The 72,089-nt window shown below is 38.6% G+C and overlaps 1 protein-coding gene and 1 long non-coding RNA gene across 2 annotated transcripts; both read left to right on the top strand.

The window, feature by feature from the left end:
* Positions 1–2,287: 2,287 nt before the first annotated feature.
* On the top strand, positions 2,288–30,313 carry LOC125611871 (maestro heat-like repeat family member 5). Its single transcript, XM_048787564.1, has 15 exons — positions 2,288–2,474; positions 4,601–4,705; positions 6,205–6,302; positions 6,875–7,024; positions 7,919–8,073; positions 8,326–9,402; positions 10,137–10,274; positions 10,476–10,593; positions 11,002–11,142; positions 11,462–11,635; positions 22,807–22,965; positions 23,222–23,344; positions 24,168–24,273; positions 25,920–25,985; positions 30,090–30,313. Exons 6-15 carry the CDS (start codon positions 9,230–9,232, stop codon positions 30,311–30,313), a joined length of 1,422 nt encoding a protein of 473 aa, XP_048643521.1. The 5' UTR covers positions 2,288–2,474; positions 4,601–4,705; positions 6,205–6,302; positions 6,875–7,024; positions 7,919–8,073; positions 8,326–9,229.
* A 1,376-nt stretch (positions 30,314–31,689) lies between these two features.
* On the top strand, positions 31,690–47,754 carry LOC125611868. The gene is made up of 3 exons (XR_007342104.1): positions 31,690–31,700; positions 34,023–34,028; positions 47,606–47,754. It is a non-coding gene; the product is annotated as an uncharacterized LOC125611868 (long non-coding RNA).
* Positions 47,755–72,089: the final 24,335 nt, after the last annotated feature.

Consider the following 72,089-nt stretch of genomic DNA (forward strand, 5'->3'; position numbering starts at 1 on the left):
ATGCTTGCTGTCTATGTTTCACTTTCCACTTCCTGATCCTCTTTACCTTATCATTTCTTCCCTTTTCCTCTTCCAGTTACCTCTTCTTCTGGTATCTCTTGATTCCTTCTCCTGCCTGACCCTGTTTCTACCATCTCTCTCTGTATTATTACATCTTTTCTCCTTCAGCTGTTATTCCTGACATTCAGTGGTTGCATCTTTGCTTCATCCTGGATCTTAGGAATTTCAAGCCTCTCTTAGAACCAGAAAACACAGTAGAGGTGCTTCAAACATGCTTCAAGAGTGTGCTCTCCCTGCCATCCTCCAGCATCATACGGAAAGAAGCATCTAGTCCCAAGGAGGGCCAGGCCAATGTGGTAATTAACTTTTTGTTGGTTGTTCTTTCTTTTTTATTTTCAAAAGGGTGAGAGTATAGACTTTGGCATTTTATGAAAAATCTGCCTTTAATAAAACAAAATTACTGAAAACAAGACCTCTTATGAAGAAGAGATTAGAGGTTAGGCAGTCTGAACTCTACCCATGAGATTTACTTCCTATTTTGGGGCACTCATTACTCACCTTTTATTAAAAGGCCCAAAGGTGAATACTTGCTTGGTTCTTTCCTTTATAACTGTCATATGATCGAAACCAGGCTGGATGGTTCACATATGATTTACTAAAAACCCTTAGATAAATAAGTTCCTGGGAATCTCAGTAATAAGAGATCTGAGTTCATTTCCTATAGGGCTTTTGAGGAAGGAAAGGGCTCAGTATTTAAATTTGCATTTTTGTTCCACTCCTAGGAACTCTATTGTATTCTTTGATTATTCTTTCATCTTGACTGGCTATTCTTATTTTATTGATGCCATGGTCTCTTGAATTTTGGAATGATAGTAAGAATGTGTTTTTTTTTTTTTCAGTGCTAAGAATGGAAACGAGGGCTTCACACATGCTAGGCAAGCACTCTCCTACAAAGCTACATGCCTAGTCAATTTTTTTTTTTTTTGGTACCAGGGATTGAACCTAGGGGCACCTTACCACTGAGCCACATTTCAACCCTTTATAATATTTTATTTAGGGCTAGGGTCTTGCTGAGTTGCCTAGGGCCTTGCCATTGCTGAGGCAGGCTTTGAACTCAAAATCCACCTGCCTCAGCTCCTGAGCCACTGGTATTACAGGCGTGCATCACTGCACCCGACTGATGAGAATTTTTTTCAAAATAAAGTTTTCCTGAATTATAGTGGTTTCCTTTAGGATCAGTTGGTCTGTTTGTTTATGTTAGCCTTTTTTTTTAAACTCTCTCTGCCTCTCTCCTATATGTCCCCCGAGACCAAATCCCATGAGTTCTTACTTGTTTTTTTTTCAAGGAAGAGAATATCTGGAGTATATATTTAGATAACTTCTAAAATTAAATAGTACATGAGAGTTAACATTAATGAGCCTTTAGACATCTGAAAATAATATCCTTTTCTCATGTTTATTTTGGCAGGGTATAAAGATTCTGGTTTGTAAATTATTTTAGATAGAAATAATTTACCTTCATTTTTTGAATTAATGTTTTAATTGTATAAATTTACGAGTCTTCTCATCAAATGTTCAAGGATCCTTCTTAGTTCATATTTCCTTTAGATCTCAAGGAATAACTGGTATATATGAGATGTGCCATGGACTTCCCCAAGTGATGTTCCCATAAGGCTTTCCTCATGTACTTCTGGTTAGGGTGGGGAGGGCATTTTGACTAGGCTTACCTGCTCAAGACTGACTAGGAATCCCAGATGCCCAGTAGGAATGGCTTTAATCTGGAGGTAGATTTCTTTTCAATACTTCATTACACAGAGAGCTGCCTTTCCTTCTCATTTCCCCTCTTGGAGGTATACAACTATCTTGTAAGAAGCCTTTGGAGGTTGATAACCTACTTTCTTCACAAATTTTGGCTTAGAAGCAGAATTAGTATTTCTGGTCAGAGCCACTTAGTTCACTGCAGAGCAAGAAGGAGTAATCCACTGTCCCAGTTTTTGTGAATCAGTTACCCTGCAGACGGGTAGTCTGGCTCTCTTTCCCCTGGAGCCAGCTGGCCTCCTGGACCCTGAGAATGAGGTAGCACCCCCTGCCAGCAGAGGCCCAGAAGGAGCTTAGCATGGAGAACAGGGAATGGAGGAATTCCAGGGTAGGCTGTGATATCAGAGAACTTCCAGCCCACCGGGAGTAACTGCATACCAGGCTGATGTGTGCTCTTGTGAATATGACAAAGGAATTATCCAAGTTGCAGGAAGTGGCACTTGGAAATGTGGGTAAACTTGTGTGGCAGAACTGAGCAATAAAGCTTCCTGAGGAAAAAGAGTGTCAACTGGAAGTTAGAGGAGCTGATAGCTCAGCAATGCTCTGAGTCCCTCTTCCCTCCTCAGGAACTATTCAGGGAGACCTTGCAATCTCTTCGAAGAGTAATGGAAGCACTCGTCACTGAGAAGGCCACTCAGATCCACATCTGCTTGCAGGTCAGTGGGAAGGAACCCTTGAATGTTGATGTATTTGTTCCTAGGGGTACCTTATAATGTACCTTAACTGTCTGGCTTCAAAGGGCTAAAAACTCCAAATCAAGGTGCTGGCAAGGTTGGCTTCTACTGGAGGTGCCAATAAAGAATCTGTTTCATGTCTCTCTCCTGGCTTCTGTGTTTCCTGGCAATCCTAGGTATCCCTTGATTTTGAACACATATCTTTCTAATCTCTGCCTCTAACCTTCATTCGCAGAGCAGGTTCTCTCTCTCTCTCTCTCTCTCTCTCTCTCTCTCTCTCTCTGTGTGTTGTGTGTGTGTGTGTGTGTGTGTGTGTGTTTGTGTATGTACGCTTGTGCATGTATGTTCTTTTAATAAGGACAGCAATCACTTCAACTTGATCACATTTGCAAATACCCTACGACCAGATAAAGGTCACAGTCTGAGGTCTAGGTGGATATGAATTTTGTCAAGCCATTTGAGTTGGGAACAGAATGGCCGGGGGTGGGGGCAGTATAAGAGGTAGAACCAAGGAGGAAGGTTGGGTGTAGAGTGTTGAGGGAAGGCAGGGATCAGGGCTAGGGTCCAAATGATGTTAGTCTGCCCTGTGGAGGAGAAGCTTCCTTCCTCCCTTTTACCCACTACCAGAACCATCTTCTCTACCAGCTGCTCTCTGCTCCTTCATATAAAGGTTAGAAGTACGGGGCTCTGGCTTTCATATATTGCAGTTCCAGATTCTGGTCCTGTTGTTAGATATGTGGCCTTGGAGAGTTATTTGTCTTGACCTCTGTTTTCTCTGAGATGAAAACTATACAAGTCATTTTGGTAACCAAGTGAGACCATGTTTTGGCTCAAAGGAATGAAGTGCGAGTTCAAGTAATTTATCTATTTTTGAATTTGATTGTTTGTCTTTTTTATTGATATGACTTACTTGATGTTAATATCAATGTGATACTTTGGCCTTCTTTTGAATATTCTATTCCCCATTCTCCTATGAAGCTTAGGTTCTTTTTGTTGTCAGAATATAGAAACTAAGGGGTATTGTCATAATATTTTGTTAAAAGTTTGAGGTAATTATTTCTCTGTGTTTATAGTGTCAAATTGACAGAATTTTGATTTATTTGTTTTAAACTTCAGGGTTTCTTTATTATATAATTGAAGATTTTGATTATGTAAAGATTTATATAATAAATTATGTAAATTAAAGATTTATATAATTAAAAGATTTCACGACTTTCAAATGAAGATTTATTTGGAATAGTCTTCTCTGGGCTGACTTCCCTTGGCCCAGGTCTCCTCCACCCCAATCTGTTCCCCTTGTTTGTAGTGAGGGGCATGGGAATGGGGTTTCTGAGATTTATGACTAGTAGTGGTCCTTCTAGAAGTTCTTTCTGGTTGGATTTTTAAGAGGGCCACTGCAGGGGGGATTCCTTCTAGTTTAAATTAGTGCTGTCTGGGTGTGGAAAGATGCCATTGTGATTGAAGAGAGTGACTTGTTTGCTGTTGGGCTCCATAATATGGCTGCCCTCTGAAGGCTTTTTTTTCCAATTTGGTTTTAAGTTGTTTGTGCTGTTTTAAGCAGTCTTATGCACTTCAAATTTTGTCTGTCTTTACAACAGTTTTTAAGTGGGTGAGCTTAAGAGAATATCTACTCTCCTGCCCTGTCTTTTTCTCTTTATTGCCCCTCTTCCCTTATCCACAGGACAGGGTTAGGGCACCCTGAGTTCTGTTTCCTATTCTGGTAACCTATCTTGCAGTCTTTCCAGGTCTCAGTCTATGAAGTATCAAGTCTTAGAGCATTTATTTTGTCACCCAGTTCTCAATTTTGCTTTTAGTTGCTGCCTCCTTTCTGTGTTTTGAGGAGATTTGGAGTTGCTACCTACCTCACTTCTGCCATCTTCCTGAATCTACAGTGGGGAGATTTCCAGCATCTAGATTGGGAAAATATTGGGGGCTGAGAAAATGAAGGTCTCTGTTGCCAGACTCACATATAGGTCTGCTTCTGGAAAAGAAGTCTGGCTCTCAGAAGTATGGCTGTGATACTTTGTGGAAACCAGACCCCAAGTTGCCTTTCTGGGTTCTGGAATGTAGCTAATCAGACCTCTCCTTCCATTCTTTTCTCCCTGTAGGTACTAAACACGTGGCTTAACTCCCTGAAGGACAGTGAACGGGAACGGGCCATGTGGTGTGCTGCCCGTATTCTTGGCTTCACTGCGAAAATGAATAACTTTGAAGTGAGTGGGTACCTGCCCTGGAGCCTGGGCTGTGGTGCTTCCTCTGATCACCCCTATGCTAAATTTCATCGTAGCATCTGGCCTCAGTCACCAGCCTTACCTCCTGTCTCCTGACTCCTTATTGTACTTTCTGTAGAGCACCGTCTTGTTTTCTCCTTTCTCCCTGTTTCCTTTCCTCACCAGCATCTGTTGTTTTTTCTTCCTCCACCAATTCATTTCCATTCTACCCGGTTCACTCTGCATCTTTCAACAAGCAATCACTGAATGCTTACCTGGATGTCAGGCACCATGCCTAGGTGTTCCAGTGGATGTCTAGGGCAGTTCTCTGTCCTCTTGAATATTACAGTCCACTGAAAGAGAGAGGTGTGCATAGAACAGACTGAAATAGAAGGTGATGATGGGTACATAAATCAAATGTGGTGGGGGAAAAAAATACCAAAACACAAATGATTGAGAGGAATTAGGGTAGGTTTTATAGAAGAGGAAGCATTTGAGCCAGGCATGAAAAATGAGTGGGATGTCAAGAGGCAAACAATAGGGAAGAATCTAACATTATTCCAAAACTGTGACCTTGTATAGCGTTATAGCCCCAATTCACCTGTCAATTTCATTTATGTCATATGTATGTGTGTGTTCATAATCCAATCACACATATATGTATGTGAATATGTATGTGTGTATATATATATGTGTATACATATATACACACATATATGTGTGTCTCATATTTTTCATATATATGCTGGAAATGGAACCCAGGACCTTGTCATGCTAAACAAACACTCTACCACTGAGTTATACCTTCAATTCATGTCCATTTCACCTAGTCTCTGGCATATGGATCTTTTCCTCCTAGTCATTTTCCTGGGATAACCCAGACTAAAGGAATGGCTGGGTTAACTGTGACTTTCAACTCTCCTACCTAGGTAGAAATTCAGTTTACCTGGCTGGGGTGCCTGGTAAGGCTGCTGGCCATACGTTGTCAGGACCCAGTGGACAACATCTGCTTCTTGTCTGCCCAGGCTGTCTACAACCTCTACTGTATCCTCCAGCAGCAAAAGCGTATGGGGAGCCTTCTCTCCCCACTCCTGCTCCAGCCTCCCACTTAGGCCTAGCCATCCCCACATGCTGTGTTCCTGAAGAGAGAAAGCCAAGAATTCACCTGAGTTCCTAACTGAAAAACCTGCTCCAATATTTGCAGATATTTTGCCCCTCTTTGGATAAAGTAACTGCTTGGGAAACAGTTCTTTTCCACCAGTTTCTACCCAATTCTGTGTCTGTCTGACACAGGCAAAGTGGGGATTTCTTTGACCTTAGTTCTTAGCATTCCTTGTTTTAATGTCCATTCCTCTTTCCCAGCCCCATGGGACATGCATCTCTCAAAGATGGCTGTTTAATTCAGTGTTTGGGGTTAGACTGGGATCCCTGAAAGGTGGGAAAGGGGAGCTTAAGAAAACTTCTTGGTATCTGAGAGGTGGAATTGGGTTTCTTTGTTTCAGAGGTGACAAGGAAAAAACAAGGCTTATGGGAAGAAGAGGACAAAAATGAGGTCTATAGTGCCAATGTATTCTATAACAACACCTATAGAATTGCCAAGGTAAGCAGGGGAGCAGAGACAAATCAGAAGAGCTGTGGCTCTCACTTACATTGTACTACAAACCCCTTGGGTAGGACTCTCATCCCACTTACCTTCTTTCTCAATTACTGGATGTAAATGTTTTATTTGGGGGAAATTGCCCATGCAGTGTAAGGCACACTTCTGGGAGCAACAACATGCTTTCCTTGGAGCATCATGGATACTAATTCTTCTTGATTGCTCATATCCCAGAAACATTTATTTTGATACTTTGTGAACAATGTGTAGGCCCAGTGCAAACATGGAACAGATGTCACTAATGATGTGACCTCCAGCCTCTCTCTGCCACTGCTGAGACTCTGCAGCCTCTACCTCTGAGTCCCACATTGCCTGGAGTTCACTGTTTTCTCCTTCAGATCCCCAAAGACTCTGTTTCCAGTTTAAGTGTCCTCTAGGAGCTGGGCAAGTAAGACAGGCCAAGGATAAAAGTGCATCTTGCTCCCAAGCAGGGTTCTTCCTTGTTCCATGACCAGGAAGGACATCCCAAAACCTAACAGGCAGGAGGCCTGCCCAGACTGATGTCCTTGTTTCAGGCATTTGCAGAGTACTTCACCCAGATCCAGCTCACCAACCTTGTGCTGACAGCCGTGAATGACCTAACTGACAGCGAGTCCAAGGTGTCTCTGGCTGCAGCCCAGCTAATGAGTGCAGTTATGAAAGAACGGGGAAGAGACATGCTAAAGGTAGTGTGGAGCTGTGGCAGGCTCCTGAAAACAGGAACCCTGGCTTCTTTCCTGACTCTGTTATTAACTAGCTAAAGGGCCTCACGCAAGTCCTCCCTCCCCCCCCCCCTTTTTTTTTTGGCTTAGTTCACTCACCTACAACTTGTATCCTTGGACTGGATTTTCCCTCTGGTTCCTGTGAGCTCTGCTTCCTCTCTTGGACAGGTGGCTTCTGGCTCCACAGTTAACAACAGAGATGTATACAGGTGTAGGCATATGGAGGACTCAACAGTAGAAAGAAACACTGTTGGGAGCATTTACCTTGGTTCCCTGTAGTAATAGACTGCAAAATAGCAAGTTTGTGGAATGATTCTGACATTTGAATTATTTTTTTAGGCTATCATGTACAAATGGGAAGGTTTTGCATATAAATCTGTTTCCTTCTTTATTGAAAAGGACTTTAAAATGAGGTCACCTGGGTCACTGTTCCTTTTATATAAACTTTATAGGGATGCATGGACTATACTAAAAGGGTTTTCCAGAGGCCATGTATTAGGGACCTGAGGAACAGGGTAGAGCCTGTGGTCCTACTGCTGCCGATGCCAACCATTGCTGCAATTTTGGGGGTCAAAACCCGGATAGGAACACTGAAGTGTCCCTAGGGCTTTTGCCTTTCCCCTAGAGGATCTGGTCCCTCCTGAGTAACCAAGGAACCTCCTCTGTAGGCTTTGGGGTTGTGGGCAGGCATCTGGATTGGTACTTCTGAACTTCATTCTGTGGCGCCTGCTGGTATGGCCCCTGGCAGGGCACTGGCAAGATTACAACAAAGGACCCCTTGAATTTGGGGAAACTTAAATTGGTAGGGGACAAAAGCTGAAAGGAAGGAGTTAGGGAGACTTTTGGTTCTCCCTGCAGATCCAGGAGATTGTGGAGTGCATTCTTGAACGGCTCAACTCTCAGCTGGAGCCCAGCACAAAGGAAGAAACCCTACAGGCCATGAGCTCACTAGCAGGCAGCAACACCCACACCGTGGTGCCCATGCTGCTCAACAAACCCCTGCCTTGGGATAGGTACCTCTTCATCGTCTTCTGCTCAGTAGATCTTCTCCCCATCCACCTCAAATACAACAAAAATCACCCCTCTAGGGTGCTTTCTGTCTCCCTCCTTTCTGTTTTGTCCCAGTCATGTTCTTTGGCCTGTCTACTTGGGTCTCACTCCCTCCAGCCCCTGAGAACTGGTGGTTTTTCATGGGCCTGATAATAAACTAGTCCTAGGAGCATGATCACCAGGGCCTGTGACATAGCTTTCCCTGGGTCCTACAGAACCCAACTGGCCCTGTGGAAGGCATTTGGCACCCAGCGAGAAACGACAATAAATGTTCTGCAGCTGCTTATGGGCATCTTGGAGAAGACCTACACCAGAGAAGAACGGAAGGAGATGTCCTTCCAGCCTGTGGCGGTCAGTACAAAGGAAGGGAGGGGGTCCTGGACTTAGTGTTCTAGGAACCTGTGGGCAGAGCTGAAGACCCAAGGGCTTGGCCTGAGTGGCCAAGCAGGCTTTGGGGAAGAGCAAAGAGAAGAGTGTTAACATTGGAATCATTGATGCACTTCGGCCTCCTTTTTGTATATTTATACCAAGGACTGCAGAAAGGCAGGACAAGGAAATTGACATGCAAGGTTAAACAGCTTTTTTTGTACCCTGATTCTATGCTGGGATCATTTTGATGAAGGCCTAATGTGGGCACGGGGGAATGGAAGATAGTCATTTGGTCATAAATTGGGGTAGACAGAGTTTGCCCTAATTTATCTTCTGCTGAATGGATTACCTCTCATTTTCCCTTACTGTGTTTCTTCTTCCCTGTCTCCCTCCCTCTTTTCCTCTTTTATGAAGATATGGGGTCTTGCTATGTTGCCGTGTCTTACCCTAAAATCCTGGGCTCAAGCAATATTCCTGCCTCAGCTTCCCAGTTAGCTGGGACTATAGGTGTACCTTATTACCTTTCATTTTCTAGTGTCAGATGAACAGAAAAGAAAGTAGATTGCATATGTATTGTCCCCTCATTTCTCTAGGGAGGAGTATTGGTTTCCAGACTGAATCAGAGTGCAGTATGGCTGTGGGGTAGGGCAGGGTTGCAGCCTGGGCTTTCCAAGTGAAGAGTCTGAGTGGTTGTGGCCCAGGCTTGGCCATTTGCCTTCCCCTTCCCAGGTAGCATGTGCCTTGTGTGAGATGCTCTCAGAGACCATATGCCAGGAGGCTGTTCAGGAGCTATACCCACGACTATTGCTGTCTGTGCTGTGCCACCTCTACTGGGTGATTGAGCAACGTTCTCCACAGAAGATGGTGGTTTACACCAAGGAGGGGTCCCCAGGTGGCAAGAGCAAGCCTTTTGACCCCACTGGGTAAGCCCAATCTCCAAGTGATGGAGCACTGAAACTAACCAGTTTCTGAGAGCCCTGCTAATCCCTTTGAGAGGACGAGAGCAGTAGAGGGGGGAGATAGACCATGGGTGTGGGTGCTGGAGCATGCACTCTTGTACTGACTCACACAACAGTTCATGCCCATGAACCAGTCACTGCACATGAAAAGATTCAGTTTAGATGGCAAGTGATGGGATAAGACTGTCATTTTCTTCAGGTGAGTTGGGCCATTTCAATCAGTCTTGGCTTTGTGCACCAGCTGTGTCATCTTGTACAAGTCATCACTAAAACTCAGTTTACTCATCTGTGAAATGGGGTTTGGATACCCAAATATATTATTTTATCACATGGAAGTGAAAACAAATTACTGCCAATAAAGCAGAGACATTCTGAATAGGTGGATGTGGAGGTAAAGAGAGATCCTAACCCTGCTTCTGTTTCTTAAGAGAACAGAACTTGAGAACTCTCTGTACTATCTATTATAGTCTCTTTCACAAAACTCTGTGGAGGATCACACTTGGAGGGGAGAGTGGATGAGCAATTGGAGTTGGGTTCCGTGGAGCTGTGAATTTTGTTGGCAGGAAAGCCAAACATAGCAACCAGAGCCAAGAACTATAACCTAGCTTGCCAACAGAGGGTTTGCAAACCAGGACACAACACCTTATATATCCCTCTGGTCCCTTCTTTTTCATAAACTCAATTGCGGTGGCCTTCAGTTGTGCCTTGGAGGTAGTCAAATTGGTGTTCAAGGCGGCTGCGTATGATGAAGTGGTAGTCTATGCCAGTGAACATCAATGCTGGGAACTCCTGTCCAGCCCCAAATCTTACTACATAGGTATCATGGACTTGACAAGGTGGGACCATTTCCCCAGCACCCCTGAAAACTCCAGACTCTGACTCCAGTCTCCCAGATCCCTTTGACTCTACCTTCCCCGTCTCCAAGCCCTCTGGTCTTCTGATCTCACAACCCTCATATCTTCCCTGTCCTGTGCATTCTGGTCCTGGTTACTCCTCTCCACTTCCAGCAACTTCTGGTTTCATATGTTCCTTCCCAGTGGCATCGTGAAGAATTGTGAACCCTTTATCCTGCACCGAATTGTGAGCCATGTCAGGAACCTACTCTATAGCTCGGATGATCATCAGAAGGTCATGGCCAGGACCTTCTATGTGCAGGTGAGGGGAGAGGTCACCAACTCCAGCCATTAATTTGCTGCAGTTGAGGATTATGTAACAGAGTGTTAAGTAATTTGCCCCAGAAAGGACAAAAGAATAGAATCAAGCCATTAAAAATGGGTTCCCTTCCCTGCTACTTCAGTGGCCTGGTTAAAAGAGGCATGAAAAACTGGAGAGGAGGTTATCAGATCTAGAATAATCATGAATCTGAGCATCAGATTAAAAATTCCAGCCTCATCTCTATCATGAGGCTAAATTCTCACCCTTAATCTCTTCACCCCTATGTACAAATCTGTACTGCTCTCAACTGGACATACTCCTGACATGAGCATGGCACCTGAGGATGCACTAGATGAGTTCTGAGTACTCATAAACTTTTTTCCATCCATAATTTCCTTGTCCCCACAGCTCCTCTGGCACTCGTCAGTAGCAAAGATAATAGGGCAAGACTTTGTGGGTGATCTAATCAGATGGATCAAGGAGCCCAACCTCATCATGAAGGAAATTGGTCTTCGAGGAATCAGTAACCTGGCACTACACCCAGGAAATGTGAGCCAGTAGGACCCAAAGGATCCAATGCTAGTCCTTGAGCCTTTGATTCACCTTCCGTGGGTCTCTCAGCAGTACAGGAATTTATGAATTTCTCACTCCCTCACCCCAGGGCATCACAACATTTAGTTTTTAGACCTCCATCCATTTGTCCTAAAATCGCTCCAATACCATCAAGCCTTCCCTTTCCATTCCTTGAAAATCACCTTTGATTTCCCAGGTGGTTTGCCTTATGCACCATCTGCTTTCTCAAAACCTGGTTCCCAGAATGTTGTTTAATCCCCAGAGTGATGAGTGATCTCTGCCTTATTCCAAATAGTCAGAGATACTTCAGAGCCTGGTTCCACTTTTGCGAGACTTACTGAATAACGAGGTGCGAGTAGCAGTGCAAGCAGTGAAGACCCTGCGGAATATCATCTACCACGGGCAAGGGGAGGACACCAAGGTGGTCTTTTGTAACATCTCCAGGCAACTGCGTCCGCTCATCAATGATGTATGGGGTCTAAGTTCCTGGATTAGTTGGGAACAGTGTGGGCTGGGACTGAATATGAACCTCAGAAGCTGAACTAGGGATATTGAGTTGGAGTTTAGGGATGATGGTGGAACACTGAGCTAACTGAGGGGCAGAGAAAAGGAGATTTGGCAGGATATACCCCAAATATATCCCTACCACACACAACTGTCCATTTACTCTCACCATATGTTCCCCAAAGGAGCCGCTGATCCAACAATACAAATGTAGCATAATGATACGTTGGTTCTGAGTCCCAGTGTCTCCTGCAGATTCCATTCATGACATGAAGGGTGGAGAGAAGATAATGACCCTACTCTCCTCCCAAATAATACAAGGTCCTTAGAATGCTTGGGTTCTTGTGGCAAAAGAAATTTGAGACTCATAAATGATTTTATAATTATAATGCTTTCAGTTTTCATATGACAATGTCTTCAATTTGCCTAGTTTTCTTCAGGATTCAGTGGGTTATAATACGTCTAGGCATACATTTGATTCTTTTTAGCCTGTTTAGGGTTCACCAATCTATATCTTCCACTAAACTTGGAAAATTTTTAGTTTTTTTTGGTGTTTGTATTGCATTTAAATTACATGCAATATATTTATTTTCACATATTAATTCAAGCACATCACATAATTTGGTCCATTTCATTCCCCAATACTACTTCCCCAATACTACTACTTTCTCTTCCCTTCTTCCCTATTCCTCGTCCCCTTCCTCTGCTCTACTGGTTATCCTATTTTCATGTGATTTTTTTCCTCCTTTTTCTTTTTTTCTATCTATATTCCACATATGAGAGGAAACATATGACCCTTAACTTTCTGAGGCTGACTTATTTTGCTTATCATTATGTTCTCAAGTTGTATCCATTTTCTTGCAAATGACATATATTCATTCTTTTTGTGGCAAAACAATACTCCATTATGTATTTACACCACATTTTCTTTATCCATTAATTTGTTTATGGATACCTAAGGTTGGTTCCTTATATAACTTGGCTATTTTGAATCATGCTATAAATATGGATATGACAGATAATATAGAGTGGTATAACTGGATCATCTGGTGGTTGCATTCCGATCCTTTGAGGAAACTCTGTACTGATCCCCATAGTGGTTATAGTATTGCTATTTGTATTTACGATACCAGCAACAGGGTATAAGTTTTCCTTTTCCCCCACATTTTTACCAACATTTATTATTATTTGTAATTTTGATATTGCCATTGAAGTAGAGTGTGATGAAATCTCAGTTTAGTATTGTTTTGCATTTCCCTGATTGTTAAGATGTTGAACATTTCCCCTATATTTGTTAGTGAATTTGTTTTTCTTTTGAGAGATGTTTGGTTGATTTTCCTGTTTATTGATTGGGTTATTATTTTTTTTTTGGTGGTAAGTTTTTTGAGTTCTTTATTCTGGATATTAATCCTCTGTCAGAAGAGTAGCTGGCAAAGATTTCCTCCCACTCTGTAGACTCTATTCACACTCTTAATTATTTTGTTTGCTGCGCAGAAGCTTTTAATTTGGGACCATCCCATATATTAATTCTTGACATTGTTCCCTGAGTGTTAGGAGTTCTACTGATAAAGTCATTGGTTCTGCCTTTATGTTAGAATGTTGATCCTATATTTTTGTTTTTCAGCAGTTGCAGGGTCTTTGATCCATTTCAAGATGACTTTCAAGCAGGGTGTCAGATGGAGAATTAGTTTCATTCTTCTATATATAGATGCCCAATTTTCCCAAAACATTTGTTAAAAAGTCTGTCTTTTCTCTAACATAGGTTCCTGGCATCTTTGACAAGGATCAGATGACTCTATCTGGGTGTGTTTGTTTTCTGTATCTTCTAGTCTATTCCATTGGTCTATGTGTCTGTTTTCATGTAAGTTCCATGCTGTTTTTATCACTATAATTCTGTATGCTTTGAAATAGAATATTTCAAATAGAATACCTCCAGTATTGCTATTTGTATTCAGTATTGTTTTGGTCTTGAGCGTCTTTTATTCCTCCATATGAATTTTTTGGGTTTTTCTTTTTCTATGAAGAATGTAATTAGTATCTTGATGGGGATTTCATTGAATTTGTAGACTGCTTTTGATAATATGGCCATTTTTTATGCAGAAATACAAATATTATTTATTTCTCTTTGATAACCCAGTAAAACTTTTAAAATTTATTTATTCTAATTTGTTATATATGACAGCAGAATGCATTGCAATTCAAAGTACACATATAGAACACAATTTTTCATGTCTTTGGTTGTACACGAAGTAGAGTTACATGATTTGTGACTTCATACATGTATTAGGGTAATGATGTCCATCTCATTCCACCATCTTTCCTACCCCCCTGCCCTCACCCTTCCCCTCCCTCCCCTTTGCCCTATCTAAAGTTTCTCCATTCCTCACATGCTCCCCCTGCCATCCCCATTATGGATCAATATCCTCATATCAGAGAATACATTCAGGATTTCATTTTAGGGATTGGCTTACTTCACTTAACATAATAGTCTCCAACTCCATTCATTACCTACAAATGCCATCATTTTATTCTCTTTTAATGCTGAGTTATATTCCATTGTGTATGTATACCACAGTTTCTTTATCCATTTATCTGCTACTTCAGTGGCCTGGTTAAAAGCGGTTGGTTCCTCTATCTTAGCTACTGTGAATTGTGCTGCTATAAACATTGATGTGGCTGTGTCATTATAGTATGCTGTTTTTAAGTCCTTTGGGTATAAACCAAGGAGTGGGATAGCTAGACCCAAATGGTGGTTCCATTCCCAGTTTTCCAAGGAATCTCCATACTGCTTTTTATATTGGTTGCACCAATTTGCAGTCCCACCAGCAATGTATGAGTGTGCCTTTCTCCCACACCGGCATTTGTTGTTGTTGTATTCTTAATAGCTGCCATTCTGACTGAAGTGAGATGAAATCTTACAGTACTTTTGATTTGCATTTCTTTAATTGCTAGAGATGTTGAACATTTTTTTCATATATTTGTTGATTGACTATATATCCTCTTAGAAGGGTCTGTTCAGTTCCTTGGCCCATTTATTGATTGGGTTTTTTTTTTGGTGTTAAGATTTTATTTTTATTATTTATAAGTGACAGTGGAATGCATTACAATTCTTATTACACATATAGAGCACAATTTTCATATCTCTGGTTGTATACACAGTATATTCATTCCAATTCATGTCTTCATTCCTGTACTTTGGATAATAATGATCATCACATTCCACATCATTAATACCCAGGCCCCCCTCCCTTCCCCTCCAACCCCTCTGCCTTATCTTGAATTTGTCTGTTCCTTCCCTGCTCTTGCTCCCTATCCCACTATGAATCAGCCTCCTTATATCAAAGAAAACATTCGGCATTTGGTTTTTTGGGATTGGCTAACTTAGCATTATCTTCTCCAACTCCATTCATTTAACTGCAAATACCACGATTTAATTCTCTTTTATTGGTGAGAAATATTCCATTGTGTATATATGCCATATTTTTAAATCCATTCATCTATTAAAGGGCATCTAGGTTGTTTCCACAGTTTAGCTATTGTGAATTGTGCTGCTATAAACATTAATGTGGCTGTGTCTCTGTAGTATGCTGTTTTTAGGTCCTTTGTGTATAGACTGAGGAGAGGGATAGGTGGGTCAAATGGTGGTACCATTTCCAATTTTCCAAGAAATCTCCATAATGTTTTCCATATTGGATGCATCAATTTGCCTTCGCACCAGCAGTATATGAGTGAATCTTTCTCCCCCATCCTTGCTACAATTATTGTTGTTTTTATGCATAATAGCATGTTAACGATGTTAAGACACGTTCCTGTTATCCCTAGTTTTTTTAGTGTTTTGAACATAAAGGGGGTGCTGTATTTTGTCAAATTCTTTTTCTGCATCTATCAAGATGATCATATGATTTTATCTTTAAGTATATTGATGTGATATATTACATTTATTGATTTCCATATGTTGAAACAACCTTACATCCCCCGGATGAATCCCACTCGATCATGGTGCACAATCTTTTTGATATGTTTTTGTATTCAATTTGCCAGAATTTTATTGAGAATTTTTGCATCTATGTTTATTAGAGATATTGGTCTGAAGTTTTCTTTTTTTGATGTGTCTTTGCCTGGTTTTGGAATCAGAGTGACATTGACCTCATAGAATGAGTTTGGAAGTGCTGCCTCTTTTTCTATTTCCTGAAATAAATTGGAGAGTATCGGTATTAGTTCTTCTTTAAAGGTCTTGTAGAACTCGGCTCTGTATCTTTCCAGTCCTGGGCTTTTCTTGGTTAGAAGACTTTTGATATGGTGTCTGCTATTTCATCACTTGAAATTGATCTGTTTAAATTGTGTATATCATCCTGATTCAATTTGGGAAAATTATATGACTCTAAAAATTTGTCAATGCCTTTGATATTTTCTATTTTATTGGAGTACAAGTTTTCAAAATAATTTCTGATTATCCTCTGTATTTCTATAGTGTCTGTTGTGATATTTTCTTTTTCATCATGTATTTTAGTGATTTGAGTTTTCTCTCTCCTTAATCAGCATGGCTAAGGGTCTGTCGATTTTACTTATTTTTTCAAAAAACTAACTTTTTATTCGTCAATTTTTAAAAATTGTTTCTTTTATTTCAATTTCATTGATTTCAGCTCTGATTTTAATTATTTCCTGTCTTCTGCTGCTTTTGGTGTTGATTTGTTCTTTTTCTAGGGCTTTGAGATGTAGTGTAAAGTCATTTATTTGTTGACTTTTTATTCTTTTAAGGAATGAACTCCAATGCAATGAACTTTCCTCTTAAAACTGCTTTCATAGTGTCCCAGAGATTTTGATATGTTGTATCTGTGTTCTCATTCACCTCTAAAAAGTTTTTAATCTCCTCCTTGATGTCTTCTCTAACCCATTGTTCATTCAGTAGCATATTATGTAGTCTCCAGGTGTTGGAGTGGATTTTATTTCTTATTTTATCATTGATTTCTAATTTAATTCCATTATGATCTGATAGAATACAGAGTGGTGTCTCTGTTTTTTATATTTGCTAAGAGTTGCTTTGTGGCATAGTATATGGTCTATTTTAGAGAAGGATCCATGTGCTGCTGAGAAGAAAGTATGTTCTCTCATTGAAGGATGAAATATTCTATATATATCAGTTAAGTCTAAGTTATTGATTGTATTATTGAATTCTATAGTTTCTTTGTTTAGCTTTTGTTTGGAAGATCTATCTAGTGATGAAAGAGGTGTGTTAAAGTCACCCAAAATTATTGTGTTGTGGTCTATTTGACTCTCGAACTTGAGAAGAGTTTGTTTGATGAAGATAACTGCTCCATTGTTTGGGGCATATATATTTATAATTGTTAAGTCTTGTTGGTATATGGTTCCCTTGAGTATGTAGTGTCCTTCTTTATTCTTTTTGATTGACTTTAGTTTGAAGTCTACTTCATTTGATATGATGATGAAAACCCCTGCTTTCTTCCGTAGTCCATGTGAGTGATATGATTTTTCCCAACCCTTCACCTTCAGTCTATGAATGTTTTTTTCTATGAGATTAGTCTCTTGTAGGCAGCATATTGTTGAGTCTTTTTTTTTTTTTTTGATCCAATCTGCTAGTCTATGTCTTTAGATTGGTGAGTTTATGCCATTATCATTCAGGGTTATTATTGAGACATGATTTATATTCCTAGCCACTTTTGTTTATTTTTGGTATTTATCGTGACATGGTTTCCTTTAGTGTAATCCCTCCCTCTGCTGATTTCCATTTCCTCTTCTTGGAATATTTTGTTGAGGATGTTCTTTAGTGCAGGCTTTATAGTTGTAAATTCTTTTAACTTCTGTTTATCTAAATCTTAGTTTTGCTGGATATAAAATTCTTGGTTGGCATCCATTTTCTTTCAGAGCTTGGTATATGTTGTTCCACAATCTCCTGGGTTTGAGAGTCTGGGTTGAAAAATATGCTGAGATACAAATTGGTCTCCCCTTATATGTGATCTTATTCCTCTCTCCTGCGGCTTTTAAGATTCTATCCTTATTCTGTATGCTAGGCATTTTCATTATAATGTGCCTTGGTGTAGATCTGTTGTAATTTTGTACATTTGGTGTCCTGTGAGCCTCTTGTATTTCCAATTCGCTCTTTATGCTTGGGAAATTTTCTGATATTATCTCATTGAAGAGATTGTGCATTCCTTTTGTTTGAAACTCTGTGTCTTCCTCCATCCCAATAACTCTTAGATTTGGTCTTTCGATGCTGTCCCTTCATTCTTAGATGTTCTGTTCATGGTTTCTAACTTTCTTCACTGTGTGATCAACTTTATTTTCCAGATTGTATACTTTGTTTTCATTATCTGACGTTCTTTCTTCCAAGTGATCTAGTTTGTTGGTTTCTATTGAGTTTTTTTATTTGATTTATTGTATCCTTTATTTCAAGTATTTCTGACTATTTTTTTTTCAGAGTCTCTCTCTCTCTCGAAGTAATCTTTTGCTGCCTGTATTTGCTCTCTTATCTCATTGTTGGAGTGATCAGTTTTTGCTTGTATTTGCTCATTTAGGTCATTCTTTAATTCACAGATCATTTTAATTATGAACCTTCTGAACTCCTTTTCAGACATTTCATCAACTTTGCTGTTCATGGGTTCTATTACTATAGTATCCTGGTTTGTTTGAGGCACTTTCCTCCCTTATTTTTTCATGTTGTCTCTAGGAGTGATCTGTATTGAGGCCCCTCACAAATGTGGTGTTTACATTTTTTGTGTTTCCTTCTCTTTGCTCTTGCTATATAAGTGGGACCTGAAACCCTCACTAGTCATTTCTACTTGAGGTCTGGTTGTTGGTTTGGGGTTTTTCTCTCTCCATTCTTTCTGTTAAAGTATTATAGAAATTTGAAGTGGATTAAATTGTGTGTGGAGCAAGGTTTGTTATTTCTTAGCTGAATTGGGGGTGTAGCTCAGCAGTGTAGTGTCTACCCAGTGACCTTGGAACTTCACACTGGATTTCCAGCACCTCACAGAAATGAGGGAAATAAATAACAAAAGCAGCCTATAATAAGCAGCATTAACATAAATACTAAGTGCTTACTATGATATTTACAACACTAATAATCACAAAAGCAGTAATGGTGGTGTAAGAAATTAACAACAGCAACAATAACAAACATCTATGAATGAGATATAGCATTAAAGAAAACACCAGGTGTCAACTGTGACATCTACCACACTCATAACTGCAACAACATTAATGAATGTTGGGGGCAAAAATTATATAAACTAAATAGTTTTAAAAGATGGTGAATCACAGTTCATTAAAATAAAATGGGTTAGGAATACAAAAGAGAGTTTAGAATATTCAAAAGGTAAAAAGAGAGATATTACAAATGAAGGCCAAAGAGAAGGAGGCTTGGCAAGCAACACAAAATGGCTCTCAGCTTTCCTGTTCATCAGGTACAATGGAAAAGGAGGTACAATGGAAAAGGAGGTACTTTCACTTGGAGTTTTGTCTACACAGACTAAATCAGTGCACATTCACAGGGCAGGCCTGATATGAGTTCTAAAACAGAAGGTCCTATGCTTAGGGTCTAGCTATGATAATAAAAATTTGGTACTTTGTTGGGTATATCTAGTCTGGGGAGATTAGATCAACACACTTCTATGGCTGGAAAGAGGCCAATTCCTACTGGGTGTTTGGATCTTGGAGGCCTCCTCAGAATTCTAATAGAGTAGAGCAGCCAACTATGTTGGGTAGAAGTGGTGTAGCCAGTCTCGTACACTGCACCATCCACAAATATGGCCTTCAAACGCTCAGTCCCTGAATCCAATCATGCTTAACAGTTTTCTGATCCTCTTCAACTGGTCACATGAGTCACCAGACTCACAGGGTCAGCAAGTTGTACTCCCAGTCATATCTCTGGCCGGAATCTTCTTGGATCCAATCTTTTCTGTGCCTGTTTCAATCGTGTTCTGCCAGGGGTACTGTAGGCCACACAATAGGTGCCAGTTGGGACAGGGAGGCAGTGTTTGCTATGACTTCCTAGGTTCCTATGCAGCAATCTCAAGCATGATTGCCACGTGATGGCTCCCTGCCTCAGGTCTCCACTCGTAAGTTGAGAAACATGACTACTTTTAAAACACCACCTTCCTTTGGAACCTCTGAGCTTAGTTAAGTTCCGATTGCCTTGCTATTCTACATGTGTTCCTGTGCCAACTTGTCCACCATGGTTCTCATTCTTTTCCTCTGTGGAACCTTTTTCCTCTGTAGCACTATTGCTGCCATAGTTGCGCTCTAGTATACTCTTCTTGTCTTCTATTCTAAACACCGGAATTTATGGGTCTCTCTGAGTCTGTAACTGTCCATTATTGAATTTCAGTAAATTCCCTGCTAAGAAGCAGTATCACCATCTTTCAGTTTTGAACTACAGAGCAACTGGAAGTTGCAGCATTTGTCTCCTATGACATCTTTGTCCCTTTAGTATTTATTTATTTATTTATTTTCTTTCTTTCTTTGTATTGGGGATTGAACCCAAAGGTATTTAAACAGTGAGTCACAACCCCAGGTCTTTATATGTTTTATTTTGAGATAGAGTCTTGCTAAGTTGCTGAGGCTAGCTGCAAACTTGCAATCCTCCTGCCTCAGTCTCCTGAGCCACTGGGATTACAGGCATGTGCCACCATGTCTGGCTTAATTATTATTTCTAAAAAAAAAATTCAGCTCCAAAGTGTTTATCCTGTTCTTCTAAGGCTCTGTTGACACAATTGTGAGACCTTTTGTTACTGTCTTTTGTATAGTCACAACATTCTTTTTACTTTGAAAATTTTTTCTCAGTTCAGAGCGTATGATTTTTGTTGATCTGAACTTAAAGAAGTTTACTGATTCTTGCTTTCAAAAATTTTTATCAGATAATTCCAACCCCTGTTTCCTCTTGACTTGGCATATACATTGGCTCTTTACATGTGAATTGAGATTTTCCTGGGGTTTTCTCTTCCCCCTGGGGACACAGTTCCTCCCAGTGGAAAATAAATGTCTCTCCTTCAGAGTTTTGGCTCCTACAGGCTCTCATTGGGAGCCTACTGCAAGGGGGCCAGGAAAGAAAAGAAATCCAGGATTTCTCCACTTTCTTTGAGAATATTTTGTTCCCTTGTTGTCTCCTTTGGCATTCACTGTAGGGATTCTTGTGGAGCTCTATCTGTGGCCCATTGTCACTGGCTGCATTTCCTAGGTCCCAGAGTTATTGAGACCAGTAATGCTCTCCTTCTTCAGGAACAACTGCTTCCATTTTGGCCCCTGAGGATTTCTGCCTTTTTCACATCTCATCTACCCATTTTAAAATACTTTTCGTATATATTATCTAGTACTTAAAGGTACTTATAACAGGAACGTTGTTATGTTTTATATTGAATTTATAGCCTAGCCAAGAAGCAGTAAGTGGCCATTTGCACAGGGGCAGCCTGGCAGTATGGAAAGATCAGGGTGCCGGACCCTTAAGATGTAAGTGGCCGACTTTGTGTTAAGCCATTTGAACTGAGGTGAATTACTAAGGCAAAGCTTTCTAGTTTTATCATCCATAAAATTTTCTTCTTTTGTTTAGCATGTGTGCCTTTCTCTTCTTTCTAATTCTTTGAAATCTCCTTGTTTCTTAATTCTTTTTCTTTGTATTTTCCATCTCTCTTTTTTTCCTTTGGAAGAATTCCTGAGCTGACTCTTTTCTTCTTACAAATTAACCGTTTTAGCTGTGGTTTTTCTGCTATTCAATCCATCAACTGAATTAATTATTATTATTTTTTAATGAGATAGGTGATCTCTTCTAGTTGATGAGCTATATTATATCAACAGCTATTATATTACTTTTGGGAATATTGCCTTTATCTTATAAGGATACTGCCTTTCCTTTTTCAGTATTAATTGTAATGTCAAAACTTGTATTTCTAAGCACTATAAAAATGAACTCTTTTTTAGAAAACCTTTCTGAAGATTCAATTATACTCCTAATTTTTGTTCAGTTATATTATTAACTGTGTCCTTAAATGCTAGATTCTTCTGTTGTTTATAAAATGTGATTCCTTTGTTTTGTAGCATTAGTTTTCCTAGATGTGTGCTGAATCTTAATAGTGAGTTCTGGCATTTTCATATGAGAGATTTTGTTGAAAGCGGTACCTATTAATCTATCATTATTATGGCTATTGCTGGGGGAACATCCAGTGGTACATGGATAGTTGGACAGGCAATCAGTAGCAGTCTTCCTGATCTTCCTGGATGTTATTGGATAGCTGGGAACTGTTCAATCTCTCTATTGGTTTCCTAGAGTTTCCTGAAATTCTTATATTCACAGCACCCCAGCTCAGAGTATTTCCAGACCTACTGCCTCCTTCTGTAGCAGCTCTGACCTATGATGTCTACTTGAATTCTAGTTCTTTCAGCTGCTTGTCTTTCCAAGAAATCATGCATCCTCCTGGGGAGGGATCCTGTTTAGTAGTCCACATCCATTATAAACTTAAAAATAGATATGTACTATTTCTTGTAGGGATTTGGTGTAGGAAGAGATGACTTCACTCATCTTGAGCTACTCTACATGTGACGTTTTTTCTGTTTTATTTATTTATTTTTTGCCATTATGCTAAAATGTATACATTCAACTGTTGCAATGTTTCTTTTGTTTTGTTTTGTTGGTTCAGGTACTGTCTTGTCTTATTTCACTATGTCTCTATTATTTGACATTGGGCCTAGTTCATGATAGGTACTCAGTAAAGATTTGTTCAATTAATATAATCCTGAAAATGTACAAAACTCAGATTCTTGTGGTCATTGTAAATGGACACAAGCTAATGTATGTTTGAGCACTTTTATTTATAGTGTAAGTAGGATAACTCTATGTTTAAAAATTTGGCCTTCTTGAGTTATACCCTTAGAAGGGGACAAAGTTAGAAGCTGTAGATTTATAGTCCATGGCAGAACTGAGAGGAAGACCTAGCTTCCCTGATTTACTAGCTGTAGGGATCTAAAGAAAATTATTCAAACACTCAACTCATGTTACCTTGACATAATGTAACACAAGGCAGTGGGTGTGCTGTGGACATGGACAGTGAGATATGGGAGGAACGAAGCCAGGCCAGACAGGGCCAGGAAACTACTGCCATCTCTTCTCTATTTTGTGCATCATGGCAGGAGAGGGACCAAGTGAGGATCTCAGCCATCTCTGCCCTAAGTTACATGTTACGCCGAATTTTCAAATTGAAGCCTGGGTCCTTTGTTCGCAAAGAGGTCTTCACTTTTCTAGTCCCATTGCTGCTCAGCATTCAGGACAACAATATTGAGGTGGTTAAGGTACCAGTCACCTCTGTTCTGCCAACCCCAAGCCTGACTCATTCCCCTTTTCTGCTATAGCATACCACCTTTGCTCTTCCCTTTGTCTCCTTTGTCATGAGTCCAACTTTGGCTGTCCAGTCCATCCCCGCCTCTTGGACCTCACCCTCTGGGCTGGATCTGGGCACTTGGATCTGCTCCAGTCTTCCACTCAGCCCTTGGACCTGGGGAATCATTGTAGTGGGGTTTTGGGGATTCCCTTCTCTCTATCACATAGGCCTGTGGCGGGACCCTGACTGAGTGGACTCACGTGCTTGGCTGGTCATCACTCACAGAGACGTTCCGGCATACCACACTCAGTGATCACATCCAGGTAGTAGGAGAAACTTGCAAATTCCTGGTAAGTGAGAGTCCTTGAGAAAGCTCAGTTAAAATGTTCGTACTGGGGGATGGGGTTGTAGCTCAGTGGTAGAGCACTTGCTGGCATGTGTGAGGCACTGGGTTCGATTCGCAGCACTGCAAATAAATAAAGGCTTATCAACAACTAAACAAATTTTTAAGAAAATGTTCATATTGGCCATGTGTTAGGAGGACAAAACAGGGAAGGCTGACAGAAGGCAGCTTTCTTCTGTTCCTTAGCCCTGTTCTTTTTCACCAATCAATTCTGAGAATCCACATTTAGGATGATAATGTCCTGGTGTCTGTAATTGATCTTCCCAGAATCACAATCTTTTCCTTAGAGGCTGAAAGATCCTGCCAGATTACTGGATTGTGATAGGATAGAGATATTCTGGTTAAAGTGGGTGAAAGAGATGTGGGCAGGATTTTAGGTTGGTAGTCATCATGTTTAGGGTCTGTGGCTCTTAAGAAATCAAGGACAAGCCAGAGATTAGGAATCAGAGTCTACGCAGATTTTGCAGAATTTTGATGTTTATTGCTAAAATGCTCTCTGAAAATAAATAATTAAGGGCTTAGCAATTTGGGTAGTAATGAACAACTGTGTCTTTAGCTCCACATTAGTTCTTTGTCCTTATTCTCTTCTCTTTCATGGAGCAGGTTTCTCTTTATGAACTTTCCGTTGAGTCTGCTGGGGTGGGAGGGGTTGGGATGATGGAGTCTGCAGGTTCCGTGGACAAGGGTGAGCTGGTGCTGCTATGAAGAGATCTGCAGTAATCCCAGACCTGCCCTCTCCTGCTCAGTACCACCCATCTGTGGCTCCACAGGTGGGCCAGCACAAATATCATCAACTTGGGGACTTACTATTCCAGAGCTTTGGCTTCCTGAAGCGACCACAGCCCTTCCTAAGGGCAGCTGCAGTCAATTTCATAGGTAAGGCAGTGGCACCTGGCAACTCCTCTCTCCCCTCTTTGGCAGGGGAGCATCTTCTGCCAAAGGGCTAGGTCAGAACCATGGTGTGACAGAGCAGATGACCTCCTTTCCTAGTCTTGACCTGATTGGATAGGTTGACATGTGATCCAGCCCCAAATTCTGCTTTAGAAAGGTCCAGAGGAAGAAGAGGAGACTATGCTCCTGTACCCCAGCTCTGTGTGGGTTCCACTACACCATCTGGAGTCAGCCTTGTGGACAAGAGAAGTGTCATTTGAAAGAGGAGAAAAACAATTGCTTCCATTAAGACCCCATGGATTTTCCAAAATATTTTTGCTTCAAACTACAATTAGCTGCATGTGTTTAAGTAAAAAAACGTATGCAATTTATATTGGCAAAAAGATTGATGTAAATAATGCCAAAAATTTCACCATTTGGATTTAGTCACTACTGATTCTAGAGACTATTCCCTAAGAATGTGCTACATATCCATATCCCTTCCCACAACAAATACTTTTAAAAGACAGTTTGTTATATTGTTTTTTCCCTTGCTATATCACAAATGCATAGTATTTATATAGCTTCAACAGTATTTTTATAGTTGTATAATATTAATTCTGTTTCATGGATTTATGGAAAAATTTAATCAGTCCATACTTTTGAATATTGAGACTGTATATTTAAAAATATTTTTAAGCAGGTATGCAGTGGCAAAATCTCTGCAAGCCATCATGGATTTAAAGTACAAAATTTAAAGTACAAATACTAGGCCAAAGAGTTTGCAGAATTTTGATGTTTATTGCTAAAATGCTCTCTGAAAAGCTCAAGTAATTTTCAGCAGTAGTATACGTGAGTATTCATTTCTACAGACATTTGCCAACCCTGAGTATTATTTTTTAAATCATTAATTTAATAAGTGAAAAAATATTTTAGTGTTATTTATATTTAGAAGAAATACATATATATATGTTCTCTTTGCAGAGAAATGGGAGCATTATCAATAAGGGTAAAGTTCCATGTACTCTCTGTTCAGTCTAGTGTTCTTCTCTACTCCTGTGTGTTGTGTTGTTTTTGATTAATTATGTCTTTATCGGCATCCAAGTTAAATTTTTTTCTATGTTGATTGGCAATGCATATTTCATCTTGGCAAATTTGTTGCCTTGTGCCCCTTGTGCATCTTTCTGTTGGTGTAGGAATCCCATAAAGTTCAACACCTTCATCTAATGCTCTGCTTGTCACCTATGGATGATAACTTTTGGGTCACAGTCCCTCCTGTAACCTAGAATTTTTCTTTTACTAAGACATATCCAGGATGCAAATCTTCTCTTAGAAATATTCTTTACTAAAGATGGTGGAATGAGATGGACATGATTATCCTAGGTACATGAATGACTTCACATATAGTGTGACGCCACATCGTGTACAACTAGAGAAATGAAAAAATGTGCCTCATTTGTGTACAATGAATCAAAATGCATTCTGCTGTCATGTATAACTAATTAGAACAAATAATAAAAAACGAAATATTCTTTGCTACCACTGGTTGTAAATATCCTTTTTTTTTTTTTTCCCACCACTGATCCTGGGGAAAAAGTCAGCCCAAAGGCCCAGGAATTATAGAAAGATTTTTCTATCTGTTCTGCCTTTAGGATTAACAACCAAGAGCATAAACATGAATTGCATACATGATGATGATGTACAGCTGATACGACATGGTGAGTCTGGACCTTGTACCTGGGTTCTGAGTTCCACTAGGGGTGGGGTAAGATCCAGTGCAGGATGGAGGACATGTCTTAAGGACATGTGTCATTCTTTTGAAATCTATCTTTATCATCTAAGTGTAATATAAAATAGTACAGAATGGAGAAAATGGAAGAGAGAAACAAATTATTTGCTGTTTTCCTAGTAAGATAGAAACAATGCTCATATTTTGGTGATATATCCTTGCAGTCATTGAACATTATGTGGTGTAGGTGCTTTCACTGCAGTAGTGTTGAAGACAAGATTGTCCCTGCCCTTAAAGAACTTGCAGTGTTTTTTCTTTTATATGGCATTAAAATATTTTAGTGTTATTTATATTTAGAAGAAACACATGAATATATTCTCTTTGCAGAGAAATGGAAGCATTATCAATAAGGGTAAAGTTCCATGTACTCTGTGTCCAATCTAGTCTTCTCTCTTCCTGTGTGCTGTGTTGTCTTGTATTATTTTTCTGTGTAATAGATACACACGTGTGTGTGTGTGTGTGTGTATTCATACATCATATATATACATATACATGGATTATTGTATATATATACACACACACACATATATATATATACATACAACTTGTATACATATGTATATATACAGTATATATAACATATATTGTGTTAGTCAGCTTTATGTAACTATAATAAATATGTGACAAAAATCAAGTTAATAAGGGGGAAAGTTTATTTGGCTCATGGTTTTGAAGTTTTGAGTTCATGACTGATTATCTCCATTGCTTTAGACCTATGGCCTTAGATCTATGGCCAGATAGCAGATCAAGGTGGGGAGCACATACTAGAGAAACTATTCACTTCATGGTCACCAGGAATCAAAGAGAGAGAAAGAGGAAGAGGCTGTGGTTATACAACCCCCTTGGAGGGCACATTCAATGTCCTAAGACTAGTCCCCTCTTTCCTCCTATAGGTTGCACCTCCTCCCAATAGTTCTATGTTAGGGAAGCAAAGAGAGCTAGAAAAGGGTTGGGGTCCCAATACCCACTTCTAAGGTACACCTTCCTTCTACTGGGTCCACTTCCTAAAAGGTTCCACCACTTCCCAATAGCTCTGCAGGTGGAAGGCCCACCCTCCAATACATGGGCCTTTTGGGGACATTTAATACCCAAATTATAGAATCTAATTTCTATGCTTTAGTTAGCAAATATTTTTGTTCTATTTTTAACCCAGAATTTAGATACTATGATTGTTATTATTATTTTGCACGAACTGTTTTAGGTATTCTTCACCATTCCTTTTTGTTTCTCTGACCATCTTTTAGGGAACATTTTTATTTATCCTGGAGTAGATCTTGTAGAAATTCCTTTTTTTAAAAAAAATTTTAGTTGTAGATGGACCTTTATTTTATTTATTTATTTTTATATGGTGCTGAAGATTGAACTCAGTGCCTCACACATGCTAGACAAGTACTCTACCACTGAGCTACAGCCCCAGCCCCAAGAAATTTCTGGGATGCTAATATTTAATATTCAGACTCTTGGTAGATGTTTTTTTTAATGTAAGGATTCTCAAAGGAATAAGACAATTTGACACAATTCTAGATCAACAATTACTTTCTCTCAACACTTTGGAGATATTATACTAGTGTTTTCTGGCTTGCTTTGTTATGTTTGAGAAGCCTGAGGCCATTCTAATTTTTGTTCTTTGTAGCTTATCTTTACATTGACAGAAATACAGAGAATATTATCATCAACTCCCTGTACCTGTACCCCAGATACAGCAGGTATCAACTCGTGGTCAACCTTGTTTTTTTTTTTTATTTTTTTCCCACCTATACCCTGTCCCTGGCAGGGTTATTTTGAATTAAATCCAAGACTTCATATTATCCCATCTATAAATAGTACATGTTTCTAAATGATTCTTTTAAAAAACAAAACATGAAAAAAAGTATAATGGAGTAGAATACAAACTATCCAAGAATTGGGAACTGGTTTGAGGCATTTCATCCAAACCTCTGAGGCTACCAGTTTATTTTCTAATGTCTCTATAGTTAGAAACACTTCAGAGAAGCATTTACTAGCCTTAATTTACAACTCTCCTAAATGCAGATCTGAATCATTTCTCCCAGGGCACAGAAGTTAATTACTGAAAAAACCAGTATGAGTTTTGAGGAACTGGCTTATTTTTGGGGATTAACTTAGCATAACAGTCTCTAGTTCCATCCATTTACTGGCAAATGCCATAATACATTCTTCTTTATGGCTGAGTAATATTCCATTGTGTTTATATATTACATTTTCTTTATCCATTAATCTATTGAAGGGCACCTAGGTTGGTTTGATAGCTTGGCTATTGTGAATTGACCCCATGAACATTTATGTGGCTGTGTCACTATAGTATGCTGATTTTAAGTCCTTTGGGTATATGCTGAGGAGTGGGAAAACTGGATAAAATTGTGGTTCCATTCCAAGTTTTCTGAGGAAACTCTATATTGCGTTCCAGAGTGATTGCACCAATTTGCATCCCACCAGCAATGTATGAATGTGCCTTTTCTCCTAAATCCTTGCCAACATTTAATGTTACTTGGATTTTTTATAATTGCCATTTTGACTGGAGTGAGATGGAATCATGGTGTGCATAGTTCTAATTTGCTTTTCTCTAATTGTGTGAAGTTGAACATTTTTAAATATATTTATTGACTATTCATATTTCTTCTTCTGTGAAGTATCTGTTCGGTTCCTTTGCCTATTTATTCATTGGGTTATTTGTTTTTTTGGTATTATTATTTTTTTTTGAGTTTTTTTATATATATCCTGGAGATTAAAGCTCTACCTGAGGTGCAGGTGGCAAAGATTTGTCCCATTCTCTCTTCATGTTATTGATTGTTTTATTTGTTGTGAAGAAGCTTTTTAGTTTGATTCCATGTCATTTATTGATTATTTATTTTACTTCTTGTGCTTTAGGAGTCTTGTTGAGGAATTCAGTTCCTAAGCTGACATGATGGAGACTTGAGCCTACTTTTCCTTCTAGTAGGTGTAGAGTCTCTGGTCTAATGCACAGGTCCTTGTGCAAGGGTGACAGGGGACTAATTGGATTTTGTTACATATGGGTTTCCAGTTTTCCCAGCACTACTTGTTGAAGAGACTATCTTTTCTCCGATGTATGTTTATGGCACCTTTGTTTATTATGAGGTAACTGTATTTATGTGGGTTTGTCTTCTATTCTATTGGTCTTCATGTTTGTTTTGGTGTCAGAACCATGCTATTTTTTATTACTATAGCTCTGTAGTATTAATTTAAGGTCTGGTATTGTAATGCTTCCTATTTCACTTTTCTTGCTAAAGATTTCTTTGGCTATTCTGGGCTTCTTATTTTTCCATATGAATTTCATAACTTTTTAATGTCATCAGAACCTTGAATAGGAGTTGAATTAAATCTGTAGAGAGATTTTGGCCAGGGTGGGAAATCTATCTTTCTTGTTTACTACTGTATGCACCGCACCTAGCAGTGCCTGGTGATAGGAAGAACTCAATAATAGTTGACAAATGAATTAATGATTCTTATGTATAGCAGTGAAAAATTAGAGACAGTTTAATTATCCAGTAATGAGGGTTCATAAAAATGACAATCCTGTGATTTGATCTTATACTGTAAACAGGTAAATCTTATGGGAAGAAAAAATGTTATTTTTTGTAAAGTTCTATCTTTAATATAAAAAAAGCCCTGCAAGGATAGGTACCAAAATATTAGCAGTATTTTTTCACAGGGTTCTTGATTCCTCTTCCTTCTCCCCACATTTTTTTTAAATGGGGTCTTGTTATGTTGCCCAGGCTGACCAGGAACTCCTGGGCTTAAGCAATCCTTCTGCCTCAATCTGATAAATAGCTGAGGCAACAGGAACTCAGTATTCTATCCAGCTATCCTTTCCATTTTTAAAAAACATTCTTTAATATGTTTTCTATAATGAAACCAGCATTACTTTTTTACAATCCAAGAATGATTCTAAGTGGAGTTGCACGATAATGGCCTATCATTTGGGTAGGCCCTGAGTGGGGCTAGGTAGACAATCTTCAGGGATCCAGAGTCTGAGTTGACCTCCTTCTGGTTTCAGCTCTTGAATGTGTGAAGAATGATCCCAGAGATGCTATCAAGGTGATAGCCAATGCTATCCTGAAAAAAATAGATGAAGATGTGAAGATCCAGGGTTCCTATGCTTCCAGGCTGAGCCAAATCAGCAGTAACTTCCTCAGAGGTTTTGGCATCAAAACCAGAAAGAGAAAGAAGCACCTGTTTAGGACTGTCAAACGGGAAATAGATATTGATGAGAATCATTAAAACAAAATCTCAAGTTGGTTCCAAGTTTCTGAATTCCTTCTCAAACAGCAATTCAGATGGAAGGTCAGCAGAGATTTTAGTACCAATGTCTAAACATCCAATTAAACAAGTTGAGCCTATCTAAAATGCAGCTGCATAGGAATCACTGAGAATATTTAAAGCTGGGAACCAATACTTTTTCCATTTGTTTGTGGACATATCAGTGCTTTTGTCCAATGGGTTGTGCCATTTTGACCATGGAAGATACATTATGCTTCTTGTCCTTTATCTTCCTAGGGAATTGTTGGTTATGGGCAGATACATTTGTCAGGCAAACATTTTCTCACCCCAAGGCTAGCTGGCTTTCTTCCAAATTCCTGGGATCCAAAGGCAAGCATGAGTGACTAGAACAACTTTGGAAAGTATGTCCTTCACCATTTGGGAAATGTTACCCATGAAAAAAGACACAGGGTAGCAAACATCATGAAACTTAGTTTTCAATTTTTTCCTGTACATCCACATACTAGATGTAAATCCCATGTTAGCTTTTTATGGTTGTGACCAAAATATCTTACAAGAACACCTTGAAAGTTTATTTGGGCTCACAGTTTCAGAGGTTCAGTTCATTCAGGTCAGCCAACCTGAATGCTCTGGGCCTGAGTTGAAGCAGAACATCTTAGTATAAGGTGTGGAGGAAGAAAGCTCAGCCCAAGGCTGCAAGGAATTGGAGAGAGAGACAAAATATAGAATCCCCAATACATGCACCCTGTTTAGTTAACTTTTTTATTGCTGTGACCTGACAAGAAAAATTAGAGGTGAAAAAATTTATTTTGGCTCATGATGTCAGAGGTCTCAGTCCATAGATGGCTGACTCCATAACTCTAGGCCTAAGGTAAGGCAAAAGTCATGGCAGAAGGGCATAGTAGAGGAGAAGAACATAGGATATAGCCAGCAGAGAGTTGTGCTCACCAGGGACAAAATATTAACCCAAAAGTTATGCCTATCTCCTCTAGCCACACCCTACCTGCCTATAGTTACTACCTAGTTAATCCATATCAGTAGATCAATATAGTGATTAAAGCTCTCATAATCAAACCATCTAAGGTAAACATCCCTATATTTAGAGTTAAAAAAAACATTTTAAATTTGTTTTAATTAGTTTGCATGACAGTAGAATACATTCATGCACTTTGATATATCAATGGGACATAATTTCTCATTTTTCTGAGTGTACATGTGAACACCTAATATCCAAACCATAACATTCCACCCTGAGCCCCAAGTTTTCATGCACATCTCACAATTCAAAATATATTTAGTCCATTTCCAAGAGTCCCCAGAATTGCCCAAAAGTTCAAGTCTAAAATCTCTTCTGAGATTGAAGGCAAACTTTCATCTCTTTTCCCCTGTAAAGTTAAATTTATCCAATGTATAATGGCACAGAGTAAACATTTCTATTCCATAAGGGATAAATAGAGACATAGAAAGAAGGATGGGATTGGGGCTGGGGTTGTGGCTCAGCGGTAGAGCGCTTGCCTAACGTGTGAGGCACTGGGTTTGATTCTCAGCACCACATTAAAAAAAACTGAACAAACAAAATAAAGGTATTGTGTCCATTTACAACTAAAAAAAATTAAAAAAAAGAAAAAGGATGAGATCAAAGCAAGACAAAAATCCAGCTGGGCAAATAAGTCGTGTAACTGTTTCCAGCATCTGGGGAACATGGAATCATGATGTTCTCTCCAAAGGGCTTGTGTATCTCTCTTTCTGTGGTCTTTCTGGTTGCATCTCACATGGCCTCTCTCTTGGCTTAGCTCTGCTCAATTCCTGCAACAGACATTCCACTGTACTGCCATTTGTAATTGGGGTGGGGGTTTCCACTGCAGCCTTCACTTTCTTCTCACTTCTTCATGCATCACCCTGTCAGAGACAGCCCCATAGTGACTCTGATCCTGTTACACTTTGCCTGGTCTCCCAGGCCTCCCTTTGAAATTTCAGTGAAAACTCCCTAATTCTAACATCCTTCATTCCTTCAGAACCAGCTCCATGTTGTTGCCACCAAGGTCTGCCATTATCTGGAGCAATATTCAAGCCTCCTAGTACTTGTCTATAGCACCCTCCAAGTACCTGAGTGCCTGTACATGGTTAAATAACATTCTAGGCCCTCCTTGCCCCATGCAAGCAGGGTGTTCCCATGGTCTCTTCTTAAGGAATTTTTATTTTTACACTCTTGAGCCTGAGATAGGTGTGGTCTTGCCAGTCCATTGCCATCTGTCCCATTGTTTCTGGATAGAAAGTATTTTTTTTTTGTCCCAAGGATTGAACCAAGGGATGCTAAACCACTGAGCCATATCCCCAACTCTTCTTAGTTTTTTATTTTAAGACAGGGTCTCACTAAATTGCTTAGGATCTTGCTAAGTTGCTGATGCTTTGAGCTTGTGCTCCTCCTGCCTCAGCCTCTCAAACCACTGGGATTACAGCCTTTCGCCACTGTGCTGGGATAGTTAGTATTTCTTTAGTGGCTATAACATCTACAACAACCACATCTTTACTCTGATGTACTTGCTCTTTTATGACTAAACTGCAAGCTTTCCAAATCTTTATTTTCTGCTTTCTGCTCCTGATTATCACAGTAAATTTGGTTAATAGCTTCTAGCAATACACATGCCACTGCCTGAATGCTGTACTGCCTTAAAATTACCTCTACCAGATTAATTAATTAGTACATCACCTTTAAAACTAACCTCACAAAAAAGTCTCAGGACATGGACTAAATGTACACATTTCTTTGTCAGAGGATAACATGAATGACCTCTAGTCCAAAGTCAAATAGAGTCTTCCTTTCCCTCTGAAACCTCATGAGCCCAGTCTTTACTGTCCACAGTCCTATCAGCATTCTGGTCTTTTGAACTCCCACTAGAGTCACCCATTAAACTCTGCTTTCAACAATTTAAATCTTTTCTAGCCTTAATCTCTAAAATTCTCAAAATTCTTCCCACAGACTCCAAAAAAGTCCAAAAGCTTCTGAACCACATGGTTAGGTTAGTCACTTTCAGTTTTAGTTATTTTTTTTGGTCACTGTGACTAAAATACCTGGCAAGAAAAATTATAGGTGGAAAAGTTTATTTGGGCTCATATTTGGGGTTTACCTAAGCTGTTTTCTTCCACCATGAAAGAAGAAATGTGGTGGTGGAAGAAAGCAGCTTAGGTAAACCCCAAAGGCACATCTATAGATCTCCTCTAGTCATCCCCAACCTATTATCATTTAGTTATTTCATATCAGAATTAATCCAGTGATTAGGTTAAAGCTCTCATACTCTAACCATTTCATCTGAATGTCCCTGCACTGTCTCACACATGAGCTTTTGTGGGACATCTTATATGCAAACTATAAAAGTTTGAGTGATTTCACTTCCTCCAGCCATGCTTTCATATACCAGCAATCCATTCAAATTATTAATTCATTTGATGAATTAATCTATTTATTAGGAGATATTGGGAGAAACCTCATATCTAAACCATGACATTTTGCCCCAATCCCAAAATCTCAAGTCCATTTCACAATACAAAATGCATTTACTCAATCTCCCAAGTATCCCCATAGTCTTTAACAGTGTCATCATTCCTCAGAAATCCAAGCACAAAAGCTCATTTGAGGCTTAAGGCACACTCTTTACTGTAAGTTCTTATAAAGATTAAAAGCAAGTGACCTATAGCCAATATATAGGAGCACAAAGTAAACATGCCTAAAAATACAGGAATAGGGGTATAGAATGAGAGATGGAACCATAACAAGAGTGAAATCCAGCTGGGCAAACAGGCCTTGTAGTTCCACAACCAGCATCCAAGGCAAATGCTGGTGAGATGTGATCACCAAAGAATTTGGGCAGCTCCACCCTGATGACCTTGCCAGTTACAGTCCACATGATTTCTCTTTTAGGCTGGCTCTACCCAGAGCTGGCAGTTTTTCTTGGCAAACATTCCCATAACTGGCATAATTTCTGACACCTTTTCTGACAACTTTTGATCCTGGGGTCTCTTTTGCAGCTTCACACATTGTACTCTCAGGGGCTGCCCACAGGGATCCCAACTCTCATACACTGTCTGGCATCTAGGCCTTCTAAATTGAGGTGGAAGCCACAATGATCCCTTAAGTTCAGCATCTTTACTGCAGAACCAAAACTACATGGACAATGCCAAGGTCTTTTGCTAGCTTGAGCAAAAGCCAGGACTTCTTAGACAATGGCTGCAGCAACATCTGAGCATAGAAAGAACAGATGGGACCAAAACAGGACCAAATTTCCCATAGAGTCTTCCTTTCCCTCTGAAACCTCATGAGCCCAGTCTTTACTATCCACAGTCCTATCAGCATTCTGGATTTTTGAATTCCCACTAGAGTTACCCATTGCGCTCCACTTACAATAATCTAAATCTTTTCTAGCCTTCATCTCTAAAATTCTCAAAATTTCTCCTACAGACTCCAAAAAACTCCAAAAGCTTCTGAACCATATGATCAAGTTATTCACTTTTCAGTACCAATTCTCCTGGCTAGGCAAGCAGGTCCTATAACTTGGCATACAGCATATAGGCTATATTGAGGTGAGATAGTATTTCCAAAGAGCTGGGGGAACACTGCCTCTTTTGCTTTGCTAGTTAACAGTGTGCATGGGCTCTTTTTTAGCTTGGTCATATCTGTAGACAGCAGTTTTTTTCAGCTGACAGTCCATCTTGGTTTCAGCTTCACACATCACCCTCTTAGGGCAGCCTGCAAGGACTTTGACTCTGGTAATTTTGTATGGCCTCCCAGAACTTCATTTGAAATTGAGTTGGAAGCCTCCATGACCCTCCAACTCTAGCATTCTGAATTTATGCAGAATCAGCACTACATGGATGATGCCAAGATCTTCTGCTAGCTTGTGCTTTAGCTGAACCCTCTGGATTCATGGTTTCCATGGCATCTGAGTGTTTAGGCAGCTAAGTATGATGAAACAACTTCTAGGCCACCCTCCACAAGCAGGGTGACCCATAATCTCTTTTCAAAGGCATTTTCCCTTCCAGACTCTTGAGCTCTGCAGTAGGTATGGTCTTGCAAATTCCTGAATTGCCCTCAAGCCATCTGTCTCTCTCTTTTTTTTTTATATAGAGCATCACAGTTACACATAGTATTAGGATTCATTGTGACCAAATTATACATACATAGAATTTAAATCCCTGTTTCCCACTTTCCCTACCCTCCTCCCTCCTCCTATTCTCTTTTCTCTACTGATCTTCATTTTGCTTGTTTGTTTGTTTATTTGGTATCTGAGTTCCTGCTTTTATTAATTTAACAGCATAGTTGATTTACATAGTATATACTGCTGTCATCATTGCATCATTTCTCTTTCAACAATATATTTATCTTTGGTACTTTCTACATATACCTACAGGTGAAATTCTCTGTATACATGATTTATATATGAGGTGTCCCCCAAAAGTTCATGTAACAATGAAGAAAAGTTTAGAGGTGAAATGATTGGGTTATGATAGCCTTAACCTAGTTAGTGCATTAATTCTCTGATAGGGATTAACTGGGTGGTAACTGTAGGCAGGTAGGGTGTGGCTGGAGGAGATAGGTATTAGGCATGACTTTGGGATATGTATATATTTTATCTTTATTGATCAGAACTTGCTCTCTGCTTCCTGATGGCCATGCCCTAAGCTACTTTTCTCCACCACACTGTTCAGCCATGTTCTGCCACATCTTGGGCCTAGAGTAATGGAGCCAGCCATCTATGAACTGAGACCTCTGAAACTGTGAGCACCAAAACAAATTTTTTCTCCTTTAAAATTGTTCTTATTGGGTCTTTTAGTTTCAAAAGTGAAAAAGACAACTAGAACAGCTTGCTTTAGTCAGAGCAGTGAGAAAACTAGCTGAAACCCAAGTTTGTTACTTTTTAATTGCCGAATAGTATTCCATGGTATGGATGTACTACAATTTGTTTAGCCTATTTTAGGGCATTTTGGTGGCTTAGCTTTTGACTATAACAGATGAAGCTGCTACACACACTTGTTTTTCTGGGTTGCACTCAGTTCAAGGACAGTGATCAAGAAACCATGGACTGAGACTGGCAGCAAAGTGTGTGGGACAATGAGCACCTCAGGGGTCCTACGCATGCTCCATGCATTTGTATATACATATGCTATACATATGCTCCAGAGTAGGTGAAAACAGGAAGAATAAAGCCTTTTCCTTCTATTTTTCCCTCTATACTACTGAAGCTTAACATTATGTCAGCTGACAAAGAAGAAATGTTCCAAGGTGCAGTTCCTACAGTATTATTAAATGAAGAGTTTAAGGGGAGATTTGGAGCAGAGATTCAGTGAATTGATAGATGAGAAACAGGGTTATATCTTTAATTTTTAGAGATGGGGTCTTTCTCTGTTACCCGAGCTTGTCTTGAACTCTTGGGCTTAAGAGATCTCCCTTCCTCAATCTCTTGAGTAGTCAGGACTATAAATGCACACCACCGTGCCAGCACCTTCTTTGAGTTTCAATCTCTCCTTTTTTCTTTAGGATAAAAATAATCTCTATATCTATATGGCTATATCTATAGATATATCTGGCTATATATACATGTAGCTATATAAATATAGATTATTTATATAGATATATGTATATAGATAGATATTTTCAGCATGATATGCCAATATTTGTAAGATTGCTGAATATAGCTTAAGGTATTCTTGAGTTTTTTTCTTTAAGTCCTTAGAAGGTATATCATCAGAATTGTACAATCAAAATATTGTATTTAAAAGTCATCTGAAATAATTTCTTTCTGTTTTCACAATCAACATAGTGAGGTTTATTTGCCTGCTGTTTTTCACTTTTTTAGGGCTTGTTATCTTTCTTGTTTCCCCCCCCACCCCCCCAAAAAAAACCCTAGGTATTGAACCCAGGGCTTCACTCATGCTATGTAAGTGCTCTTCCACTAAGCATCAATCCAGGCCTTAATATAATCTTTTATTATGAGATAGGGGTTTTGCTAATTTTCCCAGGTTGTCCTTGAACTTGTGATCATCCTGACTCATTCTCCTGAGTAGCTGGGATTACAAGCATACAACAGTAACTTTTAATTACAAAAAAACCCCAAAACATTTATTTTACTCCAAATGAATTCTCTTATTTGTCTTAGTTCATTCATGTTGCTATATTAAATCCTGGATAGTTTAAAATAATAGAAATTTATTTTTCACAGTTCTGGAGGCTGGGAAGCCCAAGATCAAGGCTCTGTCAGTTTTGGTGTCTGGTAAGAGCCTAGTCTCTGCTCCTAAGAAGGCAGATTGTTGCCGTGTCCTCACATCCTGAAGGCAGGAAGGCAAAATAGGCCTATCTAGTTCTCTCCAGCTCTTTTGTAAGACACTAATTTATTTATGAGGACAGAACATTTATCTACTAAAGGCCACACCATTCAATACTATTATACTGTAAATTAAGTTTCAATATGAATTCTGGAGGGACATTAAACACTCAAACAGTAGCCGTATTGAATGCTATAAATTCCTCTGTAAGCACTGTATATGTTGCATCTCAGCAATTTTGATATGTAATATTTTTTATCCTTCAGTTGAAATATTTTCTAATTGTTTAAGAAATGTGTTTCTGAATTTTCAAATGTATAATGTTTCAAAAGTTATTGTTCCGTTATTTCAAGCCTAATTACATTATGGGAAGAAAACATGATCTATATGAATTTAATTGTTGAAATCAGTGGAAACCGACTTTAGCACTCAGCATATCATCTATTTTTATATGTTGGTTTGTGTGCTAGAGGAGAATACACTCTGTAGTTATTGAATGTAGTGTTCTATACAAGTCTGTTATATCAATTTTACAAGTCATATTTTTCAAATATGTATTACTATTGACTTTATATCTTAACCAGAAATGTAGCTGAGTAGTAAAGGATGTGTTTTGCATACCTGAGACCCTGGATTTGATCCCCAGTACAGGAGAGAGAGAGAGAGAGAGAGAGAGAGAGAGAGAGAGAATGAGAATGAATTAGCATACATTCCTGGTGAATTAAATCTTTTATTTATGTGAAGTGTTCTCCTTAGTAAGGCTCTTTTCTCTGTTGTTTATCTGGTTATGCTAGCTTTCCTTTCTCCTCCTCCTCCTCCTTCTCTTTCTCCTCTTCCTCCTTATTTTGTGCTGAGAATTGAACCCAGGGCCGCTTATATGTTAGGCAAATGTTCTGCCACTGAACTACATTCCCAAATCTATGATAGCTTTCTTTTGATTAATGTTTGCATATCTTTGCTCTTTCTTTTATCTTAATCCATCTGTATTTGAGATATGTCTTCTTATAAACAGCATATGGTTGGTTTTCCTCCTCCTCCTCCTCCTCCTCCTTCTTCTTCTCCCCCCCCTCTCCCCCCTCCCCTTCTGTAGTTCTGAGGATCCAACCTAGGGGATTGGCATGCTATTCCAGGGCCTCATGCATGCTATGGAAGTGCTGTACCACTGAACTACATTCCCAGCCCAGTTTTTTTAAAAATCACTCTAACAACATATTTTTCTTTTAATCAGAACATGACATGTAATAAATTTACACTGAACACAGGCTGTACTATTTGGACTTACATCTATCATCTTTTCAAAGCACTTGCTAAGTATGGCACATTTTCCATGTCCCCAATTTCTCTCTTTTCTCCTTTTTTTTTTTACTTCCAACTGAGTTGTTTTTAAAAAATTCCAATAAAGGAGAATCCCCTTTATTGTTTTGCTAGTTTTATATTTCTTCATGCTTCTTTAGTCATTACTGTAGAGTATGACATAATCCAGGTATTTCCTTTTCTCCTTTTGACATTTCTTGTTGCCTTTGCCAAACTAGCTGTCACTCTGCTGTTCATTTGTAGGTATTAAAGAAAAGTGTGACAAGCCATATTTAGAGGGAAACCAATTTGTATCTCAGATGATTTTTCAACCCAAACACTTAAAGCTAAGAGGTCTTGGAATAATATATACCAAATTCTGAAAGATAATGGATGCCAACCAAGAATACTATACCCTGCAAAACTAAGGTTCAGATTTGAAGATGAAATAAAAACCTTCCATGTTTATCTGTTATGCTATCTTTCCTTTCTCTTCCTCTTCCTCTTCTTCTTCCTTATTTTGTGCTGAGAATTGAACCCAGGGCCCAATGGTCAAAGTTAAAAGAATTCACAACAAAATATTTATTTAAGAAATGAAAACAAGCAAAGGAAGGAAACACACTAGAAGAACAGTCAAGCAAAAGAGAAGCTAATTTGAGTTAAAAACCAGAAATAATTCAGAAATGACAGGGAATACAAATCACTTCTCAGTAATAACATTGAATATAAATGGCCTAAACTCATCAGCCAAAAGACATAGACTGGCAGATTGGATTCAGAAACAAGATCCAACAATATGTTGTCCCCAAGAGACTCACTTGTGACACAAAGATATCCACAGACTGAAGGCAAAAGGAAGGGAAAAAACTTCCCATTCACATGGGTCCCTTAAACAAGCAGAGGTTTCTATCTTCATATCAGATAAAGTAGACTTCGAATTTAAAAGTTTAATCAGAAGGGCAAAGAAGGACATTTCATACTGCTTAAGAGAATTATTAGTAATTCTCTTAAACAATTATGCCCTAAACAGTGGAGCATCTACGTACAACACAAAACCCTTCTCAATCAAATAGATCACAATTCAATAATACTGGGTGACTTCAACATGCATCTCTAACCAACTGATAACATCTTCAAAACAAAAACTAAAGAAGCCATAGAACTAAAAAATAAAATTAATAATTTAGACTTGACAGACATATAGAGAATATTTCATCCATCAATGACTGAATACACTTTCTTCTCAGCATCACATGGATTGTTCTCTAAAATAGACCATATCTTAGGCCACAAAGCAACTCTTAGTAAATACAAAAATAGAGAGATAATACCTTGAATTTTATCATATAATGGAATAAAATTGTAAATTACTGATAAAACAAAAAATAGAAGCTACTCCCTGGAGATCAAATAATACAACATTTAATGACCAGTGAATAGCTGAAGAAATCAGGATGAAATAAAAATACAGCTAAATGAGAATAGCAACAAAATGTATCAAACTCTCTGGGATATAATGAAAGAAGTTCTAAGAGTAAATGAACTTTACATTGCTCATTCATTCAAAGACTAGAAAGTCAACAAACAAATAATTGAAATTCACATCTCAAAGCCCTAGAAGAAGAATAACAAATCAACACCAAAGCAGTAGAAGACAGGAAATAATAAAAATCAGAGCCAAACTTAATAAAATTGAAACAATTGATGAAAGAAAAAAAGTTGATTAACACTTAGCCAAGCTAATGGAGAAAAAGAAAACTCAAATTACTAAAATTTATGATGAAAAAGGAAATATTACCAAGAATGACATTGAAATACAGATGATAATGAGGAGTTATTTTGAAAACATATACTCTGAACACAGGCTGTACTATTTGGAGTACAAATAAAATAGAAAATCTTGAAGACAGTGGCAAATTTTTAGAGACATATGACCTATCCAAATTGAATCAATTGGACACAGAAAATTTAAACAGATCAATTTCAAGCAATGAAATTGGACACCATAAAAAGCCTATGCACAAATAAAAACTGAGGACCAGATGGATTCTAAACTTCGTTCTACCAGACCTTCAAAGAAGAATTAACACCAATCCTCCTCAAATTATTCAATGAAATAGAAAAGGAGGGAACATACAGACTCATTCTATTAAGATAGTATCATCCCAATACCAAAATTTAAAAAAAGACACATCAAGGAAAGAAAACATTAGACCAATATCCCTGATGAGCATAGATGCAAAATTCTCAATAAAATCCTGGCAAATTGTATAAAAAAACATTAAAAACATAGTGCATCATGATGGGGATCCCAGGGATGCAAGTTTTGTTCAAAATATAGAAATCAATAAGCATAATTCACTACTTCAGTAGACTTAAAGACATGAATCAACTGGTGTGATTCTACATCACGTACAACCAGAGAATGAGAAGTTATTTTTTATATATATATAAATATATTTCAAAATGCATTCTACTGTCATATATAATTAATTAGAACAAACTTAAAAATAAAAAGACAAGAATCACAGGATTATCTCAATAGATGCAGAAAAAGCGTTTGACAAAATTCAGCATCCATTCATGCACAAAACACTAGAAAAACTAGGGATAATAGGAGCATACCTCAATATTATAAAAGCTATATGTGATAAATACAAGGCCAACATCATTCTAAATGAGAAAAATTGGAAGAATTTTCTCTAAAAACTGGAACAAGACAGGGATTTCCTCTTTCACCACTCCTTTTCAACATAGTCCTTGAAACCCTAGCTAGAGCAATTAGACAAAAGAAAGGGATATGAGTAGGAAAAGAAGAGCTCAAATTATCCCTTTTTGCTGACAACATAATTCTATATTCAGAAGACACAAAAACTCTACCAGAAAGCTTCTAGAACTCATAAATGAATTCAGTAAACTAGCAGGATACAAAATCAACAGCCATTAAAAAAAACTAAAAAAAAACCTATCCCATTCAGAATAGCCTCAAGGAAAATAAAATACTTGGGAATCAATATAACAGGAGAGGCAAAAGACTTCTACAATGAAAACTACAGAACACTGTAAGAAATTGAAGAAGACCTCAGATAATGGAAAGATCTCCATGAATTAATATTATCAAAATGGCCATTAAAACCCCAATGATGTTCTTAATACAAATAGAAAAAGCATTCATGGGGCTGAGTTTTTGACTCAGTGGTAAAGCGTTTGCCTAGCACATGCGTGGCACTGGGTTCAATTCTAAGCACAACAAAAATAAATAAAGGTATTGTGTCTATCTACAACTAAAAAAATATTTTAAAAAAAGCAGTCATGAAATTCATTTGGAAAAACAAGAGGCCCAGAATAGTCAAAGCAATTCTTAGTGAGAAAAGTGATGCAGGAGGCATCATAATACCAGAACTTAAATTATACTACAGAGCTATAGTAGCAAAAACAGCATGGTATTGGCACCAAAGCAGACATGAAGACCAATGGAACAGAATAGAAGACACACAGACATACCCACATAAATAATGTATCTCACATTAGACCCAGGTACCCATAAACATACATTGGAGAAAAGACTGACTCTTCAACAGATGGTGCTGGGGAAACTGTAAATCCATATGTAGAATGAAATTGAACCCCTATCTCTCACCCTGCACAAAACTCAACACAAAGTGGAAGGACAGACACTAAAACAGAGATCCTGTACCTAATAGAAAAAAATTAGGCTTATGAAGTTACTTCCTTAACAAGACTCCTAAAGCACAAAACAGAAAAACAAAACCCAAGAACATGAAGACAGAGCCTTCAGAATGCAATAAAATCTACCATCTTGCACCTTAGATAGAGCATTAATCTCCAGGATATACAAAGAACTCAAAAATTAATAAATGTGCAAAGGAACTTAACAGATGTTTCACAAAAGAAATATGGTAATTTATATATATATATAATATATATATATATATATGAAAAAAGGTTCAACATCTCTAGCAATTAAAGAAAAGCAAATTAAAGCTACACTGAGATTCCATCTCACTCCAGTCAGAATGGCAATTATCAAGAATACAAGTAACATTAAATGTTGGCAAGGATGTGGGGGAAAAGGTACACTCATATATTGCTGGTGGGATTGCAAGTTGGTACAACTGCTCTAGAAAGCAGAATGGAGTTTCCTGAGAAAACTTGGAATGGAACCACCATTTTACCCAGTTATCCCACTCCTTCACATATACCCAAAGGACTTAAAATCAGGATAATACAGTGACACAGCCACATCAATGTTATAGTAGCTCAATTTACAATAGCCAAGCTATGGTGTCCTTCAAGAAATGACTACATAAAGAAAACATGGTATATATACTCAGTGAAATATTATCCATAAAGAAGAATGAAATCATGGGATTTGCCAGTAAATGGATGGAAATGGAGAATATGATGCTAAGTGAAATAAGCCAGTCCCCCCCCCCAAACCAAAGACCAAATATTCTTTCCAGTGTGTGGAGAGGGAAAGAATAGAGGTTCATTGGAATACACAAAGGGAAACAAATGGAAGGGAGGGGGAGGAGAACAGGAAAGAGAATAGAATTAATAGAACATAATTTTCCTATTCTTGTATTTGAATTCACGACCAGGGTAACTCTGCATCATGTACAACTACAAGAATAGAATCATAATTAGACTGTTATATTCCAGGTATGTATAATATGCCAAAATACATTCTACTGTCATGTATATCTAAAAAGAATAAATAAAATTTTAAAAAATATGGCTGAATAAATGAATGTCAGTGCCAAGTTATACCCTTATAAATGATCATCTTAATAATGCACGCGTGTGCACACGCACACACACACACAAAAGATATAGCACACTAACAGAATAAAGGACAAAACCCACATGATTATCTGAGTAGAAGCAGAGAAAGTATGTGACATCATTTTGTTATAAAAAAAAGTCCAGAATGAATATACATCAGTGCAATAAAGGACATATACTATCATACAAAATGGTGAAAAGTTTAAAGCCTTCCCTCTAAGATACTTACTCTCCCATGATCATTGAAGTATTTATTGACAAAAGTCAAGATATGGAATCAATCTAATTGTCCATGAGCAGATGGATGGGTGAAGAAAATGTAATATATATATATATATATATATATATATATATATATATATATATATATACACACACACACACACACACACAATAGGAAATTTTTCAGCCTTGAAAAAGAAAAGCTTCAATCCTGACAATGTGAATAAACCAGGAAGACATTTCATTAAATAAACAACCATAAGTCCCCAAATAAACTTTTTCTCTTAAAATTGTCCTGGTAAGATCTTTTAGTTACAGTAGTGAAAAAGCTGACTAAAACATGAACTAAACTAGGCACAGAAATATACCACATGATATCACTTATATGTGGAATCTGAAGTTGAACTGGTAGATACAGAGAAGAATAGAGGTTATCAGGGAATCTAGGAGATGTTGGTCACAGGAGACAAAACTTTAGTTAGTAGGAATGGGTTCAAAGGGATCTACTGTGTAACTTGCTAATTATAGTTAGTAACAATGTATTGTATTCCTGAAATGGCTGAGAGTAGATTCTGTTCTCACCACAAAAACAAGCATGTGAGATCATGCATGTTAATTATCTCAGTTTAGTCATTCCACAACAAACATTTTTCAAAACATTATGTCAGACATCATAAACATATATATTTTCTACTTGTCATAAAAAAAGAGTAATGCAGACATTTACCAGAAAGCAGGAGAGGGGATTCAAAGGACCGTTTGAGCATAGAATTCTTTTCTGGGCCAATTGCTAGATAACATTTGAGATAGATGAGAAGATGCTTGCTCCCATGGCATGAGATCACAGTCCATAGAAAAGTCCTTCTTGTGCCTGGGAAATGCTCCCTTAAATGAAACATCCTTATATTTCTCAGACTTGCTGTAATCAGTTCCTACAGAGCCTGAAAGGACTCTTGTCCAGGGACTGGGATATGAATATTTCACAAAACACCTAAAAATGCTGAACAGCCTAGGTTTTATGGGACTTTGGGGAAGCAATTCTCAATCTGGTGACTCAGATCCCTTTTAGGTCTGATGAAATACACATTTGCACAGAATTTCTCATACAGACCCTCTGAATCTCATCCCTGGTCCCTAGATCAAGAGAATTGTGTTAGCTTTTCATTCTGTGACCAAAATATCTGACAAGCACAATTTATTTTGGACTCATATGTTTCAGAGGTTTAGTCTGTGGTCAGCCAGATCCATTTCTCTGGGACCAAGATGAGGCAGAATATCGTGGCAGAAGGGCATAGTGGAGGAAAACCTCTCAGTTCAGGCAACCAGGAAGCGGAGAGAGAGGACGCACATAGGAGGAGGGGTGAAGAACAAGAGCTAGGGGGATAAAATAGAAATACCCAATGGCATGTCCCAGTGACCCAACCCCCCAACTGTACACCACTTGCCAATAGTTACCACCCAGAACAGTAATCCTTTCAAATTATTAATTCATCAAGTGAATTAATCCACTAATTAGGTTACAGCTCTCATAATTTTTTTTTACTCTGAACATTCCTACATTAACACAGGAGATTTGAGGGGGACACTTCATATCCAAGCCACAACCAAGATCTTGCTCAGACTAGGTGTGGTGGTGGTTCACTTCTGAAGTCTCACCTACTTGGAGGCTGATGCAGGAGGATCACTTGAGCCCAGAAATTGGGGCAGCCTGAGCAAAAGTGAACGACCTCATATCGATAACAAAACAAATAAATAAATAGGCCCTAGGTTCAATCTCCATCACCAAAAATAAACAATTCAAAATCAGTGAAAGATTCCTGCATTAAGCAAGCCTTAGAAAGAGGGATCTAAGAACCATGTTGATCCAGGATAGTGAAAAGAGCAGTAGATTTCTGCAGGAAAGTAGAACTTGGGTGTGAGAAAGAGTTCTGGAAGAGAGAAAGTACAGTCAAAAGGAGCAGTATGACCCAGGAGACCTTTTGTGAACTTGATTTGTTGGCTCAAGGCTCTAGGCTGATCAGGAAGAATCTGGCCCTGCCTCCTCCTCAAAAAGCCAGTATATGTAGAGGGAATTTCTAGGCATTCTGTGTAGGAAGTGCCCTGTTTTTTGATGGACAAGTAATTTAGGTTTCTTAACCTAGTTAAGTATAACTAGACTATGGTGAGACCCAAAGAAAACTCATGAATCCCCCTAGGACAGCTCAGCAGTGTGCTAGAGGAGATTACTGAGACACAGAAGGGCATTTGCTTAAGAGCACTCACAGTCTTGACTAGAAATAATGGGCCCTTTGCCTGTACACAGTCCTTGGCACTTTGCTTCTATATACCTCCAGCAGCCCCAGAAGAAGACAGGATGCATCCTATGCGTTCTCCACCAACTTTGTGTGCTGGAAAGAGAAGAGCCTGTTGAGGACCCTGGCACTCAAGTCTCAAAGGATACTAGTCAACTGAAAGGCTTTGAACCAATTACCCATCTTTCCTGAGTCTCATTTTTCTAATCTGTAAAATGGAGAAAACCACCTGCCTCACCAGATCAGGATGGGGCTCAAGGTGATGCCTATAAAAGCACAGTGGGAAGGCCAGTTAATTTTCTTCTGTTGTACACAAACTACCGCAGATTTTATTCCCGTTGGTTGTAGAATTGAGTTCCCTATTTCTTTGCTGGCTATCAGTCAGTCTTAGCACCTAGAGACTACCCACCTTTTAGAGAAATGGTTCAAAGGCTACACTTCAGGGATCAAATTCACTTGTATCTTTGAAAGATGGCTGTTTCTTACATCTTCTGGCACCATCCCTGAAGTTCTACAAGACTTCATTACCATAGTACATGTGTTTAAAGACAGATAACTCACCCTAGGATGGGAAGAGGGTAATCTTACTTCCTCCAAGGTTAGGGAGAATGGAGAGGAAGAATAGAAAGAAAAAAAATGTCAGTTTTAAAGTAAGCCACTGTGGCAGAGCAGCAAGTAATATAGAGATTCCTTAGAAAACTTGGACTAGAACCACCATTTGACTCAGCTATCCCATTCCTTGGTTTATGTTCATTTATGTTCAAAGCACCAAGTGTAGCCCTCATACACCATCTTCAAAGAAATCAGTCACTTTTCTTATTGATTCTCTCATGCTTTGAAACTCTCTTTCTTCTACATCTGACCTGTAGACCCAGATGCAAAGGGTTTCTGGGATTAGGACAGGTGTACTGGGAGAATCTCCCTACTTCAAGGTCAACTGATTTGGGACCTTACTACATCTTCAAAATTCCTCCATATCAATGCCTAGATTACTGCTTGATTGAATAACTAACTGAAAGTGTGTGGTTATAAGGGACCTGGAATTTTCTGGGCCATCTCAAAATTCTGTCATGGAAATGTCATGCTACTATTAGTTATTTTTATTAGCAGAGGATCCAGAATCTAGAGCCCAAATTTTCTAACAGTTGTTTCAAACCTCCCATTTCAATGGCAAAATTGAAAAAAAACTTTTAATATATATTCCACAAAAAAGAGGTATGTTATTTTCTAAATGGGTGGGAAATTGTGTTAAATCTAAATTTCATAACTATAGAACTTTTCAGCACCTTTATTGTATGGGTGAGTTTGGTCCTCCAAGGAGCAGATACTAACATGGGATTAGAAGTGCAAGAGACTACACAAGTCAGAGCACTAATCTCGAGGCTATATAAAGAACTCAAAAAATTTAACACCAAAAAAACAAATAAACCAATCAATAAGTGGGCTAAGGAGCTGAAAAGACACTTCTCAGAAGAAGATACACAATTGATCAACAAATATATGAAAAAAATTTCAACATCTCTAGTACTTAGAGAAATGCAAATCAAAACTACTCTATCTCCTGCAGAATGGCAGTTATCAAGAATACAAGCAACAATAAGTATTGGTGAGGATGTGGGGGAAAAGGCGTACTCACACATTGCTAATGGGACTGCAAATTGGTGCATCAATCTGGAAAGTAGTATAGAGATTCCTTAGAAAACTTGGAATAGAACCACCATTTGACTCAGCTATCCCATTCCTTGGTTTATACTCAAAGGACTTAAAAACAGCATACTACAGGGACACAGCCACATCAATGTTCATAGCAGCACAGTTCACAACCTAGATGCCCTTCAATAGATGAATGGATAAAGAAACTGTGGTATATATACACAATGGAATATTACTCAGCAATAAAAGAATAAAATATGGCATTCGCAGGTAAATGGATGGAGTTAAAGAATATCATGCTAAGTGAAGTAAGCCAATCCCACAAAACCAAAGACTGAATGTTTACTCTGATAAATGCTTGCTAATTCATAATAGGGGTGCATTGCTGTAGGAACTTTGGATGGGGCAAAGGGGAGGTGGCAGGGGAAATGGGGTAGGAAAGATGGGAAATGAGATGATTATTATTACCCAAGAAATGTATGATTGCATGAATGGTGTGACCCTACTTTGGGTACAACCAGAGAAGTGAAAAATTCTGCTCCATTTGTGTACTTTGATGTGGGGACAAGTGCATGGAGTACTGCATAAGGACATCTGAGTGGCAGGCCACTTCCCTCCTGCTAGACATGTGAGCGGCAGACCACTTACCCCATAGGCACAGCCCTGGGCGTGAGGCCATGTGTTGCAGTCCCGGCGCTTGTTCCACAGCTTGCTCCCCGATTGATCACTGCAAAGACATTTGGCAAGAAATTGTATTGATGAATCAACCACTGCCTGATTCCACTTCTGCCAGCTTGAGATCACCTGGAGGTCTTCTTTCTGGTGCAACTGCCACAGAAGAAACCACTTCCCTGGATGCAACTGAAGCCAATGCTGCTGCTGACCCCTGGAGATCGCCTGGAGACTGTGCTCCCACAACTGCAGCCACCGCTACGGCAGACCCACTGCCTGCTGCCAACAACCACCACCACTGCTGCCGCTACCATAGCCTAGAGGACTGCTTCGGGGGAGACTCCAGGTTTGGTTGCACGTGGCTGCATCCATTTTGGGACACCAGCCAGGGCCAGGGGCCTGGGTGCCACCAGGTTTACCATTGCAAGAGCCTCTGTCTGGAGACTCCAGCTGGGACCTGCAGGTCCAGTGTAGGGGTGACTGCAGGTTTGGAGGAGCCTGGGGTCTTCCTGCTGAGAGTGCTGGTTGGCATCTTCTTACTTCTGCACTTCAGGGTTGCTCCTTTGTATGAGTGTCTCTCTGCAAGTAGGAGCAGCATTGAGATCTTGGGACTGCAGCGTGGCTGATCTTGAGGTATCTGAAGCCCAGATTGGTGGGATAGAGACTGGGTTTATGAGGGCCCATCTGGGTTTGGTGATCCCAAGGGATGTCAGAGAAAGGGTTGAGAAAGTGTTGAACATTAACAGAGACAGTTCAACTTTCCAGCAAAACTTCTTTTCTTTTCTTTTCTTTTTTGATTCACTAATCTCTCTACATATTTGGAACAGGATGTCTTTTATGCATCAGTGTGTGGAGGACAATGATATATGATTGGTATTTCACATTTTTTGTTGTATTCTTCTGTCTTTATTTTTTTTCTTTGTTTGTATTCTTCCCCTCTCTTGTCTATTTTCTTTCCAACTTTTCTCCAACCAACATCCAATCTCTGTCGGCTACTCTTCTAGTCTTCCTGTGAATTAGAATAGATGAAGGAGCAGAGATACAAACCAAAGGAATGCAAAATCTTTTCAATGATATAATAATAGAAGATTTCCCAAACCTAAAGAATGGAATGGAAAATCAAATGCAAGAGGCTTACAGAATCCCCAAAGTACAAAATTACGGCAGACCTACATCAAGACACATTATAATGAAAGTGACTAACACAGAGAATAAAGATAAAATCTTAAAGGCTGTGAGAGAAAAAAAAATCAAATTACATATAGGGGGAAACCAATTCAGATCTCAACTGATTTCTCAGTCTAGACCCTCAAAGCTAGGAGGTCCTGGAAAAATATATTTCAAGCTCTGAAAGAAAACAGGTGCCAACCAAGAATTTTATATCCAGAAAAATTAGGTTTCAATTTGAAGACAAAATTAAAACATTTTATGATAAACAAAAATTAAAAGAATTCACAACTAGAAAGCCTACACTACAGAGCATTCTCAACAAAATATTCTATGAAAATGAAGTGAAAAATAAAAAGTGAAAACTAGCAAAGGGAGGATCTAAAGTGACATTCAACCAAATGAGAAACTAAGATGAATCTAAAATAATAAATCACTCTGAAATAAATCAAAATGATAGGGAATACAAACTTTGAATGTTAATAGCCTAAACTCATCAATCAAAAGACATACTGGACAATTGGATTAAAAATTAAGACCCAAAAATATGCTGCCTTCAAGAGATTCACTTCATGGGCAAAGACATCCACAGGCTGAAGGTGAAAGGATGGCAAAAACTTATCACTGCATTGTGTAAACAAGCAGAGGTTTCCATTCTCATTTTAGATAAAGTAGATTTCAAACCAAAGTTAATCAGAAGAGACAAAGAAAAACATTTCATACTTCTTAAAGGAAATATATATATACACACACACACACACACACACACACACACACACACATAACAATTATGAATATTTCTGCCCCCCAAAATGGAGCATATATGTACATCAAATAAACCCGTCTCAATTTCAAGAGTCAAATAGACCACAATACAATAATAATACTGGGTGACTTTAACACACCTTTCTCACTACTGGATAGATCTTCCAAACAAAAACTAAGGAAACTATAGAACAAAATAATACAATCACTAATTTAGGCTTAACAGACATATAAAATATTTCAGCCATCAACAAGCAAATATACTTTCTTCTCAGCAGCACATGGCTCCTTCTCTAAAATAGACCATATCTTATGCCACAAAGCAACTCTTAGTAAATCCAAAAACTGGAGATAATATCCTGCATTCTATCAGACCACAATGAAATGAAATTAGAAATCAATGATAAAATAAAAAATAGAAGTTACTGTAACAAATGGAGACTAAATAATACCCAGTTGAGTGATGAATGGATAGTAGAAGAAATCAAGGATGAAATAAAAAAAAATCTTAGAGGTAAATGAAAACACTGATACAACATATCAAAATCTCTGGGACACTATAAATGCAGTACTAAGAGGAAAGTTGACTGCATTGAGTGCACTCATTAAAGAATAGAAAGTCAACAAATAAATGACCTAACACTACATTCTCAAAGCCCTAGAAAAAGAAGAACAAACCAACACCAAAAGCAATAGAAGACAGTAAATAATTAAAATCAGAGCTGAAATTAATGAAATTGATACAAAAGAAATGATTGCAAAATGACAAAACAAAAAGTTGGTTCTTTGAAAAAAATAAAATAGGTAAACCCCTGGCCATGCTAATGAAGAGAAAACTCAAATTACTAAAATACAAGATGAAGAAGGAAATATCACAATGAACACATCCGAAATACAGAAGATAATTAGAAACTATTTTGAAAATTTAAACTCTAATAAAATAGAAAATATTGAAGACATCAACAAATTTCTAGAGACATATGACCTACCCAAACTGGATGACAAGGTCCTACATGATTTAAATAGATCAATTTCAAATAATGAAATAGAAAAAGCCATCAGAAGCCTACAAACTAAGGAAAGCCCAGGACCAGATGGATTCTCAGTTGAGTTCTACAAGACTTTCAAAGAAGAATTAACAGCAATACTCCTCAAAGTATTCCTTGAAAAGGAGGGAATCTTTCCAAACTCATTCTATGAGGCTAATATCACCCTGATACCAAAACCAGACCAAGACACATCAAAGAAAGAAAACTTCAGACCAATATTTCTGATGAACATAGATGCAAAAATTCTCAATAAAATTTTGGCCAATCATATACAAAAACATATTAAAAAGATAGTGCACCACAATCAAGTGGGATTCATCCCAGGGATGCAGGGTTGGTTTAACATACAGAAATCAATAAACATAATACATCATATTAATAGACTTAAAAGCAAGAATCATATGATCAGTTCAATAGATGCAGAAAAAGCATTTGACAAAATACAACACACCTTCATGTTCAAAACACTAGAAAAACTGGGATAGTAGGAACATACATAAAAGCTCTATATGCTAAACCCAAGGCCAGCATCATTCTAAATGGAGAAAAATTGAAAGCATTCCCATTAAAAACTGGAATAAGACAAGATAAGAAACTGGAAAACCACTTCTGTTCAACATCATCCTTAAAACTCTAGCCAGAGCAATTAGAAAAAAAGAAATTAAAGAGATACAAATAGGTAAAGAAGAAATCAAACTATCACTATTGCTGATGACATGATTCCATATTTAGAAGATCCAAAAACTTCCACCAGAAAACTTCTAGAACTAATAAATGAATTCAGCAAAGTAGCAGGATATAAAATCAACACCCATAAATTGAATGTATTCCTATACATCAGTGATGAATCCACTGAAAGAGAAATTAGGAAACTACTCCATTCACAATAGCCTAAAAATAAATAAATAAAATACTTGAAAATCTATCTAACAAAAGACCTCTACAAAGAAAGAAATTGAAGAAAACCTCAGAAGATTGAAAGATCTCCCATGCTCCTGGATAGGCAGAATTAATATTGTCAAAATGGCCATACTATCAAAAGCATTATACAGAGTTAATGCAATTCCTATTAAAATCCCAATGACATTCTTTATAGAAACAGAAAAAGCAATCATGAAATTTATTTAGAAAAATAAGAGACTCAGAATAGCTAAAGCAATCATTAGCAAGAAAAGTGAAGCAGGAGGCTTCACTTTACCAGACCTTAAACTATACTAGACCTTAATCTAGTATAGATTACTACAGAGCTATAGTAATAAAAACAGCATGGTATTAGACTTGTAGACCAATGGTACAGAATAGAAGACACAGAGACAAACCCACATAGATATGGTTATGTCAAAGATACTAAAAACATTTACTGGAGAAAAGATAGCCTATTCAACAAATGGTTGGCAAAACTGGAAATCCATATGTTGCAAAATGAAATTAAACCTCTATCTTTCTCCCTGCACAAAAATCAACTCAAAGTGGATCAAAGATTTAGGCACTAGAACAGAGACCCTGTGCCTAATAGAAAAAAAAAAATAGACCCAAATCTTCACCACATCAGCCTAGAATCTGACTTCCTTAACAAGACTCCTAAATCACAAGAAGTAAAATTAAGAATTAATAAATGGGATGGATTCAAAATAAAAAAACTTCTTCTTGGCAAAGGAAACAATAAAGTGAGTAGATAGCCTACAGATTGGGAGAAACTCTTTACCACTTGCGCTTCCGATAAAGCATTAATCTCTACAATATATAAAGAACTCAAAAAACAACACCAAAAAACCCCAAATAACCCATCAATGAATGGACTAAGGAACTGAACAGATACTTCACAGAAGAAGAAATACAATTGATCGATAAGTATATGAAAAAGTGTTCAACATCTCTAGCAATTAGAGAAATGCAAATCAAAACTACTCTAAGATTTTATCTCACTCCTGTCAGAATGACAATCATCAAGAATAGAGGCAACAGTAAATGTTGGCAAGGATGTGGGGGAAAATGTACACTCATATATTGCTGGTGGGACTGCAAATCGGTGTAACCACTACGGAAAGCAGAAAATTGGGAATGGAACCACCATTTGACCCAGCTATCCCACTCCTTGGTTTATACCCAAAGGATGTAAAATCAGCATACTATAGTGATGCAGCCACATCAATATTTATAGTAGATCAATTCACAATAACTAGACTATGATGTCTCTCAATATATGAATGGATAAAGAAAATGTGGTATATATACTCAATGGAATATTACTCAGCTTTAAAGAAGAGTAAAATTATGGCATTTGCCTATAAATGGTTGGAGTTGGAGAACATCATGCTAAGTGAAATAAGCAAATCCCATAAAACCAAAGGCTAAATGTTTTATCTAATATGTGAATACTAATTCACAATAAGGTGGGGGACACTAGGGAAGGGAGGGGATGTGGGGATAGAAAAGATAGTAGAATAAAACAAGACATTATTACTGTATGTATATATGTGACTGCATGACCAATGTGATTCTGCAACATGTACACTGAGAAAAATGAGAAATTATATCCCATCTATGTATGATATATCAAAGTGCATAAATGCCACTCTACTGTTGTGAATAAGTAATTAAAACAAATAAAAACAAGAAATTGTATTGGTGGCTGCCTATAATCTGCCTAACTACTGCCCAAGAATATATATATGGTAACTGTGCAATAAAATCAGACCTGCTTCCTGCTTGGTCTCTGGAGGTCTTGATTAGTGACTCCACAGCCACACTCTCCTCTACCCTGTTCCGTGACCTCCTCACTGGACGAGAGAGAGACCACACAGCTGGTGCCCAAACAAGGACCTGAGGTAAGCCTATAAGACAAGACAGGGTGTTGTCCCTCACAGTGTGGTGAGGAAGGGGAAGTGGGGAACCTACCGAGTTCCACCAACGACTTGCAGCTGCAAGTGCTGCACACTCTCTTAGGTACTAGAGGTTACCTAAGTACCTGAGTAAGAGAGAAGCCCAGAGGTTTTGGGATGTAATAACAGACACTAGCCCGTGGATTAGTGCCACTGATGTATTTGATCCTACAATCTGGGACAAGATAATGGCAAATGTGCGGCAAACTGAAGTGAGGCAGGAGTATACTTTACCACTACATTTTTTTCCACTATTGTGATAGCTATTCAGCAAAGTTTAGGGGGCTCTACAACAGACCCTTGTCATATAAAGATGGTCCTGAGGGAAGATGAGGCTGCAGGAGACAGACAAGGGAAAAAGGTGGGGGCAAAAATCTACCTCAAAGCAATCAACCACAACAGGTGCAGGAGGGACAGAGACAGGAAATGGTACTTCTAGCCTTCATGGTGCAGGAAGAAGTGACTGCTAATGGTGCAAGTGCACCTTCTACTGACAGGCAAAGACTATATTCTTCCCTAAGTCAATGGCAACTGCCTCCTTATGAGGCAATGCCAAAGCCAGCAAGGGACTATGGCAGCTTAGAAACGACCAGGCCGCCAGACAAGCCCAAGCCATGGTCTCCCAGAAACCCATTCCAAGAGGCCAGAGATCCTTTTGAAGATCTATGTAAGATGAGAGATGAAAAATTGGGTAAGGGAATACAAGCCTTCCCAGTCAACATGGCCCCCACACCACAGCACCCTGCTACTTGGTATCCACACACATTGGGTACCCGAAAAGAATTGAAGTCAAGACAGTAAAAGAGGACGGGCCATTCACAGAGCAAATACTCTCATCACTCAGTCTTGAACTTAATCGCCCTCAAGACTGGAAAGACCTAGCCAGAGCTGCTCTTGAGCCCACATTTTTGAAGTGGAAGGCATTTTTCTATGATGAATGTGCACAGCAGGGGAGTCACAACCACAACACAAATGTTAACCTCCCAGCTGAATGCTTGCAGAAAGAAGGAATCTACAGTTCCCCTGAGGGAAGATGAGGCTGCGGGAGATAGACAAGGGGAAAAGATGGGGATATGGTAACTGTGCAATAAAATCAGACCTGCTTCCTGCTTGGTCTCCAGAGGTCTTGATTAGTGACTCCGCAGCCACACTCTCCTCATCAAATTATTTTCATCAGGTGAGACTCTGTGCTCTAAGAGCCTGGAGGAAGTTACCAGCTGGGGGATTTACAGTTTCTATACAGGGCTTAAGGCAGAAAGCCACTGAGGACTTGCCACAGTTTAGTGACAGAGTAAACAAGGCAGTAGAAGGGAAGATGTCTCACTGACCTTAGAGTAATAGTTAATACTACCTATAGCCATAGACTCCCCATGGCAAATGCAAGAAACCTTTGCTGCCAAAATGCCCCAAAAATACTTTTTGGAAAGCCCCCCTCAGATAATGTTAGCATTCCATGGAAACAGTGTGTCACTGTCATGCCTTATCTCCTTGATAAGAGGAATTTCTCTGGAGAAGAACAACATCTATGCACCTGGGTGGGTGCAGCATTCTGGAATGTAACTGATATGCCAAACACCATATGGGTTGCTGCAGTAACTGCTACACAGGACAAGCCATTACCAATCATTATGCAGGAAATCAGTATGACATGATGGATATCATGCCAATATTGCTTGCTGCTAGACCCATCAAATGGGCAGCAGCCAGCTGGATGAAAGGGTCAATATTGGGTCCAGACCCTGACCATGTATTTTCCTTTATGCCAAATTATACCCATACCCACTATGCACAAGCTTGTGTTATGCTATGATAATAATTAATGATTATTTTTCTTTGCCATGATGATAATGAATGATACCGATGTCATAAATGTCACTCATACAGAGATCCCTTGTGCAGTCAATACATCCTGCTGGTTCACAAATTGTCTACCACTGATGTGAAAGCTAAACATATATTTATCCTCAGAGTGCCCCCAGAAATCTGGCTTCCATTGAACTTGATAAGAGAGTGGAGGAGTCCATGGGACATGGAAATGAAGAATCTTCTGAATGAGATCCTACACTGGACAAGGCATGCAATTAGCCTCATCATTGCTGGGATTATTGCCCTGGTAACCACCATCACTACCACAGCCACTGCCACTGCTTCACTCACTCATCAAGTATCCAGACTTCTCAGACTGTAAACAATTTGTCTACTGCTATGGCAGAAGCCCTTGCATTCAAGATGACCTAAATAAACTGTCCTGAGCTGCTACTTTAATCATTCAGCAAGAACTAGACCTCCACCAGGAAAAATCAGATATTCTGTTTATTTTGCAAAGGCCACATGTGACCTTGCAATTCATATTATTTTTGTCACCCAATATGCTGTATCTGAAAATGTAACATTACATTTCTCCAGTTTTTCTCAGTATATTAATGGTACTTGGGATGCTAACTATGTTATGATTATACATAACCTTACTAAGGCAACTGTCAAAATCAATGAGACTAAGATGTCTATCTTAACAACCTCCTCTTTCTTCCAGGGACTGACTGAATATTGGAAAGACCTGATAGCTAAATTAACTAATCCTTATAATGCTATTACCCTGGCCCAACTGTTTATGATAGTGATAATTTTTTCTTGTGTTTTGAGATGCTTATGTAATCATATAAAGGCCACCAAACAAAAAACAACAATGCTGGCTGAAGTTCTTGCAGCACAGTCAGAGGGGGGAGAATGGGGACAAGTGCATGGAGTACTGCATACGTGGCATATATTAAGGGCGTCTGAGTGAAATGCCACTCTCCTCATGCTAGGACATGAGTGGCAGACTGCATACCCTGTAGGCACAGCCCTGAGTGTGGGCCATATTTTGCAGTCCCTGCACTTGCTCCACAGCCCGCTCCTCGATTGGTCACTGTGAGGACAGTTTGCAAGGAATTGTATTGGTGGCTGCCTGTAATCTGCCTAGCTACTTACTGCCAAGTATATATAATTGGTTGCACAATAAAATCAGACCTGATTCCTGCTTGGACTCTGGAGGTCTTGAATAGCAACTCCCACAGCCACATTCTCCTCTATCCTGTTCCATGGACTTCCTTGCTGGACGAGAGAGAACCCACACACTGAATCAAAGAGCATTCTGCTGTCATGTATAAACTGATTAGAACAAATAAAAAAAGAAGAAGTGTAAGAGACTATATTGGAGGAAAATTTGTGAGGGCAAAGAAAGAAGTCAGAGAGGCTGGAAGAGCCATCAGACTCTGATGCAGGGCTGAATCTTGATAAGGGGAAGAAGGGAGGAAGGTCTTAGATTATAATTCTAAGAAGCTAACTATAAGGCCTTTTCTCATTTCAGAATGATAACTCCTAGTTAGGAGTTATCAAACTTAAGTCACCATCAGAGAAGTCCCATGACTTGAAGGCACAGCTTGCCTGAGTGAACCTGAGCATTGGTTCTGTTTTAATAAAGTGGTCAATTTTAGAGCATGGCAGCTAGACATGCTGGTCGGTTATACTCCTCAAAGTTAGCATCTGAGATGCACATTTTTTATTCTTGTAAGTATGCTAATGTACATTTATGAATTCTCAAGGGAAAGAGATTATTAAAAAGATAATAAAAGGCTGGGGCTGGGGCTCAGCGGTAGAGCGCTCACCTGGCATGTTCGAGGCCCTGGGTTCTATCCTCAGCACCACATAAAAATAAATAAAAATAAAGATATTGTGTCCAACTACAACTAAAAAATGAATATTTTTTAAAAAAGATAATAAAAGATGAAAAATGAAAATGAGGAGAAAAAATATATATATATCAGCAAATTTAAAAAGTCTTGATAAAAATCAAAATACTTATTGTCTCTGCTAAGATAATTAAAATTGGACAAGAGTAAATATTCACTAATTATACTTCTTTCCATGTCTTCTTGGGTCATGGACCCCTCAGAGAGAGTAAAGGCTATCTTTTATGTTGCTTGTCAGGCTACCAGATGGAGTGGCTTGAGACCAAAGCTGGTTGAAATGGCTGTTTCCCTGCTGACAAGGTGGCACGGGATGAGAAGCAGTGTTGGCTAGTTTACTCTGGACAGATTAGATGGATACTTCTTCAGGGCCAGGATGATGCTGATCTTTGCTGCTCATCTTGGATGTGGGTATAGCAGGGCAAGAAGACAAAGGGGTGGCTGGTATGATGAGGAGGACTAGTACTCTGGGCTTGGAGAGGTCTTGGGCCAGAAGATTAGCTAGCAGTGATGTCAGATTTTAATTTTTCCTTTTCTCATTTCCGAATGAAGAGAACAACCAAATAATGTGTCTCAAAATCCTACTGATGGTACAGCCAGTGGGAGCCAAAAAGCCCTCTTTGTTTCTTCTTCCACTGGCTCCCAGATCACTACTACATCTTCCACTCCCCCTCCATTTTATTCCTGGTTCTGTCTCTCATCTGTTCCCACTCAGATGCTGGGATCCCTCTGAGAAGCAGCTTGGCAGAGTACAAGGAGGACATTGGACAGCAAGACCGGAAACCTGGGTCTGAGTCCCACTGCCAGATTCTACTTGAATTTACTCTTGAGCAAACTGCTTTCTGGACCACACTTTCTCCTTCTGTAATAAAAAGAGAGATCATATGCCCTGCATGCTCACAGAACCTCCAAGGATTCATGGCTGCTCTTGGGAGCTGATTCATGGATCAGAGCTGAGAAGAAGGGCCAGACGGGAAAACAGCTGTGATTTATGCTCCTCCCTGGATTTGTAGTCCTTCTCCCTCTCAAGAAGCTGTCTCCTGATCTTCATGTATTTTTTGTGTGTGTCTGGAATGTTTATCCATGAAGGTGATTGAAAGTTTCACAGTTCCAGATTTCACAAAACCCCTCTATCTAGTCAATTATTTTAATAGGGACCTTAATTACATTTTACTAATATGGGCTGGAAGGGAGAAGAAGCGAGGGACAGAAGGATCTAGGGAGGAAAAAGATGGTGAGAGGGAGAGAATATGAAATCAATGGGAAGGAATGCTAGGTATACAGACCTCAAATGTCTCTTTAGGAAGGTGAGAAAAGAATACAAGTGGTTGAAGAACTCATGATTGGGGCTGCCTTGCCCTTGGTGTTGAAGCTCTGGGCACATCCCTTGCCAGGTGACCTTGCCCATACTGATCACCTTGGTGTGTCATCCCAGCAACATCTTGGCCTTTGTGACTTTGAGTAAGGCAGCCACAGAGATAGCTCTGAAGGCACGGACCCTGGGCCAGGTCCCCTACCTCAGCAGCTTCCACCTCATGCATGAGTACAGGGGAGGGGCAGCCTCTGGACATGTGGCATCTGTGAGCATCCAGGCTGGGACAGGCCTCGTGTGGGAGTGGGAGGCAGCTGAGACCCTGAAGGGGTGTCAGGTGGAGGAGGGAGGGGTGCAGAACTATGATGTGGGTAAGGCTGCCAATGGGGACTTGGCCCAGGCATGAGTGAGAAAGCAGAGGGTCAGGGAAGCAGCCTGAGACCTCTTGGCCCCTTATGATCCACAAATCCCCATGCCTTTCTGAATGTCTTTCTCAGCAAGTATGTCTTATTTCTCTATTTGCACCCCACTATGACAAACATGAAAACTTGGAGGGATCTGCCCTTGAGGAGTTCACAGTTGTAAAGGGGAACAATCATAGGAATAGACTAGCTACAATAGTTCAGTGTGGTGACGGTACAAGATGCAGTGGGTTCTTAAATTTTTTATATTTTATCTGCTTTAATTAGTTATATATGATACTAGAATGCATTTTGACATATCATATATAAATGGAGTATAACCTCTTATTCTTCTGGTTTTACCTGTTGTAGGATTACACTAGTCATGTGATCATATAGGCACATAGGATAATAATGTCCAATTCATTTATTTCTATCCCCATATCCCTTTTCCCCTGTCTAATCCTGCACCCTATTGTGAATTAGCATCCTTATATCAGAGAAAACATTCAGCTTTTGGTTCTTTGGTATTGGCTTATTTCACTTAGCATAATATTCTCCAGTTCCATCCATTTACTGGCAAATGTATAATTTAATTCTTCTTTAAGGCTGTGTATATATATATCACAGTTTTTTTTTCTGCATTCATCTATTGAAGGTCACATAGGTTGGTTCCAATACTTGGCTATTGTGAATTGTGCTACTATAAATATTGATGAGGTTGTGTCACTATAATATGCTGATTTTAAGTTCTTTGGTATAAACTGAGGCATGGGATACCTGGGTCAAATGGTGGTTCCATTCTAAGTTTTCTGAGGAATCTCCATATTGCTTTCCATAGTGATTACATGAATTTGCAGTCCCACCAGCAATGTATGAGTGTACCTTTTCCCCCACATCCTTGCCAACATTTATTGTTGCTTGTATTCTTGATAATTGCCATTCTGACTGGAGTGAGATGGAATCTCAGTGTAGTTTTGATTTGCATTTCTCTAATTGCTAGAGATGTTGAACATTTTTTCATATATTTGTTGATGTATTTCTTCTTCTGTGCCTATTCAGTTACTTATCCCATTTATTGATTGTGTTATTTGTTTTTTTGTTTTTGTTGCTAAGCTTTTTGATTTTTTTTAATATATCCTCTATCTGAGGTGCAGGTGGCAAAGATTTTCTCCCATTCTGTAGGCTCTCTCTTCATGTTATTGTTTCCTTTGCTGTGAAGAAGCTTTTTATTTTGAATCCATCCCATTTATTGATTCTTGATTTTACTTCTTGCACTTTTGATGTCATGTTAAAGAATTCGGTTCCTAAGCCAACATGGTAGAGATTTGGGCCACTTTTTCTTATAGGTATAGGGTCTCTGTTCTACTGCCTAAGTCCTTGATCCACTTGTAGTTGATTTTTATACATGGTGAGAGATAGGGGTTTAATTCCGTTTTGCTACATATGGATTTCCAGTTTTCCCAGCACCATTTGTTGAAGAGGCTATCTTTTCTCCAATGTATGTTTTTGGTGCCTTTGTCTAGTACAAGATGACTGTATTTATGTACGTTTGTGGCTGCGTCTTCTATTCTGTACCATTGGTCTACATATCTGCTTTGGTGCCAATATCATGCTGCTTTTGTTCCAGTAACTCTGTAGTAATTTAAGATATGGTATTAGGATGCTTACTGCTTCACCTTTTTTTTTTTTTTTGCTAAGGATTGCTATGAGTATTCTTGGTTTCTTATTTTACCAAATAAATTTTATAATTGCCTTTTCTATTTCCATGAAGAATGTCATTGAGATTTTATGAGAATGGCATTAAATCTGTATAAAACGGGCTGGGGATGTGGCTCAAGCGGTAGCATGCTCCCCTGACATGCGTGCAGCCAGGTTCGATCCTCAGCACCACATACAAACAAAGATGTTGTGTCCGCCAAAAAAACTAAAAAATAAATAAAATTCTCTCTCTCTCTCTCTCTCTCTCTCTCTCTCTCTCTCAGAAAAAAAATCTGTATAACACTTTTATAGTATGGCCATTTTGACAATGTTAATTCTGCCTATCCAAGAGCATGGGAGATGTTTCTATCTTTTAAGGTCTTCTTCAATTTCTTTCTTTTTTTTTATTGGTTGTTCAAAACATTACAAAGCTCTTGACATATCATATTTCATACATTAGATTCAAGTGGGTTATGAACTCCCATTTTTACCCCAAATACAGATTGCAGAATCACATCGGTTACACATCCACATTTTTACATAATGCCATATTAGTAACTGTTGTATTCTGCTACCTTTCCTATCCCCTACTATCCCCCCTCCCCTCCCCTCCCATCTTCTCTCTCTACCCCATTTACTGTTCTGTAGTTTTCATTGTTCTTTCACTTCTTTAGTTAGATTGATTCCCAAATATTGTATTTTTTGAGGCTTTTGTGAATGGGATAGTTTTCCTAATTTCTCTTTCAGTTGATTCATCATTGATGTAGGAAGGCAATTGATTTATAGGTGTTAATTTTATATCCTACTACTTTGCTGAATTCATTTATGAGTTCTAGAAGTTTTCTTGTGAACTTTTGGGTCTTCTAAGTATATAATCATGCACCAGCAAATGGGAATAGTTTGAGTTCTTCTTTCCTTACTGTATCCCTTTAATTTCTTACTTCTGTTTAATTCCTCTGGCTAGAGTTTCCAGGATTATTCCAGGACAATAAAAGTGGTGAAAGAGTGATTCCTGTCTTGTTCCAGTTTTTAAAGGGAATGCTTTCAATTTTTCTCCATTTAGAATGATGTTGGCCTTGGGTTAGCATAGATAGTTTTTTGAACATGATTGGATTCTGTGTTTTGTCAAATTCTTTTTCTGCATCTATTGAGATAATCATATATATATATATATTTTTTGATACTGGGGATTGAACTCAGGGGCACCTGACCGCTGAGTCATATCCCCAGACCTATTTTGTATTTTATTCAGAGACAGGGTCTCACTGAGTTGCTTAGCGCTTTGCTGTTGCGGAGGCTGGCTTTGAACTTGTGATCCTCCCGCCTCAGCCTCCCAAGCTTCTGGGATTAAAGGTGTTTGCCATCACACCCAGCTTGATTCTTGTCTATTGGTGTGATAAATTATGTTTATTGATTTCCAAATGTTGAACTAAACTTGCATCCTTGGAATGAAACCCACTTGATCACAGATAACTATTTTTTAATGTTTTCATATGCAATTTGCAAGCATTTAAAAAATTTTTTTGAGATGTTGATCAACCTTTATTTAATTTATTTATTTATATGCAGTGCTGAGAATTGAACCTGGTGCCTCACACATGCTAGGCAAGCATTCTACCTCTGAGCCACAACACCACCATATATATGTGACACTAGCTTCATAGAATGAGTTTGGAAGGATTCCCTCCTTTTTTATTTCATGGAATAATTTGAGAAGCATTGGCATTAATTCTTCTTTGAAGGTCTGGTAGAACTTGGTTGAGAATCCATCTTGTCCTGGGCTTTTCTTGGTTGGTAGGCTTTTGATGCCATATTCTATTTCATTGCTTGAAACTGATGTGTTTAAATTTTCTATGTTCTTCTGATTCAATTTTGGTAGGTCATATGTCTCAAGAAATTTCTTGATGTCTTTAAGATTTTATATTTTATTGGAGTATAAATTTTCAAAATAGTTTCTGGTTATCATCTGTATTTCAATAGTGTCCATTGTGATATATCATTTTTCATCATGAATTTTAGTAATTTGAGTTTTCTCTCTCTTTCCCTTTGTTAGAATTGCTAAGGGTTTATCAATTTTATATATTTTTTCAAAGAACCAACTTTTTGTTTTGTCAATTTTTTGAATTGTTTCTTTTGTTTCAATTTCATTTGATTTCAATTCTGATTTTAATTATTTCCTGTTTTTGGTATTGATTTGTTCTTCTTTTTCTAGGGCTTTGAGATGTAATGTTAGGTCATTTATGCATTGACTTTCTTTTTTTTTTCTTTTTTACTTTTTAATTTTATATCATGTGCGTTTGTTACAAATAAAAAAATCATCTATTTTTAAAAATACTTATTTGTTTGCATTAACACACTTCAGCAAAGAGGAGGAACTGGCATTCAAATATGGCTAGCTAATCATGACCATGTTAATTGTACAGACTTTTCTTTCTTATTCTTCGGTGCTGAGGATTGAACCCAAGGACTTGTGCGTTCTAAATACACCTCAGCATTGAGCAACATGCCCAGTCCCCAAAGATACTTTTCTAAGCAAACAGTTCTTACATATTATGAACTTGGCACTGAGCTAGGTGCCATAAAGAATAAACATAAATAGGACAGAATCGAATCCCTTTAAAAGGTGTAGTCAGCGAGGAGGAGGGAGAAGGACGTGAGTAATGTAGGAGAACACTGGAATTCTCTTCATGTGTCCATTTAGTTTTGCTGTCCTTTATGGAGTTAGTTCATGCTTCTTGTCTTGACAAGTCTTAGAAATCAACTAGAAAATATATATTTTATAAATGAATTTGATTACTAAACAAAGTATTAAATATATCAATTCTAGACTATCTTTATATACTTCTGCAGCTCTTTCTACCCTCTGTTTCTGGGTTCTGTCATTTTTTGTTATGAAAAANGGGCAGGTCCCAGTAAGTTCTGGTCATTTTCCTGTTCCCTATTCCAGGTCAGGGTACACTATGCTAATGAGCTCTGGCAACAATCCAATCAAAATCTAGATGCTCTCAGCTCAGGATAGGTAAAAGCAGCCTGTTTCTTCTCAGCAGCCAACAATGTAATGAATATTCTATGGTGTGCTTCTGAACTTTCCCCTTCTTTATGTTGAGGACCTTGTAACTGAAATGGACATTGAGAAGAACCTTGTGAAGAAGTACAGATGTCTTCCTTCTTGTTTCATAGGGTAAGCCCAAACAGATTCAATCACTGTAGATCTTCATTCTCTTATCGTTTATCCAGCAAATCTTTCTTCTCAAGATGTCCTCAGTGCAGTTCTTCCTTGAGTGTTGCCTCAGTACCAGCTGTGTAAGTTCAGTTCATCTGCTATGTTCCAGGTGGTCCACTAGGCTCTGTAATCCCAGTGACTCAGCAGGTTGAGGTAGGAGGACTACCAGCCTCAGCAATTTAGTGAGACCCTGTCTCCTCTTCATTTGCCCAAATTGCCGAAGGCTTGGTGCAGTGTGATGAATAGGCCTTCATTCTGGAGCAGCAGAATGGTGTCGGAGAGCTATGGGAGGAGGCCCAACAATCTATGCATTGACTTTCTATTCTTTTAATGAATTAAGTCAATGCAAGAACTTTTATCTAAGCACTGCCTTCATAGTGTCCCAGAGATTTTGATATGTTGTATTCTCATTTGCCTCTAAGTATTTTTTATTTCATCCCTGATTTCTTCTACAATCCATTTATCTTTCAATAGTGTATTATTTAGTCTCAAGGTATTAGAGTAGTTTCTACTTTTTATTTTATTGTTGGGTTTTTCCTTTTTAATTTTTTGAATTTGTTCTAATTAGTTATACATGATAGTAGACTGCATTGTGACACATCATACATAAATGAAATATAACTTCTCTCTCTTCTTTTTGTACATGATGTAGCATTACACAGGTCATGTAATCACATATGCACATAGGGTAATATGTCTGATTCATTCTACTATGATGCCTACCCCTATGCCACCTCCCCTTTCACTCCCCTCTGTCTAGTCCAAAGTACTTCTATTCTTGCCTAGCCCCACCCTTGTATTGTGAATTACATTCACATATCAGAGAAAACATTTGGTTCTTTGTGATTGGTTTATTTTGCTTAGCATAATATTCTCTAGTTCCATCCATTTACTGGGGCAAATGCCATAATTTCATCCTTCTTTTTTTGGGGGGGGGTGGGTACTGGGGATCAAACTCAGGGGCATTTGACCTCGACCACTGAGCCACATCCCCAGCCTTATTTTGTATTTTATTTAAAGACAGGGTCTCACTGAGTTGCTTAGCATCTCTTTTTTGCTGAGGCTGGCTTTGAACTCACAATCCTCCTGCCTAAGCCTCTTGAGCTGCTGGGATTACAAGTGTGCAACAATGTGCCTGGCTCATTCTTCTTTAAGGCTGAGAAATATTCCATTGTTTATATATACCACAATTTCTTTATCCATTCATCTGTTAAAGAGCACATAAGTTGTTCCCATAGTTTAGCTATTGTGAATAGAGCTGCAATAAACATTGATGTGGCTGTGTCACTGTAGTATGTTGATTTTAAGTCCTTTGGGTATAGACCTAGGAATAAGATGACTGGGTCAAATGGTAGTTCCATTCCAAGTTTTTTTATCATTGATTTCTAATTTCATTCCATTATGGTCTGAAATGGCATTATCTCTAATTTTTGTATGTGCTAAGAATTGCTTTGCAACATAAGATATGGTCTATTTTAGAGAGGTATCCATGTGCTTCTGAGAAGAAAGTGTATTCACTCATTGATGGATGAAATATTCTATATATGTCTATTAAGTCTAAATTATTTATTGTATTATTTAGTTCCATAGTTTCTTTTTTTAGTTTTTGCCTGGAGGTTCCATTCAGTAGTGAGAAGTGTGTGTTAAAGTCACCCAATAAAATATTGTGTTGTGTTCTATTTGGTTCTTGAAATTGAGAAGGGTTTGTTTGATGTATGTAGATGCTCCATTTCTTGTGGCATAAATATTTATGATTGTTATGTCTTGTTGATGTATAATTCCCTTAAGCAGTATGAATTGTCCTTCTTTGTCCCTTCTGACTAACTTTGGCTTAATGTCCACTTTATGTCATATGAGGATAGAAACCTCTGCTTGTTTATGTGATCCATGTGAGTCATATTTTTTTTTCCCATTCTATTACCTTCAGTCTGTGGACATCTTTGCCTATGGGGTGAGTCTCGGAGACAGCATATTGTGGGGTCTTGTTTTTGAATTCAACTGCCAGTCTGACTTTTGATTGATGAGTTTAGGCTATTAATGTTCAACATTATTATTAAGTTATGATTTGTATTCCTGATATTTGGTTTATTTTTGGTTTTTAATTTGCATTAGTTTCTCTTTTGATTGACTATTCTTTTAGTGTAGTTCCTCCCTTAGCTGGTTTTCTTTTTTTTTTTTTTCATTTAATCTTCATGGAGTATTTTGTTGAGAATATTCTATAGTACAGACTTTCTAGTTGCAAATTCCTTTAACTTTTGTTTTTCATGGAAGTTTTTATTTAATCTTCAAGTATGAAGCTTAATTTTTCTGGCTATAGGATTCTTTGTGGCATCTATTTTCTTTCAGAGCATGGTGTATGTTATTCCAGGACTTTCTACCTTTGAGCATCTGGGTTGAAAGATCAGCTGAGATCTGAATTGGTTTCCCCCTTATATTTATTTTTCTCTCACTGTCTTTAAAATTCTATCCTCATTCTGTATGCTAGGCATTTTTATTATAATGTGCCTTCATGTGGGTCTGTTATAATTTTGTACATTTGGGGTTCTGTAAGCCTCTTGTATTTGATTTTACATTTCATTCTTTATTTTGGGAAAATTTTCTGATATTATTTCATTGAAAAGATGCATTCCTTTGGTTTGTATCTCCCTCTGTCATCTGTCCTGATAAATCTTAAATTTGGGCTTTCCATGCATTTCATAATTCTTGGAGGTTCTGTTCATGGTTTCTTAACATATTCTCTCTGTGGTCAACTCTATTTTCAAAATTATGTATTTTGTCTTCATTGCCTGAGGTTTTTGTCTTCCTAATGGTCTAGTCTGCTGGTGAAGCTTTCTATTGAATTTTAAATTTGGTTTATTGTTCCTTCATTTTGAGGATTTTGCTTTTTTTCCTTCAGAATTTCTGTCTGTTTATTGAAGTGATCTTTTATTTACTGTATTTTCTCTCTGATTTCATTCCTTATCCCATCCTTTACTTCACAGATCAGTTTAACTATGTACATTCTAAACTCCTTCTCTGACCTTTCTTCCACCATGGTATTGAGGGATTCTGTTATTGAAGTATCTTGATTTGCTTGGGGCAATTTGTTCCCTTGCTTTTTCATGTTGTTTGTGTGTCTACTCATCTAACAGTATGGATCTGAGGCAGTTGAATTTCTATCCTGTGGACTTATAGTGTCCCTGAAAGTTTTCCAATACCTCCCTGTTTAGGGGGAGACAAATAATAACAACCAAAGCAAGCAGTATAAGCATTAAACCAAGTGGTTTCTACTATGACATCTATAATTGTCACAATAAACAGAATTGTCACAATAAACAGAAATTATATAATCAGTTATTGCCCAAAATAGCAAGTTTGCAAAAGGGTTTACAATTTCAAATGGTGGACAGGGAGAGAATAGTAGTGATATAGGATGTGAAGATTATGAGGGAGGAGGAGAGAAGACAGAAGTAAGAGATTAAAGAAAGAGTGTAAGGGAGAACAATAGAGATTGGCTGTTAGCAGAAGAAAAGAGAGAATCAAGGGAAATAGGTAGGAGAAAATAAAGTAAAATTTTTCTAAAAATTAAAAATAAAAATAAAAGAATATAAAACAAAACTAAAATGCAGTAATCAAACATCCTAGTTCACAAAAAACTAATCCATGAAAAATAACTCACTTCAAAAATGCTAGAATTGAGAACAAAAACAAATATGAAAATGTATCAATGTTCTTGTACCATCAAGGTCACAATTAAACAGAGAAAAAGAATTAAAAAAAAAAGATCTTGATGAAAAGTTAAAAAAATTCTTTCCATTGGAGTTCAAAATATTCTCAACTTCTTTCCTCATCAGTTTAAGGTGGGCTCTTCTGGAGAGTGAGGCTCCACCCTCTGGATTGCTGGAGTGAGAGAAATAATCCCATAGGCAGAATTCCTGGAGGCAGGTTTTAGTTGTGCTCTATGCTCTTTGCTGAATGCCAATTGGTCTGGAGATTTAAAATCAGCACATCTTTAGAGTCTAGTACTTGCTAGTCCACACTGGAACACTTTACCCCAGGGGTCTCCCCTGGGTTCCACTCATGTGGTGGGGGAGCCAGTTCCTAGTCCTCTTTGTCACCTGCAGACCCCATGTTTCCTGGTCTTTGTTTCAGTCTCTAAACCATCTTTCTGCCCCCATCCTTCCATGTCCCTGGTCAGGTGCTTCTCTCCCAGCAGGTCCTGCCAGCAGTCTGATTGGAGGGGGAGAGGTAGAGCTGGGTGGGTTTCCATGACCAGTTGTCCCCTGTGTAAACCTCTCTCCATGTTTGATTTTTCTCCTGGTCACTTAAGTACACTCTATGTCATGCAGTGTGTATTTAGTTGGCCTGTATTTGGGGCCAAAATCGGGTTTGCCAGGAATTAACTTCTTCAGCTTCCAGACCCTAGACCATGGCTGCAAAATGGTTCCTTCCTTTGTCCTCAGCATGCCACCTGGTGAGATGGGGCTTCTTTCCCTGCATATGGATATCATGCAGCTCATCTTTCAGGTTTGTTGGGCAATGTTCCTGTTCTCTAAATAATCTGTACTCAGACACACCTAGGGCCTCCAAAAATGTGGGTTCCTTTCATTCTCTTATCCCCCTACTATGCTCATGGAGGGGTTGCTCTTCTGGTGCTTTTGACCCAGCCATGGCAGCAGCTGTGTCACTGGCAATCTTTTCCTTATTTTATTATATTCAACCTCTTGTGTTCCAGGTCTGCTTTGAATGTCCAGTTTTAAATTCCAGTAAAGCCAAAACCCCTTTATTTAGTTACTCACCTTGTGGAGAAGCAGTCTGCCTGCTTTCTTGGTTTCACACCATGGAGCAGCCAGGAACACGGCCTCCTCTATTCCACCACTTGGATCCTTCCTGCAGTGGGGTCTTAACAGAGTGATGGCCCAACTTGCCTCCCAGGAGTGGTAGAACAAATGGCAGAAGAGATGTTTGAGGACATTTTGGAGAACATGTTAAACAGGTTGAAATAAAAGAGAAGTGTCTAAACTTCAGGTCTACCTCTCTGTGGTTTTGTTCTAAGTTTCTTCCTTTTATCCCCTTAAATTTTTTTTTCTTGCCTCCTGATTGCTTCTCTTGTTTCTAAGTGTTTTTTTCTTCCCTGAAACTCTACAAAGAAAAGGAGTTTGGGGTGAACTCCTCAAGACATTTTTATGCCTGCATCCCATCAACTCAAGTGTGGACCTCTCTGCTGTGTCTGCTTGGAATGGAGTCTCTGCAACACAAAAATAGGCATGCAGAATGAGAAATACTAGCAGCCAATCCCTCATGGCAGGAAACTGGTATTCTAGACTGGGAGCACGTGGGAGAGTGAGCTTCTTCTTCTTCTTCTTCTTCTTTCTTCTTCTTCTTCGCACATCTTCTAAAATAAACTTTCTGTCATGTTGAGCTGAGGGAATGGAAGGAGTAGGTTCTAGCTCACGTGGCATACATTTTTACTATTCTTATTGAAAATTAGTGTTTTTTTAAAATACTTTCCTGTTTGCTGTGTGCCCTAGAATAATCTTTGGATTCTTAAATTCATTTTCAGACAGGGTGTCACTGTTTCCTAGTTTAGTCTTGAACTCCTGAGCTCCAGTGATTCTCCTGCCTCAGCCTCCTGTGGAACTGAGACTACAGATGTGTTCCACCAACCTTGGATTTCTAATTTTCAAAAATTTGCTTTTTTCTATAGTTTCTACCAGTGATGGTTGTTTTGCTGGGGCAAAAATTCAGAGATCCATACATACACTACCTTTCTGGAAGCCTTTTACTATACTACTCTTTTTTTCATAGCATTTATTCCTCTTCTATACTTAATTATGTGATCATGGCAAACCTATTACTATTACAGCTTTCATCTTATGAACTTCTTGGAGTTTGAATCTGTCTGTTTCATCTGCTGACTTTACTTCATGATGGGTTGGTTTCTTGTGTGGTTTGTAATTTGGGATTGTGAGTTTGCTTTTACTGGTATTTCATCTATGGGAATCCTAGAAAACTGAAGTTGAAGATATATCTCTTCAGCACTCATTTATACTTGTGCTTACTAAGGAACTCATGTTTATTGCCAGCCTATGACCAGCAATTATTAATTTCTCACTATGACATCTTTAAAATCCCAAACCTATATGTGCCACAAGCCCAAGGTTATGAATTCCCAGGAAAAATTCTCATTTCACTTTAAGCCTAGGCCAAACTCACTCATTTCCACGTCGTCTCCTGTTTTGGTGGTAGATTTGTTTTTCTGTCCACCCTTTCATTGACTTTGATGGTTTTATGCAGGGAACTCAGCTCAGACTTCCTGCCTCAGTTGGATCTAATGCCATGTCTCCTGTCTCTGCTTGGCTATTATACAGTAGATCTTGTCATCAGCCTTGTCTAGTAGATCTTGCCATAGTGATGGGCATGTTCTATATCTCCAATGTCTCACATGGTAACCATTAATTACATGGGGCTATTGAGCCCTTGAAATATGGCTAAGCAAAAGCAGGAATTGCATTTAAATTTTAACTAACACTAAATTAGTTTAAGTTTAGGTGGCCACATGTGTCTGGTCCCCACTTTATTAGTGTGGCTTCCTGAGACCAACTGCATATCTGAAGGCATACACAACATCCTCCCATCACTTAACATTCTGGTTTTTAGTTCCCTTTACATTTAATGACTTCAGGAATTTATCTTAGTGTTGGGAATGTAGCTCAGTGGTGTAGTGCTTGCTTAGCATGCATGAGGTCCTGGGTTTGATTCCTAGCACTGCAAGAAAAAAATTCCCCTAACTTCTTATGAGATTACTATTATGCATTTGAAATGATTATGAACACACACACACACACACACAATACACACATATTTTGTGGCAAGCAGGGTGCTTTTATATATTTCACAGTATCACCTGAACTACAGTGTAGTTTCTGTGCCTCCATTTTCTCTCCTTCCAAGTCATCTTGTCACCTGCAAAGCAGTTTTACTAAAATGCAGATCTGATCATATTATATTTCTATTCTCAAAAGTTCCTTATTCCCTCCAAATGCAGCCCAAACTCAGCCTGCCAGACATGGTCCACTGTGACATGGCCCTCCCCATTCCTCAGCCTTTCATTGTGTGTTCTCCTTTTCCTTCAAATCCCAGCACGAAGGCCTGCTACCCAACACCTAACCTTCTTCATCTGTCTTCTAGAATGCTCCCCCCATCCCTACCTGCTGTATGAACTTCAATGTATTCTTGTTTTTCAGCACACCTCTCACCAGCAAAGGCTTTACTGACACCCTCCTATTTCCAGACCCCGTGTACAGCTTGGTCA

The sequence above is a fragment of the Marmota marmota genome, unplaced genomic scaffold (genome assembly GCF_001458135.2).
Source record: "Marmota marmota marmota unplaced genomic scaffold, marMar, whole genome shotgun sequence".
Lineage (NCBI taxonomy): Eukaryota > Metazoa > Chordata > Mammalia > Rodentia > Sciuridae > Marmota > Marmota marmota.

Bases quoted from the DNA above. Each gene is read 5' to 3' on its own strand.
- LOC125611871 (XM_048787564.1), top strand. From the start codon at position 9,230: ATGCTCTCAGAGACCATATGCCAGGAGGCTGTTCAGGAGCTATACCCA. The intron at 23,345-24,167 runs GTAAGTGAGAGT...GTGGCTCCACAG, and splicing joins GAGAAACTTGCAAATTCCTG to GTGGGCCAGCACAAATATCA. The intron at 24,274-25,919 runs GTAAGGCAGTGG...TTCTGCCTTTAG, and splicing joins AGCTGCAGTCAATTTCATAG to GATTAACAACCAAGAGCATA.